Genomic DNA, 72,089 nt, shown 5'->3' with positions numbered 1-72,089 from the left:
TTTAACCTAGAGAGAGAAAATCTTCTAGAGAGTGGTAATTTAGTTTTTAAATATTTTTGGATAGAAAAATACCTCATCTTATTAAAATAAGTTTCCCTGAAACAAAATTTCAAAAAGATTTTCAGAAGGTGCATTAGAAATTAAGTATAATCTGTTCAAGAGACATTATCCTGAGGGTCAAGATTTTTTCGAAATTTTAAATTAAGGTTCTTATGGACCAATAAGATTCATCCAAATGTAGGGAGGAGATAAATAGAAGAATAAAAGGAAAATCTCCCAAAAATAAGTATAAAATACTCACATAAGATGAAGAGTTGACTAAGGACAAGGTTAATAGTTAAAAAAGAGAGATATTTAGATGAAATGATGCATTTTTGACACCTCAGTATGGGGGAATTTCCCTCATGAAGGAGGCGTTTATCATAAATGATTTTATGCATAAACATATGCATAAAAGATATTTTTTATATTAAAAGTGTGATTTTCATCATAAATGATTTTTATGCATAAAAGATATTTTTTATATTAAAAGTGTGATTTTTATCATAAATGATTTTTATGCATAAACATATGCATAAAAGGTATTTTTTTATATTAAAAGTGTGATTTTCATCATAAATGATTTTTATGCATAAATGGGTGCATAAAAGATATTTTTTATATATTAAAAGTGTGATTTTCATCATAAATGATTTTTATGCATAAACATATGCATAAAAGATATTTTTTTATATTAAAAGTGTGATTTTCATCATAAATGATTTTTATGCATAAATAGATACTTAAAAGAAATTCTTTTATATTAAAAGAGTGATTTTTATCATAAATGATTTTTATGCATAAACATATGCATAAAAGATATATTTTTTTGTTAAAAGAGTGATTTTCATCATAAATGATTTTTATGAGATGATAAAAGTGTGACTTTCATCAGAATTGGATTTTATGCCTAATTAGATGCATATAGAATCTTTATAATTAAATAAGGGTTCTCTTAATCCTCTGTTTAATTTCTGCAAAAATTAAAAAAATGAATAAGTAGATAATTTGTGAAAAGAAATGCTATCGTTTCATATTCACTAAGATGGTAATGAGAAAATTCAATTAAAGTATCGAAGTCAGAGATCGAGATGAATGATTATTTTATTCCTTCATAAGAAATTCATGTTTTTAGAAATCTGTAAGCAAATATTCGTCGAAGGAAATTTAGAAAAAGAGAAAGTGAAATAGTACCTTTCGAGAAAGATAGTTTAGGAAGAACCTTTCCAGACCCAAACTTTGATTCAGACTATTGACCAAGACCTAATTCCTTCATCAATTTCTATCAATGATGATGTGCCCAGTTCAGGAAAAATGTACTCAAATCCCCCACCGAATCTGAAACTAAGTTAAGACTTTTGTTTTTGATCTGAGGATCAAGTTAGCAGAATTCGAAGAATTCTGTTTGGAATTCAAACCTGGATCTAGAAGTATTGAGATACGGATTTAAGATTATTCATGGTTTTCAAACAAAATCAAAACAGAAAACTTGCATAGAAACCCTGTTTTCTTAAAGGACTGTCTTACGCCAGAATGCTGGAGGGAGCATTTGGCATATATGTTTATCTAAGGGAAGTTCTGTTGCCATATACATAGGCAGTGATGTGTGTGAACACACTTAGGACCGCCGGGGCACTTTTTCCCTCTTTAGGAGGTTTTTTTCCCCGGCTTTTATATACGCCCATTCTTCTAGGGTTAACTTATCTTTTGTACATTGACACAATCTAATACACTTTGTGTTGTGTGCATTCTTGCTTCTTCTTCTCCAAGCTTTGTGTGCTTTCCTGCAACCCTAATTCCAACAATTGGTATCAGAGCAGGCATCGGCTCCCAGGGCTACGCTGCCAGCACCCTCCGACTCACGTTCTCCGATTGAGGTGAGTTTTCACGAGCGCTTGCAGGTCCCTATACTCTGCAAATAAGCCCGTTGGGCTTAGCGTTCTCAGAATTTGCATTTGAGGTCGTTTCGGGCTCCGTTTTTGCATTTCAAGTTCTGCACAGGTGTTTTCGTCATTTTTTGCAGAAATTTTGCCAGTGCAGTTTTCTGCAAAACAGGCATACGTGTTCTATTGTGGACCGTGCTACATAGCACAAGTTGTCTTCTGTTCAATCTTTGCTTCATTACAGGTAGCTTTTGCATCAGTTTCAGTCAGTGGCCATGGCTGATAACAGCAATGATGTATTTCACATGTTGTCTACTGAAGACAAACTGGATGGAGACAGCAACTACCCACTTTGGGCATACATGATGCAGCATGTTTTGGTTGCAAAAGGAGTGTGGAACATTGTGTAGGGTACGGATGTACGTCCAGGTTCTGTGGATGTAGGATCTGTTGAGGATGTTGCAGGTTCTAGCAGCTCTACTGTTGCTGCTGTTTTACCCACTACTGAACAAGCTCGTTGGGATGGTAAAGATGCACAGGCTCATGCCTTGATTGCACTTTCTATCAAACGTAACATCACCCCACATATTCGTTCAGCTAAAACAGCAAAATAGGCTTGGGATATTCTAGCTGGTTTGTATGCAGGTCGTAACGAGGCAAAAATAGCTTACCTGCGTAAAGAGCTAGAATTGAAGATTATGCAAGAAGATGATGACATGAATGTTTTTCTTGCTGAGATTAAAGATCTCAAAGAACAGTTGATTTCTGCAGGTGAGATTATTCCTGATCATTCTCTTGTGCAGACTGTTCTTGATGCTTTACTTGAGACATATCAGACTTTTGCTTCCACGTGGAGACTTCTTAATGAGAGGACAGACCTGATGCTATCAAGTATGATACTTTAGTCAACAAGCTCTTGCAAGAAGCGCAGTCCAGGCAAAACAAGGCCAGGCAACGTGCAGTTGATCAAGCATTTATTGCTGCCCAGCAGCAGAGAAGAAGTGGTAAGGCAGCCCCTTCCACTGTTTCTTCTCCTATTAGTAGGTCTACAACTTCTTCTCCTTCCACAGGTAGCAACAATAAGTCTGAGAAGGCTCTTAATAAAGGCAAGAAAAAGACTAGGTACAACTATTGTAAGGCAAATGATCATGTCATTAAGAATTTCCCTAAGCTAAAGGCTAAAGAGGCAAAGAAGAAAGAGTCAAATGCAGCCACAATAGCGGTGCTTCTACAAATGCAGATTCTGCAAATGTTGTGCAGGATACAGAATGGGCGTTTAGCATGTATTGCCAGTATGACCCATCTGTACATGATGCATGTTTAGCAGTTTCTGTTGACTCTCATGTATGGTATTTTGACAGTGGTGCTACAAAGCACATTACCTCGCATCGTGATATGTTCACTTCTCTTGAGGCTGTCCCTAATGGGAATACTGTCACATGTGCCAATAATGCTTCTTACCCAGTGAAGGGCGTTGGTAAAATTATGCTTACTGCTGCAAATGGCAGCGCTTTCACACTTTCAGATGCTTTGTATGTGCCAGGGATAAAGAAGAATCTATTGTCTGTCTCTGCGCTTGCTAGACTTGGATTTGTAGTCAAATTTGTGGATGACAGATGTACTATTCATGATTTGACTTATGGTGATACGATTATTGCATCTGGCACCTTGTTTCGTGGGCTGTATAGGCTCAATTCTTATGACAAGTGTGTGGAAGATTCAGCAAATACAGTTTCTGATGAAAAGGCAGTTTCAGATGCAAAACTATGGCATGCTCGTTTTGGTCATCTGAACTTTGCTAGTTTGCTGCGTTTGCAGAAATTTGATATGGTTGCTTCATTGCCCCCTCTTGAGGCACCATTGAAACATGTTTGTGAAGGCTGTATTTTGGGCAAAATGCAGCGTTCTGCGTTTCCAAAGGATAGTTTTGTGCGGGCCACTCGCAAATTGCAGCTTGTACATAGTGATGTATGTGGGCCTATGCAAACTCCGTCATTTGGTAAACACTTGTACTTCGTGACTTTCATTGATGATTACTCAAGGCATGCATGGGTATATCCACTGAAGGCAAAGTCCGAAGTGTTTTTGTGCTTCAAACAGTTTTTTCTTATGGTTGAAAATGTATCCAATTGTACTGTGGGCACCCTCCGTACTGATCAAGGGGGGGAGTACATGTCTAAAGAGTTTGATGCATTTCTGGCTAGTCGTGGGATAAAACACCAATGTACAGTGCCGTATACCCCTCAGCAAAATGGTGTTGCTGAGAGGAAGAATAGGTCACTTATGGAGATGGCACGATGTATGGTCAAGAGCCAAGCTTTGCCACATGCGTTTTGGCTTGAGGTTGTCATGTGTGCTGCATATGTACTCAACAGGTGTCCCACTAAGGCCTTGCAGTCTGTTACTCCATACGAAGCTTGGCATGGCAGGAAGCCTTCTATTGGTCACTTGCATGTCTTTGGTTGCTTGGCCTATGCTTTAGTGCCTGTGCAACAACGCAGAAAATTGGATGATAAGGCTGTCAAATGCATTTTTGTTGGTTACAGTGCTGAAAGCAAGGGTTACAGATTGTATCATCCGCAGTCAAAGCGTATCTTGATTAGTCGAGATGTTATTTTTGTAGAAGATGCTGTGCAGGCCTTGTTATCATGTACCAAAGAGATAGGTGTGAGCTCACGGGATGTATTTGATACGTTGTTGCCTCTCTTTACAGGTGGGAATTCAAATGTAGGTCCTAATGAGGCAAATATTCAGCCTACGCAGATTTCAAACGACATCATAGATCAGCCTATTTCTGATGCAGATTTACAGGATGTAATTCATGAGGATAGGGCTGAAAATGAGCAGGCTAGAGGTATGCCTAAATGGCTGGTGCAAACCTTGCGTGATAGTAAGATTGATGCACCTATTACTAGTCGTACTCGTTCAGGTTTTCAGCATGCCTCTTATGCATCAGATTGTTATGCTTTGGCTGTGTCTAGTATGTGTGAAGAGGAAGAACCTCTTTCATTTGATGAGGCACAAAATTCAGAAAATTGGTTGGCTGCAATGCAAAGTGAATATGATGCTATAATGAAGAATGGTACATGGTCTTTGTGTGATTTGCCTATTGGTAAAAAGGCCATTGGATGTAAGTGGGTTTTTAAATTGAAACAAAAGCCAGATGGCAGTGTTGATCGCTATAAGGCTAGACTTGTTGCAAAGGGTTATGCTCAAGAAAAGGGCATTGATTTTGATGAGACCTTTGCTCCCACTTGTCGTATGACTACCATTCGTAGCATTTGTGCATTGGCAGCTCATAATGGTTGGAATGTACATCAGTTGGACATAAAGACTGCATTCTTGAATGGAGATTTGCATGAGGAGGTGTATGTATCGCAGCCTCGTGGTTTTGTTCAAAGAGGGCAAGAAAACAAAGTGTGCAGGTTGAAAAAGGCTTTATATGGTTTAAAGCAAGCTCCACGAGCTTGGTATGAAAAGATACATGCATATTTGAGTACACATGGTTTTCAGAATAGTCCAACAGAAAGCACTTTGTATGTTAAACGTGTGGATGGTGTACATCTAATCATTGCTCTCTATGTCGATGACATGCTGCTCACAGGACCAAATGAGAGTCATATTGTTGATTTTAAGGCTGATTTGAATGCCTCTTTTGAGATGTCAGATTTGGGGCATTTGCATCATTATTTGGGGATACAATTTAAGCAGTGTGATGGAGGTATTGCTTTGTGTCAGACAAAGTATATTGAGACATTGTTGTGGAGATTTGGCCTTGAAGACTGCAAGCCTATTGCTACTCCAATGGAGACAGGTTTGAAGTTGAGTCTTCATGATGCTGGAGATCACTTTGATGTCACACTCTATCAGACAGCTGTTGGTTGCCTCATTTATGTATGCATTACGAGGCCGGACATTCATGGTAAGGCCGCTTTATATGTGTGAGATCCCTCTGCCCCCCCTCCATGCACCGGCGGACTCCCGGTAGCTGATAGCGGAAGCAGCCCCCTCATGCGCGGGGAAGGGTTTCTCACTCAGGGCCTTGCCTACGAATGTCCGGGCACGAGACTAGGCTGGTGGTTACTCCGAAAACCGAAACCGAGAAAATTTCCCATGCCCAGAAAGCGGGGACGATTCCACCTTTTTGAATTTTCTAAACGAATTTTTCTAATGAGATCAATTCTAAACTATCCTTCACCTAAATAAACCAGATAGAAGGAAACTATCACTGATATAATTTGATCATCTGAGTTATTTCAATGCTTTTTTCCTAATCAAGATCAAGCACAGTCGTTGATGCACTCAATTGAGAAGTTTATCAAGGAATTAACACTCTACAAACTTAGTGTATATACTTGCTTAAGACTACAAATATAGGCTGGATAATTTTTAAGTTTAGCTCGCTTAGTGTGAAAACTAGTTACTTGTATATAATTCATTTTTTACAATAAGAAATAGAGAATCATTTAAAATTCAAGCAGTCCTCTTTCAAAAAAAAATCCATTGTAAACATCACATCCTAGGGGGTGCACTCCCTTCACAGCCCTTTCATCGATCCATGGGAAATTCCTCTAGGTTCACATAAACAATATCTCCTGGGCACACATCCAGGTCTAATCAAAATTTCTCCTAGTCCCTTCATCCCAAGAATCCTCCATTTATGACTATCAAGGTGGTTACAGCCTTAGTAGATGATCAATCATGGTAATTGCCCATGATCCCATGTTAACATGACCCTAACAATTACCAGGAGGTCTTGACCTAGGTAAATGGTTTGCTATGGAAAACCACTTAGATCCCCTACCAACATAACCCTCATGACATACCGAGGAAGAGCCATTGCCATGAGGATGACACATGATTGATCGTAGAATAACACTCAAGTTACCTACTTTAAGTGTGACCTTGACACCACTTAGGAATGTCGGCACAACTTTCTCTTGAATCAACATTTGGTACATTAATAACATAAAAACCATTCCTTTAGCATATAGAATTTGGCAAACATTTAACTAAGATTGTTTAATTATCATCAATCTTCACTCGAGATCATGATCCCATGGATGGGTTTAGCCATCCTATGTGAAAGGTTTCAGTGATCCATCCATGGGTTTATTACCTTGGTCTAGTTCCCATATTTCTCTTTATAGAAATTTGACCTTTTATCTTCTAGAATGCAACAATATTCCTACTGAATAGTAACCCAGAGTGTGTTGCATGCATGTAGTGGATTTGTGGGAAGAGTGCTTGACACTCCATATTACATGAACTCGTCACAATCCAGACACCATTCATTTAACTTGAAAAGTGAGATTAGATTAACCTTAATTGCAAGGTAGTTGTGGGGTTAATTAAACCTTAATCACATAATGAAAGAAATCTAGACTTAGATACCATCCTTCCTTTAGTAATAAGAGGATTCTTTATGAATTTCCCAAGGTTACCATTTGTGTGGTCATGGTGCCTTAGTAGCAAGGAATTAAATCAAAAGATGGTGCATCATGATCTTGTTTTTTGAAAGGGGAATGCGTCGTTTATCAATGTGGCAGATTTTGGATTTTGGTGTATTTAGCTAAAAACGTTGCCAGTTTTGCTCACAGTTATGCATTCAGCAATGTAACTACTTTTGTTCTACAATGTTTTGTAATGTAACTACTTTAGATGATGAGGCATGTGATGGATGATACAATACTGCATGCATGGTTCTACCTTATAAGACTCTATTTTACTCCATTTTTTACATTACTTTTTGATTGGGTGGTTTTATCTTGAGGATTTGAGACTACTCTAATTGATTACTTTTGCTACTATAGGAAAGAGACTATGTCATCATGAATGACTGATTTCCAATCAAGTAGCCAAGTTGCCACACTACTTTAATAGTTTTATCTTTAATTATTTTGGGAAAGAAAAATTTCAGTACTTCCAAGACAACCTATAATAGTCCTCTAACATTGAATGCTTTAGCTACAAGGAAATAGACTATGTCATCATATCGCCCACTTGTTATCTTTCGTAAGTGGTATGGTTAGATAGTTTTGTGGAAAAACCATTAAATGCATTAGCTACTACAAGGAAAGAGACTGTCATGATATCACCCACTTATTATCTTTCATAAGTGGTATGGCTAGATAGTTTTGTGGCAAAACCATATCATCATGCTCTCTTGTGCGGCGATGTCATTGTATGTTAAAATCTACACAAATTGACGTCACTTGCTCAAAAGCTCGAAGCTCAAAGCTCAAACCATTGTTGATGAACCCCTCAAGCACTTGAATTTCCTTAAGTCTTATCCATTGGTTTTCCCACATACTAGGCTAAAATATCCTTACTATAGAGCCCCCCAATCAACCCCAAAATTTTGTCAAAAACAAGGGATATCTCTCTTCTCTAATCTTGCCCAAATCTTGTTTTGGGTCTCCTAATTATCAAAATTGGTGGCTCCACTTGATTAAGAGCAAGTATGGGGATCAAGATTTTTTCATTAGCAATCAATTGAAGGTTTTCAAGTGGGGCACAACCATCATCATCATCTTCTCACCACAAGGTAAGCTTCATCTATATCTCTGTTTTCTCTCAAGGTATATTCTTATCCATATCTCTTGATCTTGGTTAGTTTTTTGTGGTTTAGTTTGAAATTAAGTTAAGTGTTTCCCATGCTTATCCATATCTTTTGATCTTAGTTAAGTGGTTTAGTTTGAAATTAAGTTAAGTGTTTCCCATGCTTAACCATATCTCTTTATCTTGGTTAGTGTTTTTGTGGTCTTGAAATTAAGTTAAGTTTTTCCCATGCTTGATTAAAGATTAGGATTTATTCATGCCAAGCCTTGATTTAAGTAGTTAAAATGAATTAATGTATCCATCTAAAGTGTTAGGAAAGCGTGTTATGCAAGCAAGGTTTTATGGATTATACACAAAAGGGCATATCACTCCCTTTTCCTAATTATATTATGTAAATGAGAGGGAGGGAGGTGTGAAAGGTAGTTTAATAGCTAAACTATGTTAAAAAAAGAAGTGTGATCAAAGGTTTCTATGCTCTAATATATTTGCTTTTTGATCCAGCTTAAGCTTGATTTAATGCACAATCTTTTGATGAAAGCTATGGTTATGTCCTCCTTGAAATTGATAGGCTTATATCTTTGTTTATTAGTGCTCTAATCTATCTATCCATGCTTGATTAACCTAATGCTTGTCCTTTAGGGCTATGTCACGTGATTAGCAAGGTTTCTATTTTTTCCTTTAGGGCTATGTCATGTGATTAGCCAATAGGGTTTCTATTTTGTTTTAGAAAAGTGGTTTAATGGTTAATATAGTTAAACCATACCTATAATATTTCTTAATTATTAGGAGTTGATTTGTTTGAAGGGTTATGTGTCCTAACTCAATGAATAAATTCTTGGAATTTTGTACAAGTTCCTAGTGTAATGGTGAAGGCAAACCTAGTATGGCAGTAATCATATAACTATTATAGGAAGTAAATTTAGAGCTAACTAGGCTTATCTTACAATCATGAGTGATGCTTATTTAAAATAAGAAGATGATAATTCAAAATGATAAATGGTAATTTTAAATTAAGAAACCTAACCCATTAAGGTACACTTGTAGACACTTATAGGATAGTCTAATCTAAGTTATGTGAGTAGGAGTATAGAACTGGAATTGCTTATCTAAAACCATGAATAAGAGTAGTTTATCTTTTTTCTAGCAAACTCAAAAGAAGTAAGTTAACTTTTACTTAAGATTAGTTGAGTAACCATGCCCATAAATAAGCTAGTTTAGCCTACTTAAGAAATGTGAACTAGGCTTAGAGTTAATAAGTTTGATGAAGTGCTTGGATTTTGTATTTCTTTTAAATTCATGTCGAGAAAAAAAAACCATTAAGCTTTGAATATAGTGAATGGTTAACTTTGCCTTATGATTTTAAGGATCTCTATTAAATACTAGCACAGGAAGTGAAAAAGGGTGTGTGAAGTCATCAAATCCCCAATAATTAAAATGTGATCCTTGGGAGTAGATTTATACATCCATGAATAACACTACTAGGTAGCACTTGACATATGAAGTATACTAAATCTATGATTCCCAGATAGGGGGACATTTTTGTGTATGCATATATTTTGAGAATGAACCTATGAACCTCAATGAATATACTAAATCTATGATTCCCAGATAGGGGGGAACTTTTGTGTATGCATATATTTTGAGAATGAACCTACAGACCTTAATCAACCCCTAGTTGAACTTTTCAATAGAGACTATGTCCTAAGGATAAAGCCACATGAACACATTTAAGAAATGGAAATAACAAAAGGAGTAGGCTATTGATAATGATTTCTATTCATTTCTTTATGTGTTTTCATGCTATATGAATTTTGGAGTAGGGATGGTCTTCCATCCGAGGGATGGACACCAATTTTTGTGTGCGAGATGGTGATCCAAATTTCTAGGTGGGGATGGCTTCCCATACGAGGGATGGACACCAATCTTTGTGTGTGGGATTCTGATCCAAGTTTAAGCCACTCAAAAGCTCAATGAAGGAAAGATGACGAGTTGAGGGGCTTTATCCCCCTCCTCGGGTCCCCAGTAGACAGCTAGGGACAAGGTCTTGTGATGTAGACCTAGAGTAGCCCGTGACCCACAACTCCTGAAAAAGTCTAGAAGTGGTGTAAAATGGAAATCCCAGGATACATTTAGGTATTAGACCTACGGACGCATCGAGGTCTAGTAATTGAGGTATCTAGAGATGAATCTGGTATGGGTAGCCAATGAATCTAGTAGAGATGAATCTGGTATGGGCAACCAATGAATCTGGTAGAGATGAATATGATATGGGCAACCAATGCCAAGGTTTAGGGTTTAGAAAAGGTGTAAATTATAAATCCCAGGGTACATATAGGTATTAGACCCATGGATACAGCAGAGCAAGGTCTAGCAACCGAGGCATCTAGAGATGAATCTGGTATGGGAAACCAATGAATTCGATAGAGATGAATCTAGTATGGGCAACCAATGCACACCGATGTCTCAAGTGTAGGAATGTAGGAATTAATTTAAGAATAATTCTATTTGTAATGGTTGTTTATAAATTGTTGTCATCCCATGCGTATGTCGTGGAAGATATCTATGTATGATGACGAGAAACTTATTGTAATCTGTGTTACTGGATCTCGTTGCTGACCTGTTGGTCTCAACGAAGAGTCCAGAGTGATACTGTTTTGTGAGAAACAAGGATTGAATGGAAATTTTGAGTTGACATCTGTACCCAATTGTTTATCAATGGATTGTTTTATAAATTAAAGTTTAAAGAGGAGTATGTGAGTATCTGTATTCTAAAGCAAAAGTTAAGAAAGGCTTTCAATTATGGGTGGGTGAGTACTTGTCTGGTTCTACTATTCCAGTGGTTGGGCGGTGGTTAACCCATGGGCCGTTTGGGGTTAGGCTGGAATCAGTAGAGTTTTAATAATAAAATTGATTAATAGAAATACACTTTTAGAACTCGAGTAGTTAATTAGAGTCTTGAAGACTTCTCTAAAGAATAAATCGATGGCTGTGCTTGATTCAATTAGGAAAAAAGCGTTGATTCCTTTAAAGGTAAGTCTGTAATAGTTTCCCTTCTATCTGGTTTTTTCAGATGAAGGTAGTTCAGTATCTTGATCTCGTTAAAAGAATTCGTTAAGAAAATAAAAATGGTGGAATCGTCCCCGCTTTCCGGGCATGGAAAATTTTCCCGATTTTGGTTTTCGGAATGACCACCAGCTTAGTCTCGTGCTCGGACATTCGAGGGTGAGGCCCCGAGTGAGGAACCCTACCCCGCGCAAGAGGAAGCTACTTCCACTGCTACCATCAGGGAATCTAGTGCGCAGAGGGGGCAGTGGGATCTCACAGTTGGTATCAGAGCATTGTTGTAAATTTACGTAACAGCAACAGAAATTGCTTAAAAATTTTAAAGTAAATCTGGGAAATAATGTTTTCGCTTGTTAATATTATGTTGAAGGAACTTCAAAAATTGAAAACTCATAAATTGAATTGGAATTTATAGATGGATATCCCGAATCTATCTGGCATTCTTGAACTCTCCCAGAGTCAGGATATGATAGCCTTTGCATTTGAGCACCTCATCAACTCTGCTATGACCCGAGTGAGCAGAGTGAGACTCGTGCATCATTTTGAGAGTCTTTACTTTCCTGATCCTCTTGAGTGACGTCGGTATATGTGGTTTTGTGGAGGACGATGTATTAATGTCAGTACCACAGTCAGCGTCAAAGGCTCAGGTAAAATATTTCCTTAGCCATGATTCTGATAAGGCTAGGACTTGTTTAGCATGTACAACTCTTTGATCATTCACCCAGGAACTTCAAAACTTCATGCCGAGTTTTTTAGGCTTCTTAGTCGCTTTATCCCTAGAGATAGAATTACAGCACCTCTTTCTGTAATGAATCGTGTCGCAATTTCGCTTCTTTATGCGTATACGATTGAGACAGTGATTTTGGGGAGCCGTGATGCTCTATGTATATATCGAAAACTTTTGATAATAAATGATGTTTTGTAAAAAAATTCCAAATTGTTTTCATGATTGTGAATATGGTTAATCTTGTTTCATGAAGTATGATGAAATAATTATCTATTTAAAGAATAAATCATAAAAATTAAATAATCTTAAATCTGTTGTCAAAGTTAAGTTGACGAAAATCTCGTTTTGTCAGAGTCATGAGGTGTGCGGCCCATGCAAGGCAATCGGATCCTCTAACCGATGACGAAGAGTTAGATCCGGATGTTCGAAAAGCCCTGCAGAGATCCCAACCTAGTCCCTTCAAGGGTGAAGGGGAACTTAGGTGAAGTAGTGGAAAAGTGGATTGAAGCAATGGAGGAATACTTTGATGTAACTGGCTACAATGAGAGAAACAAGATGGCTCTCACCAGGTTAAAGATTGTGGAAACGGCCAGGGTCGCTTGGAGGAATCACTACGAGACTAACCGTCTCGACCGGAATACCCAGACTTGGACCGATCTTAAAGCTTACCTCAGAAAGAGGTTTTGTCCTCCGGGCTTCCTTGAAACTAAATCTCAATTGGGCCATGTTCATTCGAGGAATGAACGAGCCATTGGACACCTTAGTGAAGAATGCCAAACATGTCTCAATGGCCGAAGCAGTAAGAATGGCAAAGGACTTTGCCAAAGAGTTCCGCCTCAGACTACAGCAGCCAGAGCAGTAACAATTGCAGAAGTAGTGGAAGAGGAAGGAGGACAGATTTATGCTGCAATTGAAAACCAAGGGCCAAATCGCCAATTCTCCGTCATTCATACTCCAGTTGAGTATCAAGGTAAGCCTTTTAAGCTTTTGATTGATTCATGCAGTACTCATTCTTTCATTTCCCCTGGATGCTTGCGTAAGCTAGTCTTAGATCAGAAATCAGGGAAACCTATGCAAGTTGAATTGGCAAGTGGGAAGATTCTTTTCACTCACCTTGAGACAGATCGTATTCAGTTCAATCTAGATGGGAATTTAACTGACTGTCAGTTCAGAGTTATACCTTTGGGAGTTTTCGACGGGATCCTTGGAATGGATTGGCTCCACAAAAATCAAGCTAACATTCACTGTCATAATGGAACCATTTCCTTCCGTGACCTTCACGGAAACAAGGTTCAAGGAACCGAAATTTCAGAATTCCTTGATGTTCAAGAAAAGGTTCTCAAGAACAGAATTTTGAGAGAATTATTGGTCAAATGGAAGTTCTATCCTTTTGAAGATGCCACCTGGGAGAAAGAAGCCGAACTGTTGCAGGATTACCCCCAATTTACGAGATGAGGACATCTCGCGTTTTTCAAGTGGGAGAGAATACAAGATTCCTCCCCAGCCTCTCAAGATGTCTAGCATCTTCACCTGTAATCAAATCCCTCTTCAGAAATATAAAAGATCTTGTTTCTACCTGTTTTGGTCTAGAGAGAGAAAATGTTTTAGAGAGAGGTTATTCAAATTTTGAATATTTTTGGATGAAAAAATATCTCTTCTTATTAAAATAAGTTTCCACGAAACAAAAGTTCAAAAAAAATTTCAGAAGGTGCATTAGAAATCAAGTATAATCTGTTCAAGAGGCCTTACCTAGGGGGCCAGATTTTCTGAAAATTTTAAATTAAGGTTTTGAGGGACCAATCAGATTCATCCAAATGTGTGAAGATGATAAATAGAAGAAAAAAAGAAAATCTCCCCAAAAATAAGTAAATACTCACATAAGATGAAGAGTGGACTAAGGACCAAAGGAAATACTAAAAAAATGAAATTTTGACACCTCACAATGGGAATTCCCCCCTCATGAAGGAGGCGCCTATTTCACATGTGTGGTGGAGTTTTAAATTATCAAAAATTGAGATATTTCATCTCTCCTCTCTCCTAATTCAAGTCTAGTTCCAAAAAGTAAGCTAAACTGACATAAAAATGGTCAAAAATTGACCAAATTGATTTGGAAAATTCTAGAATCAGTTTGCTTTGTTAGAAGCTCACTTTTTCCTATAAATAGAAGCCTCCCCCTTTGTTGAAGCTTAATAGTGTTTTATGCACTGTTACTCTACTCCTCCCAAGAGCCAAGAACTGTGAATTTCTTAATAATTCACTAGTTTTTGACCTTTCTCTCTTCTAACTGGTGGCCACTCTTGTTGCAAACAAGAGTAGATCCCTCAAACCATCAAGCCAAAGGAAAGCTCCCAGATTTTCATGTAAGTTAGAAATCCTACTTTTTCTTATTCTTTTAATGGTTTTCTATTTTTTTTGTTATCTTAAATGTTATGCCTTGTTGGAAAGGCTTTCCCCCTCTCTTCTTTCTTAAATTCAGCCCTTCTTTATCCTAGTTAAGTAATATAATTGTTGGGATTAAACTTTTCATATTATTTCTCTTTTAAAAGTAGAAATTGATTAGTTTAGAATGCTTTAAACCAATTGGGGTTAATCTTTAAGTAATTTTAAAATAGGAAAATTTGAAAAATGGTCAGCCATACAAAGGAGGTTATGGCAAAATTTTTTAAAATTTGGTGAAATAAGTTTTATCTTTTATTATTCTAAAAGAATAATCCCTATCGTTTGTGTATTTTAAAAGTGTCATTTTCATTCTATGCATAGAAAAATGCATAGTAGAAATATATTTATTCTAAAAGTGTTATTTCCATTAGATTTAAATTCTATGCATAGAAAGATGCATATTGGTTATTTTTTTTAAATCTAAAAGAGTGATTTTTATTAGATTTAAGTTCTATGCATAGAAAGATGCATATTGATTATTATTTTTATAAAAGAGTGATTTTCATTAGATTAAAGTTCTATGCATAGAAAGATGCATATTGATTATTTTTTTTATAAAAGAGTGATTTTCATTAGATTTAAATTCTATGCATAGAAAGATACATATTGATTATTATTATTTTTATAAAAGAGTGATTTTCATTAGATTTGAATTCTATGCATAGAAAGATGCATATTGATTTTTTTAATATAAAAGTGTTAATTTCACTAATATTGATTTTTATGCATAAATAGATGCATAAAAGAATTTTTTATTATAAAAGTGTTACTTTCACTAATATTGATTTTTATACATAAATAGATGCATAAAAGATTTTTTTTTATTATAAAAGTGTTACTTTCATCAATATTGATTTTTATGCATAAATAGATGCATAAAAGAATTTTTTATTATTATAAAAGTGTTACTTTCATCAATATTGATTTTTATGCATAAATAGATGCATAAAAGAAATTTTTTTATTATAAAAGTGTTACTTTCATCAATATTGATTCTTATGCATAAATAGATGCATAAAAGAATTTTTTTATTATAAAAGTGTTACTTTCATCAATATTGATTCTTATGCATAAAATGATACATAAAAGAAATTTTTTTATTATAAAAGTGTTACTTTCATCAATATTGATTTTTATGCATAAAATGATGCATAAAAGAATTTTTTCAATTATAAAAGTGTTACTTTCATCAAAATGGATTTTTATGCATAAATAGATGCATAAAAGAATTTTTATATCAAAACAAGAGTTCTCTTTAATCCTATGTTTAAATCCCATGAATATTGAAAAAATGAATAAGTAAATACTCAGTGAAGGAAAATTATATCATTTCGAATTCTCTAGGATGATAATGAGAAAATTCAAAAAAACTATCGAAGTCGAAATTTTAGATGAATGATTAATTTATTCCTTATAGGAATTCGTGTTTAGTTTTGAATTCAATAAAGTAGTAATTAAAATATTACCCTTCGATAAAGATAGTTCAGAGAGAACCTTTCCAGTCTAAAAAACTGAATCAGACTATCACCAAGACCTAACTCCTTCGTCAGTTTCAAGAATAGATGATGTGACCAGTTCAGTAATCTACACTCAAATCACCCACCGAATCTGAAACTAAGTTGAGATTATTCCTTATAGGAATTCGTGTTTAGTTTTGAATTCAATAAAGTAGTAATTAAAATATTACCCTTCGATAAAGATAGTTCAGAGAGAACCTTTCCAGTCTAAAAAACTGAATCAGACTATCACCAAGACCTAACTCCTTCGTCAGTTTCAAGAATAGATGATGTGACCAGTTCAGTAATCTACACTCAAATCACCCACCGAATCTGAAACTAAGTTGAGATCTTTGATTTTTTATCAGAGGATCAAGATTACAGAATTCGAGGAATTCTGCTTGGGAATCCAGACCTGTGATCTGGAAGTCTTGGGATACGGAATTGAGATACAACCATTGTATTCAAAAGAAATTCAAAACTGAAAACTTGCATAGAAACCCTGTTTTCTTAAAGGACTATCTTACGCTAGAATGCTGGAGGGAGCATTTGGTATATGTGTTTTTCCAAGGAAAGTTCGGTTGCAACAGCTCACGGGGAGTGTTCAAAGGACGGCTCACGCGGCAAAAACCTGCCCAGGTCTTGACCATCCTGGGTATGGTGTAAAATGGTGTGCTTCCAGTACAATGGGCGAGGGCCGACAAAGCGGTCCCTGAGTGAAGTGCCAGGACACCTAAGGAGGATCCTGGAGGGTTCTGACTAGGCGATGCACGGGCTCGCGGTGCCGAGGACACCCATGCATATGTCGTGGAAGATTTATATGTATGATGACGAGAAACTTATTGTAATCTGTTTACTGGATCTCGTTGCTGACTTGCTGGTCTCAACGGAGAGTCCAGAGTGATACTGTTTTGTGAGAAACAAGGATTGAATGGAAATTTTGAGTTGAGACATCTGTTTGTCAATGGATTGTTTTATAAATTAAAGTTTAAAGAGGAGTGTGTGAGTATCTGTATTCTAAAGCAAAAGTTAAGAAAGGCTTTCAATTCTGGGTGGGTGAGTACTTGTCTGGTTCTACTATTCCAGTGGTTGGCCCCATGGGCCAGATGGCTGGAATCGGTAGGCAAGAGAGGGTGCGTACACATTGGAGACCAATCAAGGGCTGAGAGATTAGTGTGTGGGCTCATCTATTCACAACTAGGGTGCTCGTGAGGTTAACTGGTATATGATGGCTTGGTTATTCTTCCTGATGCCATGCTTTTTTTTTTTTGCTAACTATGGATCTTTTCTCCAAAACGTTGCATGCTTGCACGAGGGTTGCATGTGAGTTGAGGGTGGGTTTGTTAGGAGCTTAACATTGTACCACCATGGGAAACAACTTTTGTAAATGTGCATTAACAGTTGTGTCGACGATGGACTATCACAAAACAATGAGCCTTCTAGGTTGATATTGTGCAAAGGTCCTAAGATTAAAAAAGAAAATTGGGACATTTGGTCTACAAAAGGGCATCCTAATTGGGCATCGCATCTCTATACCATCGGCCCACCTACATTCTCTCTCTCTCTCTCTCTCTCTCTCTCTCTCTCTCTCTCTCCAAAGGAGTTCCTCTACTACGACATCAGAGCCCACCACCCATACCCACGCTCCAACTCCACACCCCAGAGGAGTTCTTAGCGAGAGAGCTCGATCCATTCTGCGAGCTAGACGTCCTCAACCCGAAGCATCAAGACCCTCCACCACAAAGACAGATTCATGAGGTTCTCCGCCAACATGACACGCTCCCATCATAGAGGCCTGACATTCACTCCACCATCAGATCGATTCTGGCTGAGGCAAGTATCGTCATTAGCTGATCACAGCATATCTCACCCTACATAGGATCATCTCTTGATCACGTATTGTCAGATGTTCTCATTTTACTTTTTCTTTCAATTTTCCATGGCTCAATATATCCATGGTACCATTGTATTACTTTTGGTCTCATAGGCCCTTAGGATCTTCCGTAGACGTTAATATAAATTTCTTTCTTTCTCTCTCTCTCTCTCTCTCTCTCTCTCTCTCTCACACACACACACACACACACTCTACTTCACCCAAGTTTTCACCATCAAACTATGAAGTCCGAAATGAGATCACTAGGTCGCCCGCCTCAGTATGCATAATTCAAGGTAGTGAAAAGAAAGAGGATACAAGGGATTCTATTACCCATATGGTTGAACATCCAAAACACCAAGAGGGATTTCACGAATGAACATGACTCAAATGCCAAATTTAATTTACTTATGAGTTTTATTGTCTCGACTTTTTGCATGGTTTATCACATTAAGATTAGCTCGAAGAATAAAGACTAATGTTAAGGGATTTTTAGGATAAAGTTGGCTGTAACAAAAAGCATCATTTCATTTTCTAGCATTAATAGCACTTAGGGCAGATAAGTGGGCTTGCAAGGATGGTGGCACCCAATTAGTGTGTCATATAACCCATGGCCCGACTTACCACAACCACTATCAAATAGCTTAATAAAGTTCGGTCACTATAGCTTATGATACAATCTCTCTCCCTCTCTCTTTCTTCAAAGCTTATGCTAAGTCCAACAGGTATAGACTTGTGCACCAATAGTGCATCTAGTCACTGTGTCAACTGCTCAATCAGCTTTCTAAATATGCCACAAGATGATCATGAGCTATGTTTTTACCCAACAAATCATATGTTTTAACCTCAACATCAATGACAAACTCTGCTATCTAATGCCGTACACAAACTATGTCTATTAGTCTTGTTCCATACAATCCTAGCCTGGCTTTAGTGGCAGCCACATGAGTATCAAAAAATATTGATTTGTGCAAATGCTATCAATGGATCATTGGGGAGAATTTGATTGCTGCCAAGAACAAGTTGAACACAAGTATCTTACTGCACTTCTAGTAAATTGCTAAAAAAGAAATAACTTTTCTAATTATATGCTACATTGGAAAGCAGAAATGTAGAGCTGTACCATCATAAGAATAGAGTTGAATGATCATCTTTAAGGGGTCTAGGTCTACAAGAGACATGAACACGAAGGATTTAAGAAGGTATTATAGGCCTCAACACATCTTACGTAGTCAACTTGGCTGTTGACAAACCAATCACACATGATGATCTTGGCTGTTGACAAAACAATCACCCATAATGATAAGATTTCTTCGATCCATTTTCAAATCATTCAATGATAGTAAACCAAGGGTTTTCGCTTGCTCTGCATAAGGCCTTGAGGTGATGGATTTAACAGGGCATTATGGGCCTCACCACGGCATCTTACATAATCAACTCTGTCGTAGACAAACAATCACGAATGATAATATTTCTTCGATATTACTCAATTCATTTTCAGAGAACTGTAGGTTTTAAAATGAGATGCACCAAAAACACACAGCACACGACGGAAATCCTCAAAATATTCAAGATCCGTACCCAAAACCCAGTCTGCCGATCCAAAAAAATCATTACTCCTTTCCAAATACTCTAGAATACAGAGTGCCTCAAAGGCAATAGAGGTTTGTATGCTACAATTGAGATGGAAAAAATGATGACATAGTTCCATCTTCACAGGCCCTGATGACATTTCATCAACAGAGCCTCCAAAATATGTATGGCACTAACACGTATAAATTTTCCCTATTTGACATGACATCGTCAATGACAAAACAGCACAAAATTGGAGGTTCCAATACCTCGAAAAGACAATCATGGAGCCAGCACGAGCACCTTAATTGTACCTTGGCTGTTGGCAGCAAGCATAGTTGGACTCTCACTCTTCCAACAAACTGCACTTATGAAATGAGACGTGTCGTCATCGCTGTCATCAAGGTCCGAAGACCCGAACCTATGCCATGCTGCCGGTTTTGAAATCGCCTAATACCAAAAAGTTGTACCATTAGTCCTCCACCACGACTCTTCTATGTAGGAACATTCATAGCGACACAATTTAATTAGCAGGCTAGGGGGGATTATTTGACACTGTCCCTGGAACCTAGACATGCATAAGATGACATGGTACATATGTACGTATGTATGCATGCATACACATGAATAATAATACCTTGTGGTAAACAAATACTTCGTTTGTTTCGCTGCCACAGGCAATGTAGTCACTGTTCACAGAAAGCCCCACAAAGTTCTTCTCATTTGTGTGCCCTTTTAAGGTCCGTACCTGCAAGCGGAAGTAAAGGAAGTACTCAGCTACAAAAGATCATTAATCCCAATAGTCGTCATTACTCCAATTAATATCCCATTAAGATAGATGTCTCAAGACAAAAGAGTTCCAAACAGTGTACATGTAAGTTCTCTTTCACGTCCCAAAGACGGAGAGTGCTATCCGTGGATGCAGAAGCGAGTTCCATAGGGGAGATAAACTTTACATAGGAGACTGCTTTTCTGTGCCCACTGAACACATGCAGTGGAGTGTGGGCATTCCGCAGATCATAGTAGTGAATGTGATGATCAGCTGAACCGACCTACAAAACCGTGAAAATTGCCAGTTACTTGTCTTTGCTCACAAGCACAGGCAACCACAGCCTGTGACCCGACTCTTCTACCAGTGGATATTCTACATGCACAACATCACACCACAACTTAATGGTACTGGTAAACATGCTGCTTCATAGACACGTGACTTGTACACATGCCATTTCATATACACACGACATACCGCCAGGTAATTGCTGGATCCAGGGTTGTACTTGACACAGCATATATTGGCCTTCATATCAATATCAAGCACACTCGATTCCTGCTTTGTACACCAGACTTTCACCTGCATTGCTCTCAAAGCAAAGAAAAGACAAACTAATCAGCTGGAAAAACACTACACAACCCCATGCATGCATGCTATGTCCATGTGTCCCCCCGCCCCCCCCCCCCCCCCCCCCCACCCACACAAACACACAAGCACCCACCCACCACGTGCTGCAAGAACCAGATACATACCTTGCAATCATCACTCCCAGAGACCAGCATTGAAGGGTCTGTGCGTGAAAAGTCCACGCTCCATGCACGTTTCTCATGCTCCTCATATTCCATGATGCTCTTGAGTAATTTCAAACAGAAATCAAAATGAAAAATGGAAAAATAGGGTCAATAATTGAATGCCACAATCATGTGATGGGTTAGGAGGTCACCTGCCGTGTATTTACATCCCACACAGTTACAATGCCTTCATAATCACTACTAGCTATTTGATTCTTGATATATTTGTTCCAGCTGAGACAGCTGAGCTTTGATCTTGTCGGCATCTCGACAACAGGAAAATGCACCTCTGCTGGCACATTTACTACCTGCTCATAACATGCACAAGCATCTTAGTATTCGATCTAGTCTTCCTCCCGATCCACAAGCTGAGGCAAGTTACACACCGTGGAGAACTCAAAGATTTTTATGCGCCTTGACACGCCAGCAGTTGCAAACAGCCTATCGTCCCGATCGAACTCAATGCTGCAAGGTAATCCAACACAAAATATAGCCCAAAATCCAGAAAACTAGAAAATGCAGCACAGGGGAAGGGGAAAGTAAGTGCATGCGCTAAGTGAGTAAGCGTATATGGGTGGTTTTTTTTTTTGGGAGGAGTTTGGGAAGAGGGGGGGGGGGGGGGGGGGGGGGGGGGGGCGCTAACCTTGAAACAATGTTAGAAGAATGGAACAAATCACCCTGGCGAACTTCTGCTATTACCCGTAGGCGGCTGCAGCATTGCATTGACATGAAAAATATGTCAACCTCAGAACCCTATGGATCCATTTACATATAATAAAATGAAAATCATCAGCATGAACAAATTGATGGTGGTGTCACGTGTGGGAAACCTATAGCACGTGAAAGCATTCAGAATGCTTTGAAAGTCTTCGAGGCCTCCACTGCCAACATCTCTGTCACTAACATCTTTATCTTTCTTGGAATTCAAGTCAAGTTGCCTTGGCCACTGGGGAGATACCATCCGCCGCTTTTTCAGCAGATAGCATTCTTGCAGGTCTTCAAACTGACAACACCACAAAAATTTTATTTATGAATAGCTAATACCACTGATAATACAAGCTTGACAAAGATACCCACTTATATCACGGTCCACAGATACAGAGAAGCAGATACACGCTCATTTTTACACACTCATATAATTGGGCCAAAAGATATGGCCCTATACATGGCTCTGCCCATAAGAGGAAAAAATTTAGCCACTGATAGGCAAGCTTGCCATCCATACAGCCTGAGTGTAAAAGGGACTTTAAAAGTGACAAATGAAATAAAAGACTTGATCCGACACTTGCTACTCCTTTCTCATCTATACGAAAGGACCTTCTCCCCTCAAAACCCAGGCAACCACACCATCCCATCACCTTCCTAGGCACAGCATTTCATTAGTCTTTACCTCTGGCGGTTTCTTCCAGATATTATCTACAGCACTGGATATGCTTCATACAAGTATCCAGGATAACATGTTCACTCTCTGGGAGGCCACAATGACTGCAGAGGCTCCATGGACAGGACTTGGCTGTTTTCTGACCCAAGGCCTGCTCCCCTCTACCGTTGGGAGTAACTGCTTTACCCGATATTAGCAAATGTAGAAAGGGTTACAAACTGCTGGCTGTTTCTAAACTTCTCAATCAGTGTCCATTCAATTGGCGCAAGAAACTCGTGCAAATTTGCTGGCTGGTCGATCATACCATCAAAGACCCTCTCCAGCATGAGAAGATCAATTGAGGAGTTTAGAAGTAGAAGCAGGTGGCAGTTTGTAACCCTTTCTATGTTCGCTCATATCGGGTAAAGCGCGATTGCTCCCTAAGGGAAGAGGGGAGCCTGCCTTCTGGACCCTAAGCCCTAGCATCTGAAATCATTGTGGCCTCCCAGACAGATGTCATCCTGGATACGCTATCCTGAATAACACATATTTAGTGCTGTAGATGATATCTGGAAGAGAACGGCCAGAGGTAAACAGTACCGCATGGGGCGGGGTGTTGGGTGAAGGCACCGCTCTGCATGCAGGGGGGTGGGGTGAAGGCACGGCTCCGTGGGTAGGAGGGTGATGGGGCACCAATGTCAAATATCATCTCTGTCACCTCCCTCCTTTGGGATCAGGTAGATGATACCCTCAAAAAGAGACTCTCCGGCTTGAGACCTCTCTGCACGATTTCATTGAAGGCAGACCTAGGGTTGTCCTCCATGAGTTCCTCATACTGCTAGAAGAAAAGCACTGGCAAGCCATCCTCTCCAAAGCACTTTCTTTCCAGAGCCTGAGATGCAGTTGCAAGCTCCTCAACAAAGACAGGAGCCTCAAAAGAATCTCAGAACGAAGAAGCACCACCATATGTATGCTCTCGGGTGCGGTCTAGCACCTCCAAATCCTGATCAAACGCAAACATCATCGGTGGTGGCCATCTCACGGATCGGAAAAGCCACTCACCATTTTATCAAGAACATGCCCTCCTATCTATGCTGAGGTCCTGATGAGGAAAAGAAAAGTAAATGGCTGCTGCACTAAGTTACAAGCACTCCCATTGTTACCTAGTGGCCCAAAGCTAGATACTAGGAAGGGTGGCAAAATCCCAATAGTATCTTGCAGCATCTCCTGGTGCAACTGACAGTGAGATGATACTCCTCAATCATCATGATGTCAATCTCTCAGCTCATCATAGTTCTATGGAGTTCCTTCAGGACCACTATCATCTTCCCCATGTCGTCTGTCCACAGGCCATGGCAATCCTTTAAGCACCTTGCCTTTTCCCCTAAGGTGTTATTAGTACCATGGATAGGGGGTTGACACACACCGGCAAGGCTAGACCTTGCCTTTGACTTATGACTTGCTGTTGTCCAGGCACCTGACCATGGGTCTAAAAAGTATCCAAGCTGCCTGTACATATTAGATCATACGACAGGGTTACATCTGGTGTGCAGACAGGAACGACAATACTTGTGCCAGACTTGCACAACTGACTGACCGCCATTGATGGTAACACTGTCGGCTTGTCCTTGGACAAGGACTCACAATAAAAATGCCTAGTGTACGACCTTGGGTCTTGCACTTGTCATGTACAGTATGTGCACATAGCAAGTGTGGGATGCACGTGACAAATGTTAGGGTTAATGCCCAGGGGAGAAAGAGACAGAGAGAGCTTACAAATCAGCTACAGTGGGATTAACAAAAGATTAACCCTTAATCAGGATTAAGGCAGGGATTAGGGGTTAAACAAAGGGATTGGATGGGATCAATTAGAGTTGCAGACAAAGCATACTTTATTTATTATGTTTATGGCCTTTTTATCATTTACTTTTAGCCATGTGTCCTCTTAGGTGGCTACTTAAGACAAGTATCCACCTAGGTGTCTACCAAGTGCACCACCCCTAGCACTTTATTCCTAACTACCAAACACATTTCCACTGGGAACGATGGTAAAGACTTCATGTATAGCATTATTTTCTAGTTGAAGTGGTAATAGATTTGGCATGTGTTGTTGAAAATGTTCAGACTTTGGTATCGCAATGCCAATAATGGCCACATCCAGATCACACAGTATGTCCACTTAGCAAGTGCGGGATGCACATGACAAATGCCAAATCTATTACCACTTCAACTAGCAAATAACGCTATATATGAAATCTTTCCCATTGCTCCCATTGCAATGCCAATAATGACCATATCCAGATCACAAAGAGGAAGCTTTCACCTCCTCCACTCCCACATCGAGAGTAGATATCACATGGATCACTCCTCCAGATGCATGTGGACATGACCTTAGGATAAAGGTAAGCTAGTCTGAAATCAAAAGATCCTAATCGGAACCTTATTATTATAGGGATGATAAGAAGCCCCCGAGTGAACAGTGAGGTGATGTAGTTTCACAAGGGGATGTACCTCCTTGTGGCAGCAAGCACTCATGATGGGAACAAGGCAACAAATAATATGAGATTAGCAGCAGTTTACAGATAAAAAGTCGTGCAAACGGGCATGAAAGATGCCTCTACATAAGTCATTAAAAATTACATTGGAAGTACACCCCTACTTTGCAGCAGTGTGAAACAGTCAGCAATATGGACTAAGTTGCCACAGACAATCACGCAAATGCGAGACTTTTCCTACATCTCTAATCAGCCGTAGAAAGGGCACCTGGGCCAAAACCCTTTTCTTCTTTGCAATCGCCATGCTTGGAGATGGTGCCGGACCTTGAGAGTTGGAAATGCAGTCAACTGATCCACCAAACAGTAGATTCCTCTTCTGAGTGGTTATAGAGGATTCCCTCTCTTTGCAATCCCCTTTCCTTGAAGCAACCGAAACAATGGCCACCCCTGGCTCATTTTTGGCCACAGTAGCAGCGTTGCCAGTGCTAGGAGTTGCAACAGCTACATGACCCAAAGTGGGACTTGATCCGTGTAGAAACATGCGCAGCTTCATCGAATACCGTTCCCTGGCTCTGAGGAGCTCCAGTCTCTGCTTCTCAACAGTTGCAACATCTTCTTTTATGAACTGCAAATCGGCTTGCAACTGGAAAGATGATAACAACCTTTGTAAGAAGATCATGCACCATCAACATAACTAACATCATAATCGGCAGACAAATTCTCATCTGCTTAATCAATCTAACCTCATTCAACTCTTCCTGTTTTTGCTGCTGAAGCCTATGCAAAAAATCAAGGAGGATTTCCATGTTTGTCTCCGCTTCTTCTTGCTCAGCCTTCCTTTTCTTCTCAGCAAGAAGAGAGAGCAGTGAATCAAGCTCCTTCACCGAAACTTCAGCTCCCTGCACAAAGAAACCATAACTCGAGTAATTGCAAGAATATTGTAAGCAAGATCTAGAACAAAATATAAGGGCCTGTAAAAAAATCATATACTACCCAGCCTTCACTGGATTAGCTTGTATAGTCTTGACCATACAAGGACTGGAGTATCTCAAATGCAAACCTCTTGAAGGTAAAGCTTAAATTGCTCCAAGGGTGACACACTGCTCACAAGTTGGCATGCCGAAGCTTTCTTCAGAAGCTGCACGTCAAACATAACAAAGTCAGTCATTGCAACAAAGCATGCTCAATAAAATATTGAAAATCATAAAAACCTCAAGGCCCAAAAGCTAAGAAAATTGATACTAATTAACAAAAATCTGCTTCTACAGAATTTGTGTGCTGGTTTGCTGATACAGAAAGGGAAAGTTCAGAAAAATCAAGATGGAGCTCTCTGCATAGTAGCCATCGCCCCCGAACCCGCCTCTCCTGATTTAGCTGTCCCCTACTCCTTCCCCTCTACGCAAAACCCCCTCCCCCACCTATGCATGGACACACACACCCCCCCCCCTCCCCCCTCTTCCCCTTTCACCCTTCTCGGCACCCTTTCCTGTCCTCACTGCAGCAGCCCTTCCATTTCCTTCCCTTGCCCTCTCTATCCCTCCCACCCCTTGTCTCGCCCTTCTGGCCCACCCTCCCCATCCCCGTGTTCCACACACCTCCCCTTCTAAGGTTCTCATCTACTTAACATCGATCTTCATTCATCATGGCAGACGCTCCATCTTCCCTAACCGAGGCCGCCCTCTTTTGCCCACTTTCAGAATTGGACCTTCAGCTCCTGTCATCCTTGCGTCTCCAAAGACGACCACTGTTATCAGCAGCTTCGCCCATATTAGACCTGCCCTTGAGGACAAATCCGAGAACTGTTGCAGCTTGTGGTAGCTCCATCAGACATCTGGGCTGAGCCGGTTGCTCCATCAGCTGGGCCTACTTTCAGGTTACAGTTTTACCCTCGGCTCAGGAGCAGTTTCTTGGAGCAGTAAGAGGCAGCCAACTATTGCCCTATCTTCGACAGAGGCAAAGTACCGGGCTGCTTGTGGTGCTGCTTGCAAGGTTGTGTGGCTACGGAGGCTGCTAGGCAAGATTGGGTTTCCACAGAAGGAGCCCACAGTCATCCAGTGTGATAACCATAGTTGTATAGCTATTGCTCGGAACCCAGTCTTCCATGCCCGGACCAAGCACATAGAGATAAAGTATCACTTTGTACGTGAGAAGATCTTGGCTGGTGACATCCTGCTACTTTATTGTTCGACGGAGGACAATGCGGCGAACCTCTTCACGAAGTCTCTACCTCAGGCTACACTCAAGCGGCACTCCAACTCCCTAGGGTTGATTTCCCAGCCAAGAGCTGAGAGGGGGTGTTAGAAGTCATCTCCTGTCTTTATCAAACACCAGGGCCTCTGTTGTGGGTGTGCCCGCCCTGTATAGGTGTTTTCTCATTTTTCCTCACTCCCCGTATTTTTTCCCCATTTTTCCCCATTTTTCCATGGTGTGGGTGGCTGCCCTATGCTGGCAGGATCACACAAAAGCTGGCCGACTACACTCATATGCATATGGAGCTGGCCGACTTTTTCTATTGGGGTCGTGGAGGATTTTTTGGCTAGCCGACTGGAGGGACCCAGTCGTGAGGCTGGCGGCTTGTTTCTGTTAGAAGTCATCTCCTGTCTATTTTTATAACCAGGGCCTTTGTTGTGGGTTGCCTGCCCTTATGAGGTGTTTTCTCATTTTTCCCCACTCTCCGTATTTTTCCCCATTTTTTCCCTATTTTTCTATGGCATGGGAGGCAGTCTAGGAGGACCTTGAACCTGGCCGACTGCATCTGTGGAGATTCTGGAAGTGGCCGACTGCACTACATGAGTCGTGGGACTTCTCTGATGCTGGCCGACCCACTCTGCTGCTGGCTGACTGTGATTTTTCAGTCGTGGAGGTTTTCTTGTGTCCAATCGACTGCCCTACAGCAGGCCGACTGCTGATGGGGGGCCATATGAATAGGCCCCCAACCCCTTGTCATTTTTTGTATCATACTCCGAGATCTTTTTGTGTATATAGAGCAGAGTTACACGCCTCTATCTCTCTCTCTTGTGCTGTATTTTTCTGCATGCGTTTTTTGCTCGTGTTCCCAGATCTGGTCATCATCTCCGCTGCGTATTCTGACAGTTTCTCCACTGGCCGACTGCATATATGGGGCCATATAAAATGGCCCCATTGCCCCCACATCATTGTATCATCTTTTCATTGCGGGATCTTGTGTATAGAGAAGAGTTACACGCCTATCTCTCTCCTTCTCTTATGCTGTCTATTTTTCTACACTCTACTTGCTCTTGTGGTCTCAGATTTGGTTATCATCTCGATTCTCCGCTGCGTATTTTGACATGGTATCAAAGCCCGGGCGTGTGGTCCTAGGCGGCTCAGGCTGGGCAACCCCCTCGCGCCTCGGTGGCTTGCGGAGCTCGAATTGAGGGAGGGTGTTGGAAGGTTAGCGATTTCGAGCGTGTGATCTATGGCTAGAAGGTGCCTTGTATTATCCCATAGGAAGCATGGGAAGTTGAAGAGCCATACATAGGCTAGAGTGGCACCTTGTAATAGTTCTCTCCTCCGGTCGGTGTTTTGGGAGGCAGCTCACCGGAGATGGGAGCCCGGTGGAGGGATGCTGCAGTACCCGTTGGAGGTGTTCGTGGAGCTCGATGGTGATGCGTCTCCTACGTGCATTAGTCTTCCGCTGCGCATTCTGCAAGTACAAGTGCAGCAGTCGACAGACCTGATGGCAAGTACAAGTGCAGCATCCGGCAGACCTGATGGCGGGTACAGAAGCAACAGCAGCCAACAGGTGCTGATGGCGGGTACAGGAGCAACAGTCGGCCTGTGTGAGGGTGGTGGGTACAGGAGCAGCCAACAACTGGTAGGTCTGATGGCGGGTACAGGAGCAGCAGCTGGCAGGTACTGATGGCGGGTATAGGAGCAGCAGCCGACAGGTGTGAGGGCAGGTACAGGAGTAGCAGCAGCCGCGCAGGTTTGATGGCGAGTACAGGAACAACAGCAGCTGGCAAGTTTGATAGCAGGTACAAGAGCAGCAGCTGCCAAGTTTGATGGCAGGTATCCTCTTTTCATCAGCCACCCCCATACAACCATCCACGTGTTGGAGGGATTTTTTCCCATGCAATCCTTAGTCTAAATATTGTGAGGCCTTAAGCAATGGTTAATCCTTGGGCACCCACATTGAAAAGTGTCCAATCATAATTTTAAAAATGTGTGAACACCCAACCTTATAAATATTAAGGTTTACACTACTTTATAGATTTTACATTTGAAAAAGGCCAAAAAGGCAATACTTACCACCTATTCACACGCCACACCAACTCATCAACAAACAACACACCCACGATACACTGGGGGTGTCCCCGTCCAGTGTACTGGCACGTCATAGCAAGCAAACACACGAAAACAAGTCTTGCGAAAACAAGTTTATGCATGCAAACATGAATGCATGTGCACATGTAATGGACGAAATCTCCCTTTCATGAAACTTGTACAAGAATTTCTTGTCCGGCACAAAACTAGCGCGACAAAAATGTGAAGTCCTGGTATTCCTATGGAGTGACAGTCCCGTAGGCAAAACACAAATCCTAGCACGGGCCTTCCTATGGATTGACAATCCCATAGACAAAGCTCCGTGCAAATACCAGTCCTACCATGGAGTGACAGTCCCATGGGTAAAACGCAATCTTGGTCATACACGGGTGGTAGCAAACAGGCTCCCATCCATATGGCACAATCCTGGTCACATAGGTGGCACAAAACTGGTTCCCGTCCATGTGACACGAGATGACTGACCCTTTCACATGGGACATTGGCCTGGCCACATGTGAACATGGTACAAATCGGGCTACTCTATGGAGTGACAGTCCCATAGAAGTGGCTCCAAAAATGGAGATGGACCAAATGGTGACATACCAGCTGGGCACTTTTTCCCTCACTAGGAGTTTTTTTCCCATGAACACGAACAGACTCTATCTCACTTTTGGGAATGTGTGTATGTGTGAAGTTTTTGTACTTTAGGTCACTCCCACTTATCATTTGTACAGGATTGTGATACGCTCAATCATCATCGATTATTGTGCTAGGTGCCTCCTCTCTAGCTCACGACTGCTTCACACTATGTGCGATTGTGGGTGTGGTGCATTGCTGCAAACCCTAACCCCAATCCCAACAGTATGAACATGTTTAATGAATTTTATGACATGACTTTTGGGCTTGCAAAAGGCCGGCTGACAAGGGTTATTGAACAAGATCATTGTATATACATGTGCAATTAGAGCTAGCGTTAGCTCAAATCAGTAACAAAACAGTATGGAGTAGAAATGTGGAGGTTTGGGGCAGTTTTGAACGAGTTTTGGGGAGCCTAAGCATGTGTGAACCAACTTGGCCAAGGGGCCAAAGAGTGGTGCACATTTTTAGCCCAATATAAATGCGTTTAATGATTTTTATGACATGACTTTTGGGCTTGCAAAAGGCTAACAGACATGAGTTATTGAACAAGGCTTTAAGAAACCCTAAATCCCCATTCTACATATCTCCTACAATCTCTCTTACAATTCTTCACATAGCCGAGAGAAGGAGAAGATTAGCTAAGAAAGTTAATTCAAGAGTTAACGTACAGCATGAGTCCAGACCTTGCAAATATCAATGTAAGTAATATATACCTAGATGAATCCAGGAACATGCCCAAATTCACCTTTTAGGACCATGCATGTTATATACTCCAGGTAGTCAACCCACAAGACTATATAACTATCAACTCCATTATGCATAGTATATGGACTAGATACTACGACATCCCCACTAACATCATCAGTGCCCAATAGTGGGTGTAGAACTCTGTATCAATGTAAGTAATAATTTTCAATTAATCAATTAATATATATAGTAGTTTACGTTGAGAACTAAGTCTTCCACCGTCATCTCTCATCTTCTCTTCCTATTCTCTATGTACAAACACTTTTATGCATAACAATAGTCTAAAACAGAACACTTTCATTCATGTACAAAGTATGAAGTTTTATCGAAAGGATCCAACATTGCTGATGGTTTGTCCAGAAGCAATGCAAAACCTATCAACAAGTTAAGCATTGAAGGAGCTAAAGAAACTCAGTTGAAACAATTAGGGTTTCATGTGGGACACACACACAGAGAAGAAGGGTGAGAGAGAGAGAGACATGTGGGGATAAGTCAACTCACAAAGTACGAGTGTGTGACTCCCCTATCACACATGTATATTTGCTCTAGTACACATAGTGCACTTAGTACATTAAAAGTACTAAGTGTACTATGTACTATAAAACTTATGGGCTTGTACACACTACAAGGGTGGGCATAATGCCTTTACCCCAACAACCTCCCACTTAAAGGCAGTGTGCCCTTAAGTGAAGGAAAAGAAAAAATCAGCATGTACATGATAATATACAAGGCCATATCAAGGCTGAAACTGGCCTCATCCAATGCCCATCAAGTGTCTGCAATGAGCAAATCGCTCTGGAGGCAAACTCTTCGTCAACAGATCAGCCGGGTTGTCATCCGTATGAATCTTGACAAGCTGAATCAGCTTGTTCTCTATCACCTCTCTGATGAAGTGATACTTCACATCCACATGCTTCGTCTTTGCATGAAAGACAAGGTTCTTTGCCAACTGGATGGCACTCTGACTGTCACAATGCAACAATGGAATATCCCCTCTATAATCCAAATCAACCACTAACCGAGATAGCCATAATGCCTCCTTGCAAGCCTCTGTGGCTGCAATATACTCGGCCTTTGTAGTAGATAAGGCAGTGCACTTCTGCATCCTGGATATCCATGACACAGCACCTCTTGTGAATGTAGACACATAACCGGTAGTAGACTTCCGGTTACCTGGATGACCGGCATAATCCGAATCCGTGTAACCATGCACTAATGCATCCTGTTTGCCAAAGCAGATGCACATATCCTGTGTGCCCTTCAGGTATCCCATGACACCTTTCACTGCTTCCCAATGCTTCTTGCCAGGGTTGGCCATGTATCTAGTAACCACTCCCACTGCAAATGCAATGTCCGGCCTGGTAGCAACCATGGCATACATGAGACTACCACAAGCTGAAGCATACGGAATCTTGGCCATATCAGCCCTGTCACTATCTGACTGTGGGCTGTCCATAGCACTGAGTTTCACATATGGAGGCAAAGGAGTACTAGTCTTCTTCCCCCCTTCCATATTGAACCTTTGCAAAACTTTGCCAATGTATTCCTTCTGAGACAAATACAACACATGCTGATTTCTGTCCCGAAGTATCCGCATACCCAAAATGTGATTTGCATCACCCAAATCCTTCATATCAAAGGTCTGATGCAGCCTCTTCTTCAAGGCATCCATCTCTTTACGAGATTTCCCGACAATCAACATATCATCAACATACAAGATGAGGATCAATAGACTGCTATCCAAAACTTTCTTGGTATATAAGCAGTGATCTATGTCACTCCTCCTAAAATCCTGGGATTTCATGAATGTATCACATTTATGATACCATTCCCTTGGTGCCTGTTTGAGCCCATAAAGACTCTTTTTCAGCTTGCATACAAGCTTCTCCTTTCCATTCACTGCATAACCCTCTGGCTGTTGCATATATATCTCCTCATGGAGATCACCGTGAAGAAAAGCAGTCTTCACATCCATCTGAATCAAATCCAGTTCATCATGAGCAACCAAAGCTAATACAGCTCTAAGTGTGGTCATTTTGACCATTGGAAAGAGGATCTCATCAAAGTCCACACCATATTCCTGCTTGAAGCCCTTAGCCACTAACCTAGCTTTGTATCTTGGCTTTGCATCAGGTGCAACTTTGAGCCTGTAAACCCACTTGCATGGCAAAACCTTCTTGCCTGTAGGCAAATGCACCACTTCCATGTTCCATTTTTGTGCAGAGAATCCATCTCTGACTTCATAGCACGCTCCCAAAGAGCCTTGTCTGCCCTCTGTAAAGCCTCCTTATAACAAGAGGGCTCCCCACAGTCAGTGAGCATCAAGTAGTCAACCCCTGGAACAAACCTGTCAGGGGGTCTGGAGGGTCTTGTGGACCTCCGTACCCAATGACCATCATTTGCAGGTTGCTGTCCAGCCTGCATATCACCTATTGGTGGCTCCTGTTCCATGCCATAAGGTTGAAAGATCATGCCCGGTATTTCCTCTAACTGTGGGATATCCATAGGGATATCTTCTGCCATCTCTGGCTGTCCATTTGGACCATTTTCAGCACCATTTAAGGGCTGGTTTTGTTGCTGTAATGGCTGATTTACAGCCCTTGGTTGTTGTCCATGATGTCCATCATCATCAAAGATGACTCTGCCAGGCTCCTGTTGCCTTGCAGGCTCCTTATACATGCATGTTTCATCAAAAATGACATCATTGCTGCGTATAATCTTTCTATTCACTGGGATCCCAAAGTCTATACCCCATTTCACCTCTCTCACCATATCCTAGGAATATGCATTTGTGAGACTTAGGATCAAGTTTGGTGCGTATTTCCCTGCGTATGTGCACGTACGCAACGCAACCAAACACTCTCAAGTGCTTGTAGGACGGAGGCTTCCCTGTCCATACTTCCTCTAGCACTTTCCCACCAAGCCTCGTGTTAGGTGACCTGTTTATAAGATGAACGGCTGTCATAACAGCTTCAGCCCAAAAACCATGAGGTAACGCAGCATGTGACAACATAGAACGGACCTTCTCCTGAATGGTCCTGTTCATCCTCTCTGCTGTCCCGTTTTGTGGAGGATCATAAGAAGCAGAGAGCTCCCTCTTGATGTCTTTAGCATCACAAAAGTCCTGAAACTGTTTGGACATATACTCTCCACCATTGTCGGAACGCAAAGCCTTCAGTGTTTTGCCAGTTTGATTCTCAACATGAGCAACAAACTTCTCAAACAATGAGAATGTATCACTCTTCAGATGAAGAGGATAAACCCACACCTTGCGTGTGGCATAATCAATAAAGGACACAAAATATTTTGCCCCTCCCAAAGAAAGCTGAGGCATCTCACATACATCTGTATGCACAAGCTCTAACTGAGCATCTTTCTGTCCAAGAGCTTTCTTGTGGGGGCATTGGAGTTGCCTGCCATATATACAATGCTCACAAAATTGAAAACTTGAGAACTTTAGAGAAGGCAAGTAACCAAAACGAGACAATTGCTCCATTCCTTTGACACTCATGTGTCCCAACCGGCTATGCCACAGAGGCAGCTCGGTTGGCATCGTCACAAAACAAGCCGCTTGGTGTGCTTGCTTTGAGTTGATCACCATAGAGTTGTAGGATAAGTACAAAGTCTGCAATGGGAAGTTTGTGACCAAGCACGTGGAAGTTGTGCGCAACTTCATGGTCATCCCATTTATGGGCGTTGAGGCAATATTAGGCATGAATTGGTTCCACAAGTTTATGCCCATTCTGAATGGGAGAAGAGATTAGGGTTAGAGTTATTCATGTGTGAGACATACACAGAGAAGCAAGGGAGAGAGAGAGTTGTGGGGATAAGTCAATTCATCAAGATATGAGTGTGTGACTCCCCTATCACACATGTATATTGCACTAGTACACACAGTGATCTTAGTACATTAAAAGTACTAAGTGTACTATGTACTATAACTTATGGGCTTGTACACACTATAAGGGTGGGCATAACGCCTTTACCCCAACACATTCAAGATTGGGATTGGGACAGACATGTTTTCTACCAATAGGGTTGATGCAAACATAACCATTGCTCCCCTATTGATGAAAACATAACCATTGCTCGGACTTAACATCCGCCTATTTGTTACATTCAGGGGGAAGCTTTAATCACGTTTACAAATAACAAAGTGTGTTCATCACAATCAATGATAAAAGTGGTTAATATGCCTATTTGTTACATGCATGGAAGTGTCGATCATGTTTACAAGTGGCAAAGTGCACTAATGACAATTAACAATGCAAGGAAAAAGAAAGGAGAAGGAGAATGCTCATGACACAAGATTGCCCCCCCCCCACCCCCACTCATAAATGTATTTGCTTTTATTGCTGATGTGTCACATGAGTGACCCAACATAAGAGTTAAACATAAATTAATGCTAAGCACCTTGGAAGCTCTCCCTCACTTGGATCAACGCTCTTGGTCTTGGGTTACTCTTCAACCCCTGGCAACTCCAGTCTGATACTTGCTATTGACATCAACACCTCATCTTCGAGATCCTTTATTGTTCTACACTTCTTACTTGTAGGAATAGTCTCTTGCCTTTCTTCCGGTCTCAGAAGCTCCTTGGCATTGTTGGAAATTCCCACTTGTCGAGTTTCAACCCCTGTGTGGACTCTCCAACTTTGTGTCTTTGTCCACGAGCTTTGCAGTTGTCAACTTCTCACCTTGTGCTTCGATCTCTCTCAACTCAGATTCGCGGGCTTCAAACTTCTCACATCCTTGGCTCTTCGGTTCTCCCAATATTCTCCCCACTAGTTGCTTGGGACTTGGTGGGTTTTGGAGATTGGGATCTCGTGTACCTCTTTACGTCATTCAAGTGGGCTCATCCAAGTGGAATTGCTTATATCATAAAATTGACTCACCCCATATGCCACCCAATCCTATCCTATTATCCTAGTCACACTCTAATAATGTGTGTGTGGGACTAGCACGACATGACGGTGCGGAGTGGTATGAGGTGACCTTACTAACACTGGTGTTGCACTAGCAACTCTTCCTTGTATAAGGGCTCACAAAAATGCAATGTTTGGCCTCAGGTTCTTGCACTTATGTGTACGGTATGACCTTGTGGATCCAAGTGTGGGATGCTTGTGACATCCGCTCATGCTTGTTGGGGTAAAGGCATTATGCCCACCCTTATAGTGTGTACAAGCCCATAAGTTTTATAGTACATAGTACACTTTTACTAAGTGCACTATGTGTACTAGAGCAAATATACATGTGTGATAGAGGAGTCACACACTCATACTTTGTGAGTTGACTTATCCCCACATGTCTCTCTCTCTCTCTCTCTCACCCTTCTTCTGTGTGTGTCTCCCACATGAAACCCTAATTGTTTCAGCTGAGCTTCTTTAGCTCCTTCAACTGGTATCAGAGCTCTGGTTTTAGGGTTACATTTTTTTTAGGGTTTTTATCTCAGCAGTATCCGTCGCTATTCCTCATAATTCCCTCCATGACTCAGCGCAGCAACCAAGCCCTTGTCGACTTTGATGCCTGGGGCAATGCCTTGGTTTTTCAGGCAATCAACGAACTTCTTGCCGTCAAGTGTTGACTGGTAGAGGGTCTCCTCGAAGAGAATAGCCACGGAAATGTACTCGCCCAGACCCGGGGTGGTAACCAGGAGCTGACGGTAAGCTTGGCGGTTCGCCTCTGTGTTGTCAAGTCCAATAGATGCAAGTCTCTTGCCACAGGTAGCGTTGGACTCGTCCATCGCCAGGATACCCCGCCCACGAGACGCCACCGAATTCGCAGTCTCGATGAGCTCATCTGCATAGGCTCCCGCGCGGATGGTGAGGGGTGAATATTGCTGGGTTGCTGTAGCAAAAGAAGAGGTCGCAGGCTTCAAAGACAACAATACACAGCAGTTTTCAGACAACAGTACACAGCAGTTTTCAGAGCTCCTCCGCTACCGCCCACCTGCACGAATACAGCATCCGTACCTGCACAGCAGCAGCAGCAGCATCAGCACACGAGTCAGCAAATACGACGTCCCCTCCTTTTCTGCAACAGAAATCAGAAATTTCAGAGGTATTTGCTTCAATTTTGGGATTTGCATGTCCATTATCATCAATTGAGCAGGTACAGGTCCTAATGGCTCAGATTTGAGCACAATTGGCAACATTGGGTGACATTGGTCACATTCCGGGTCAATTGGCAGGAAATTGGGTGTGAACATTTGGGGCTTTTGATGTAATTGTGCCATTGGGTATTCACACATGCTGTATGATGTGAGCAATCTCACATTCGGGGCTAAATTGCAGGAAATTGGAGTGCAAATCAAAGGGCTTTTGTGCCAATTGGGTTGATTTGCATGCAAGCACTGGCATTTGATGCTTTGGACAATGTGTTGATGCATGTCAAGCACTCAATGTGCCAGTAAATCAAGGGGCTTTTATGTATTGGATGTATATGTGGCCAGGGGGAAGCATTGTGAAGACTCTGGATGCCTTTCATGTGCATTAATGTACCATTCATGATCAAAAATTGATCTTGAATCAAGGGGCTTTTCAAGATTTTGTGCTTGTTGAGCTTGGCAAAGCAGCAGGGAAGACTTTTATGCCTTGAACCCTCAGAAATCCACTTGCATTCAAGGGGCTTTTGTCCAATTTCTGTCCGGGACTGTTGTATGCAGTGGTGGGGACTGTCAAGGTCTGATTTTCACTCATTTGGACAGCCAAGAGAGCATTTATTGCTACTGTACTTGTTGGTACAGATTTGGTACAACTTTGTACAAGTTTTGGCATGGCTGTACATTGATTTGAGTGAGGAAAAGGCTCATTTTCAGCTGCTGTACTTGCCGGTACAGATTTGGTACATCATTGGTGAGCACTTAGTACTGTTGTATAGTATTTTGGAAGGGGAACAGAGCACATCTAAGGTGCTGCCATAAATCTGCAGCAACCAGATTTTGGTGATTTTATCACATTCAGTGGGAGGAGAGTTGCATTCGTGCTTCCGCAGTGGGAGATAAACTTTGGGAGAACAACTGTGAGCACTTTGTGTGCTTTGGTGCAGTGTTTGCACATCTTGCAGGGAGTCAGGCATTGACTGTGTCAAAGGTTGCATATTGCTATGGCAACCACAGGTGAGAGCTCTTCATTGCTTCACATCAAGAAGCTTGAAGGCTCACATAATTATGACATTTGGCAAACCCAGTGCTATAATGTGTTGCTCCAGAAGAAGCAGCACAAGCCCATCAAAGAAAGGGGTGTAATGCCCGCTTCTCTTACTGCTGAAGAATGGGAAGATATGGATGAGCTGGCAAGATCCACCATCATGTTGTCTGTGTCAGACACTTTACTTTTCAGCATACGTGAAGAGAAGACAGCTTGGGGAATGTGGCAAAGATTGCAGGACTTGTATGCCCAGCAAAGTGCCTCAAGCAAAGTGTATTGGTCGAAGAAACTCATAGGTCTTCAAATGAAGGAAGGGGCGTCTATGACAGCCCATCTAAATGAGTTTAATGGTGTTGTCAGCCAGGTCATCAATCAAAAGTTGGCAATGGACGATGAGTTCAAAGCCACCTTTCTCTTATGCACTTTGCCAGAGAGTTGGAACACATTCAGGACAGCCACTAGCAATTCAAATGCTATGCTATCATATGCAGATGTGGAGGGTGCTCTCCTTCAAGAGGAGATGAACAGGAAGAATAACTCTGTTGGAAAGTCCAATGCAATGAATGCATTTGGGAGATCCCAGCAAAGGGGTAAAAGCCAAGAACGGGGAAGGAGCAAGTCCCGCTCCAAAAAGGACTTGGAATGCCATTATTGTGGCAAGAAGGGACATTTCAAAAAGCAATGCTACAAATGGAAGAATCATCAAAAGGAAAAGGGCAAAGGAAAAGACAAAGACAAAGATGAAGCCAAAGATGCAAAGCCAAAGGGCAAAAGTGGAGTCAAGATTGAAGAAGTCAATGTGTCACATGCAGGTGACAGTGAGGATGAAGTCCTATTTATGTCTTCACTTGATGCCCATTCACTCCATGCAGGAGATGGTCATGGTTTGCACTCATGGATCATTGATTCAGGTGCCTCTTTTCATGTCACAGGTTGCAGAGACTTGTTTGTCAGGTATACTGCTAGCAATGAAGGAGTAGTTTATTTGGGTGACAACCATGCATGCCAGATTCTTGGCAGAGGTGATGTGAGGCTTGTGTTTTCAGATGGCTCACAGCTTATGCTCCATGATGTCAGGCATGTGCCTGAGATCAAGAAGAACCTGTTTTCTACTGGACAGCTTGATGATGCTGGTTATGTTACCACATTTGGTAGTGGAAAGTGGAAGATTAGTAAGGGCTCACTGGTTGTTGCCAGAGGCTCTAAGGTGGACACTCTTTACTTCATGCATGCTGGTGTTTGTCACCATGCTAATGTAAATGCCGCTATCAAACAAAATGACAACATGATGTCCCCCTATGTAGTCAGATTATATTACAGCCATATGGCTACCTTGTAACTCTAGTCGCATGATTATTTCTTTGTATAGGTAGCTAGTTTATTTTACATTCCTCTTATTTAGTCTTTAGCTTGGTTTCAGTACAGGCTTTGTTCTGTTAGAAGTCATCTCATGTCTATATTTATACACCACGGCCTCTGTTGTGGGTGTGCCCGCCCTGTATAAGGTCTTTTATCATTTTTCCTCACTCCCCGTATTTTTCCCTATTTTTCCCATTTTTTCCATGGTGTGGATGATTGCCAGATGTTGGCAGGAGCTTCTGGTGGCTGGCCGACTGTCCATTCATCAGTCGTGTGGCTGGCCGACTGCCCATCAGCAAGCGTGGAGTATTCTCCTGCTGGCCAACTTGCTGTATGCACTCGTGGAGTTCTCTACTGCTGGCCGACTGCTTCATGCAGTCGTGGAGGGCCACCAGTGCTGGCCGACTGCTCACATGGGGCATATAAATAGGCCCCATGCCCCCACCACTTTCTCATTCAGTTATTTGCGGGATCTTGTGTATAGAGAAGAGTTCACACACCTATCTCTCTATGTTTCTTGTGCTGTCTATTTTCTGCATTCTACTTGCTCTCGTCTACCCAAGTTTGGTTATCATTTCCGCTGCATATTCTGACATGGTATCAGAGCCCTAGGCTCGTGATAGATCTTGGGAGTTTTCTGAGCAAGAGGGGGAGCATTAGGTTGCTGATTGGTGGACTGTTTTGGACTGTACGGGAAGAGAAGTTGCAAGAGGAAGGCGGGCTAAGGTGCTGGACAGCCACTTGCAGATTTTACAGATTTTTTTTCCCCACCCACCCACCCTTTCAGTTTACTCCCCGCGATGGCAGATTTACTAGAGATGGCTGAGAAGCACATGAAGATTCCGACTCTGCCCACGTTCCCAGTGGACCGTCAGTTGGACGGGTCCAACTACGGCATCTGGAAGGTCATGATGGAGTCTGTGCTGGAGTCATATGACTTTGCTGATTTCATCATCATCGGGATTCCACGGCCGGAAGCTGAGGAAGGGGAGTTACTGTCGATGAGGAAGGACCAAGAGGCACAGGCACACATGTGGGATCGTGTCAACGCCAGGGTCCGGTCATTTATTTTCCTCAACTACACACCACAAGTGATCAATCATGTAAAGCACATGACGCTGGCGAGAGGCATATGGGAGCACTTGGCTTCTCTTTACAACAGGGTATCACCCATGAAACGGATCTCCTTGGAAGTGCAGATGCGGGTTCTAAACCCTGCAAAGTCCTCGACGATGCGAGAACACATTAACAAGCTGCAGGCCCTTCAGCAGGAAGTCCTACAAGCTGGGAAAGAGATATCATCTGAGACATGATGTCTCGCACTTCCGTGTCTTTGGGAGTGATGCGTATGTACATATTCCGAAGAAGAAGCAGAGAGGGAAGCTTGACTCCAAGTCCCGCAAGCTTGTATTTGTGGGGTATAACTCTCTTTCCAAGGGATACAGGTTGTATGATCCAGACAGGAACGAGATTGTTGTCAACCGAGATGTGGTCTTTGACGAGCATGTTCCAGTATCCACTGTCGAGGAGCCGCCACTTCTTGGAAATCCAGAGGAGTCTGATGATGATTCCCACACCATCATTCCAGTTGATCAACCTCAGTCACTACAGGAGGTTGAGCCCGCAGCTAGAGTAGAGCCCCCGCGACCAGAGGAGGCTCCACGATCTGTTCGAGTACCTAGGTGGTTGTTAGACACCCTTCGGGAGTCGGGTGTCACGGAGCTACCCTCCGAGTGGACCACAGAGGACGGCCCTCGAAGATCACACAGAGTCTGAGATAAAAGCAATACAGCGGAGCTTCTTCAGGTGAACTATGCTTTGATGTCTCGTATTATGCGGGACAAAGAGCCCACTTCCGTAAAGGAAGCCCTTTCATAGGATACTTGGAGGAAAGCCATGCAGGTGGAACTTGATGCCATCGAGAAGAACAACACTTGGGAGTTGGTACCGAGGCCGTCGAAGCGGTCAGTCATTGGTGTCAAATGGGTCTTTAAGACCAAATATGCGTCTGATGGGTCGGTGGACAAACACAAAGCCAGACTTGTGGCTAAAGTTATGCTCAACGGCCAGGCATCGACTACGAGGATACCTTTGCACCGACAGCACGGATGTCCACGATTCGGACCGTTCTTGCCCTTGCTTCTTCTCAGAGGTGGCCCGTGTATCAAATGGATGTAAAATCTGCATTCCTTAATGGTGACCTGCAGGAGGAGGTATATGTTGAGCAGCCTCCAGGCTTTATTGTTCCAAGATCTGAAGGGATGGTTTACAGGTTACGAAAGGCCTTGTATGGTCTTAAGCAGGCTCCCAGGGCTTGGAATCAGAAGATTGATTCCTTCTTTATTCCGACTAGATTTCAAAGATCGGTTGCAGATCCAAACCTGTATCTCTTTTGGGAACGCGGCATGGTCACGCTTATCATCCTTTATGTGGATGATCTCATTCTCACTGGCGGTCATGTGGAGCATATTACAGTGACGAAGGCTGCCTTGTCAAAGGAGTTTGAGATGACCGACTTAGGCTTACTCCACTTCTTTTTGGGATTGGAGATCTGGCAGACCCAGAGGGGGTTTTTCGTCTCTCAGCAGCGGTATGTTCATGAGCTGCTTGAGGACTTTGGGATGGAGAAAGCCTATTACTTCACCGATGGACCCGAACACAAAGTTAACCGTTACTGATCCTTGTGAGCCAGTTGATGCCTCGCAATACCGGAAGTTGGTTGGTTCATTGATCTGGTTGCTGAACACCAGATTGGACTTGAGCTTCTCCGTGGGGCTGTTGAGCTCTTTTATGCAGATGCCATTGAAGTCTCATTGGGACGTAGGATTGCGGATCTTGCGGTATCTGCAGAGTACGAAGGATCTAGGACTCTTTTACACAGGAGGGGATGGAGTCAGGCTCCAAGGTTGGAGTGACTCGGATTGGGGAGGAGATCCAGACACGAGGAGATCTACTTTAGGATACAGTTTTACCCTCGGCTCAGGATCAGTTTCTTGGAGCAGCAAGAGGCAACCAACTATTGCCCTTTCTTCGACAGAGGCAGAGTACCGGGCTGCTTGTGGTGCTGCTTGTGAGGTTGTGTGGCTGCGGAGGCTGCTAGGTGAGATTGGGTTTCCACAGACGAAGCCCACAGTCATCCAGTGCGATAACCAGAGTTGTATAGCTATTGCTCGGAACCCGGTCTTCCATGCCCGGACCAAGCACATAGAGATACAGTATCACTTTGTACGTGAGAAGATCTTGGCTAGTGACATCTTGCTACTTTATTGTTCGATGGAGGACAATGCTACGGACCTCTTCACGAAGTCTCTACCTCAGGCTACGCTCAGGCGGCACTCCAGCTCCCTTGGGTTGATTTCCCAACCAGGATCGGAGAGGAGGTGTTAGAAGTCATCTCATGTCTATATTTATACACCAGGGCCTCTGTTGTGGGTGTGCCAGGCCTGTATAAGGTGTTTTATCATTTTTCCTCACTCCTCGTATTTTTTCCTATTTTTCCCATTTTTTCCATGGTGTGGATGGTTGCCAGATGTTGGCAGGAGCTTCTGGTGGCTGGCCGACTGTCCATTCATCAGTCGTGTGGCTGGCCGACTGCCCATCAGCAAGCGTGGAGTATTCTACTGCTGGCCAACTTGCTGTATGCACTCGTGGAGTTCTCTACTGCTGGCCGACTGCTTCATGCAGTCATGGAGGGCCACCAATGCTAGCCGACTGCTCACATGGGGCATATAAATAGGCCCCATGCCCCCACCACTTTCTCATTCAGTTATTTGCGGGATCTTGTGTATAGAGAAGAGTTTACACACCTATCTCTCTGTGTTTCTTGCGCTGTCTATTTTCTGCATTCTACTTGCTCTTGTCTACCCAAGTTTGGTTATCATTTCCGCTGCATATTCTGACATGTTCTCCCCTGAGGTGGCACACTTTGTCACAAGATGCTATTGCATGAAGCAGCACTAACACACCGAATTACTACGTGCTCTTATTCTTTGTAACATGTTTCAAAATAAATGTATAATGACCTCAAACAAAAATGGCATACCTTGTTCAGAAGAAAATTGGGGAAAACCTGCGTGGTGGTGAGGTAGTGTCCACAGCAAGGGCAGTTCTTCTTGTTGTTGAGGTGGGTCATAATGCACATATAGCAGAAGCTGTGACCACAGGAGGTGGAGAAGGCATCCTTCATGGTTTGAAAGCAGATTGGGCACAAGATGTCCTTGTCAAGGTCGCGTTTGGACTGCCCAGCATCAGTGTCCTCTGACCGGTGCAGCTCGGCTTTCACACCCATGACAGATGGAACGTGAACACCAACTGACCCTTCTTCACAATGACGATCCATGGTGGTGGTCGGAAGTCAAATCAAATCTACATCAATATTGTAGGGCAGATGTATGATGGCTAGTGAGTCATGGTGGGCATGTTCTAATGGGTGTTAGGTCATCGTGCACATGTAATAATGAGTACTGGGTCATGGTGGGCATGTTACCATGAATATTGAGACGTGGTGCGGCTGGTTTGATTTCATCGTCCATAAGCCATAGCCCACCTGTTTCCTAGACATCAATCAACCTTTTGTTACTGGTTGCCACACGATTGATCTCTTGTTGCCGATCCCCACCATAGCTCACCTGTTTCCCAAGCATCTGTGGACCTTGTCCTTTGTGTCTAGAATTCCTTCAAAATGGGCTACCACAGGCTACAGGCAAGAGAAAAGTATGATCAATAGCGAGGATTAGCGGTGTCGCAGAGCACGGCGAGGATTCACTTGGCACCCCAACACAACAGGGATCGTGACAATGTTTGGAGTAAACGACTATGCCCATACAAAGGTGCAGCGATCAGCCCTGCAGACAAGAGTCGAGACCACAACACGCTGTTTTTGTCAAGCCAACCGGAGAAGCATCGCCATCAGTGAGATAGAAAGACTTGGAGACCATAATGCAAAAAGACAAAAGGTTGATTTCTAAACCTCTCCCTTAATCGCGTAGATTAGTATCTCCACCACCGAAATCCCACGTTTCATGTCGTGTCATTCTTCCACCACACATTTTATGTGTCCATAACTGCCCATGTTATATCCCCTCCCCTTTAAGGTCTTTTTTTTAATTTCTACCCCTCTCACCCACCCCTTGGTGGTGTGGGGCACTGTTCGAGTTTAGTGCAATTTGCACCTACATATTTTGAAAAATACTTTCAAATTTAAAACTCGAAGAAGGTACAAATACCTCCAGATTTTGAGAAGCCACAGAACAAAAAGCTTCAAATTTCAAGATTTTCCTTTATAAATAATTTCGCAATTTTTAGATGAAGGTTTTCTACTTTTTGGGAAAATACCATTGGGAGTGTGGATGAGGGGTGAGCTCGATTCTAACTCATGTCCGACCAGGTAGAGCTCTCGTCTCCTACTACTTGGCTTTTGTCCTCACCCCCCTTTTAAGGCCTGAATGATTACTATGATAAGTAATAATGATATACACTATTAAGAATTATATAATTGATCTATCTAATATGATGTACATTGGTCTTACTTCTCTAGCTCTTTTGAGAAGGACCATAATTTTGTATACTTTAATTTTTTTAAGGCAAAGCCATAAAAACCAAATCTTGAAGTGCAATTGCACTTTTATTTTTCCTTTTTTTTAATCATAGAAACCATGCAAAAAACCATTCATCACACTCATTTCCCCAACCTAAAGCATTTTCATTCAATTGGTTTGTCATTACCATCAAATAAAATTACAATTTAAAAAAAAGACCTTAAAGGGGAGGGGATATAACATGGGCAGTTATGGACAACTGGATTCAAATTAAGTTACCACAACTACGATTACAAATTATGGGCAGTTATGGGATATAACATGGGCAGTTATGGACAACTGGATTCAAATTAAGTTACCACAACTGCAATTACAAATTAAGTTACCACAACTGGATTCAAACTATAATTTTTTTTAATTGCAATTTGCTCTTTATAATTTTTCAAATACACACTTATGGAACTATGGTGGGTCAATCCAGTTGCCATGCCCAGTTATACTTTTTCACATCCACAAGGTTTTAAGACCTTTCTCAATTGAGTTAAATTTTGAACACTTCTTAGTTCACAACTTCCAAAATGATAAGTTCATGTACCTCCTGCTTGGAGTAATGATGTGTAGCGATATTTTACTTACTACATAAACTCATTTATGACCTTCACATAAGTCATTTATGACCTTCACATGCACGCACTTTTCATGTCCTTTACATGCTTACAATAGCCCCTTTTTTAGGCTTTACAACAAAATTAGTGTTTAGTATGGTGTAGAGTGTTCTTAACTTAAGGACACATCTTAGACCCTACAGCTATAAAAGGCTTTGGCATGGCTCATTTGAAGAAGTCTTAATTTGGGACTTGGACTTGGGAATGGGGCTTCTGAAGAAACTTACCATGATGTTTCCCGTGATGATCAAAGTATGGGATATGCATGCCTTACTAAATAATGTCTAGGCTAGGGTATGTGTTCTACAACTTGGGGGTGGCTTACTAGTGGATGTGGTTGAGGCCCATCATTCATCAGTGGTGATTTGGTGGTGAGACGCTAGCCGGACCATATGTATTTCTTGTTATTAAATACTTTGATTATTAGTGTTTAAGCTTTTTTTGACATGTGCTTAGTTTATGGAAATACATAGCAAAGTTCATTACGTAGAATATAGTGGGAGGATTTCTAGGTTAGTGAAAACTAGCTTAGGAGTGTTTCATCTAGTATTAAAGTGACTCTATGATAAACTTTGGTTTGAGTTAGCAATGAGCTAATTTGTTGTAAATCAAGCCACTAGTTATGTAAATTAAGTAGTGATTTACTAAATTTCCAATAAAAGCTCTTGGACCATAATAAATTATATATGTGTCAAAATATTTTTCTATTATGCAGTCTTCTCTCAAATTTAGGGTAAGTATTAAGCTTGATTAGTTAGAAATTTTGTTAATCACTATTCAGTTATGTGACCAAGAATTATAATTTGCTAAAATTAAGATTGTACATGCTAATTTGTGGTGTTGTAGTTGTATGTTCATGGCCTACTTGCTTGTTAATGGTGTTATATAGACGGTTGGAAAGGTGGAGTGTTCTAAAAATCCATGTGTGGGGATGTGCAAGTTTGTTAGACCTATGCAAGGGCCTAGTCCAACAAATCAGCAATCATCTTTTGTGGGTAATAATTGTTCATTTAAACGATTTGTTCAACCTAAATCTTTCATTTCAAATTGCACTAGCAATGTCAACACTCACGCGTACCCACATTTCCTCCTAAACATGTATTTAATGGGGCAACTTCAAAGCCAAATATTGTAAATTCAAACCCCAAGCCTAGTCACAATAGTGCTCACAATGTCTCATCAAAAGCACCTAGGCCTAATCCTACTTGTCATCGTTGCCTAAAGCCGGGCCATATTGCGGCAAATTGCTTTGCTAAGTTACCCACCTCCAAAGAAACCAACCGCCCGCAGTTCACTACATCAAAGAAGAATCTTGTGAGGTTGATGATGACACTATTCCAGAATGGACGGAGGCCACTCTTCATGACAAAGTTAATTTCATGAATCAAACAAACCTCCAGGTATTCCTCAATCTATCCATTCATTATTACGCATGTAAGGCTCTATCGATGGTCACAAAGTTTGTGTTTTGCATGATGAAGGGAGTTCGCATGATTTTATTTTAGAAAATCTTGTAAGGAAATTTTACAACTGCACACATCTCCCTCTACATATAAAGTAAAATCTGCATTCCAAGGAGCTCGTTACAATGGCACTCGTGAAATTAAAAATCTTGAAATTCAAATTGGGTCATATAAAGAGCATCGTGATTTGTTGATTGCACCTTTACATTCCATGGACATCATTTTAGAAATGCAATCCATCATCAACACAATCCTAACATTGATTACAACACTCATACTATGCAATTCACAGATAATGGCACATTGATATCTCTTTCTAGTGACTCTTCACTTGAACTTTTTCCATTGATTACACATGCACAAGAGCAAAAAGATCACTTAGAAAAGAGCACAAAGCATACATGATTTATGTGACTGAGGTAGAGAAAGTAAATCAAACACCCACCCCACATCAACAACACTTTCTTGATTCTTTTCATGATTGTTTTGTTAATGAGACTATCCCCCTCACTTACCTCCTCCACCAAGGACCATAAAATAGAGCTCTTGTTAGGAAGTCAACCACCACATTGTGTACCTCATAGACAAAACCCTTTGCAACAGCAAGAAATTTAACACCAAATTAAGGAATTACTAGATAAAAGATTGATACGACCTAGTAGTACACCATTTGGAGCACCAATCTTGTTAGTTTAAAAGAAGAATAAGACTTATCGCATGTGTCTCGATTACCATGCATGAAATAAAGTGACTATAAAAAATCGTTATCCTATTTCTAGAGTAAACGATTTGCTTAACAAATTGAAAGGTGCTTGTGTTTTTAGCAAGATAGATTTAAAATCAAGTTATCATCAAGTGTGTATGGACCCCACTCATATTTATAAAACTGCATTTCGCACTCAATTTTGTCACTATAAATTTCTAGTAATGCCCTTTGGCCTTACAAATTCATCGGCCACCTTTGTTCACATGATATGTATAAAACATTTTTGAACCATCCAGATTTTGTGATTGTCTTTTTTTTATGACATTCTTATTTTTAGTCGCTTCGAAAAAGAACACGAAAACCATTTGAGAATCATTTTTAAACTTCTTAAAGAGAACCATTTATATGCAAATCCTAACAAAAGCTCTTCCTTTCAAAGTGAAATTGAATATCTTGGACACATTATTTCTACTGATAGCATTCGTTTAGATAGCAACCATTAGAGACTGGCCAACTCCCAAGACTATACATGATGTGAGATCTTTTCTAAGACTTTCAAGCTTTTATATAAAATTTATGCGAAACTTTTCTCTCATTACATTACCATCGACATTATTGTTGAAAAAGAAAACTATTTTTTGTTAGGGTGACAATCAACAAGAGTCCTTTGACTGTCTCAAATATCTCTTAACTCACACCCAAGTCTTACAATTACTTGACTTTACTAGACCATTTTTCCTAGTTGTCTCACTAATGCTAGTGGATTTGGTATAGGAGTTGTTTTGATGCAAGATGACCATCCCTTAGCATTTGAAAGTCGTAAACTAAAACCCTCTAAACTCAACTATAGCATCTATGATAAGGAACTTTTAGCCGTAGTACATTCTCTTTGCATGTGGAAACACTACCTCATGCGTTCATTACTCTTGATTAAGACTGAACCAACAAAGCATTAGACACCTACTTAGTCAGCCCTTGATCTCTGACCATCATATTAAATGGGCTTCCTTCATTCAAAGTTTTCACCCCATGATCTAATATCAACTGGGTCGTGCTAATGTTGTAGATGCTTTGAGCCATAGACCGTCAATTAATAACATTTCTGCTGTTTGCATTGAATCTTTTGATGATATGTGTGACAATCATGCCCATGATGTTAATTTTTCAAATGATTGGAACATAATAATTATTTGCCTCTTAATAGTTTTTCATATGCTGACGGTTTCATATTCTTTGAGAAAAGATTATGCATTACTGCACCATTTAGGCATAGTGTTTTGCAAAAGAAATGCATGAACCACCTTATGTTGGGCATCGTGGCATACTTTCTACTTTGACATCATGTGAAAAACTTTTTTATTGGTTTAACATGAAAAAAGATATTGTAAAATATGTCTCTGATTGCATTATTTGTCAATGTGTCGAGCATCATCATGGAAAATCATATGGACTATTGATTGCCAATTCCGAATGGTCCGTGGGAAGAAATTTTAATGGATTTCATTACGGGATTACCTACTGCTTTCTCGCATAATGACATGATTTGGACCATAGTAGATAGGTTTAACAAACAAGCATACTTTGTGGCATACAAGAAGACATTGAGTGCTCCACTTGCTGGAAAGATATTTATTAAAATTGTTTTCACTCATCATGGTTTTCCTAGACTAATTGTTTCTGATAGAGACTCTCGCTTTTACAATCATTTTTGGATAGCTTTGTTTTCAAATTTAGGCTCTAAGATGGACTTTAGTTCTGCTTTCCACCAGAAAGCAATAACCAGACTGAAGCTACTAATAGCACTATCATGGACCTTTTGAGGGCCTATACCATTGACAAACCTTCTAATTGGGATGAGCATTTGCACATTTTGCAATATGCTTATGATAATACCACCCACTCTGCCTACAAGAAAGGCATCCTTTGAAGTTGTCTATAGTAAAAATTTACCTGCTCCGACTTCTAGAATCGGAACACAAGTTCCAGCCACACCACATACCATTTTGCCGTGAGATCATACCCAAATTTTGGCTGAAGTGGCTCAATCTATTCAAAAAGCTCAAGAAAGATATACAAAACAAGTAAACAAGAAGCAAAGGCCTATGTAATTTCAAGAGAATGACATCATTTGGTTAAAAATTGAAAACATAGAGTTAAGAGCATTGAAAAGCACCTCAAGCTTAAACTCGCTCCATGTTTTTATAGGCCTTTCAAGATTCTCAAGAAAATCAATGACAATCCTTTTAGATTAGACATTCCGCCTCACTGGCATATACACAACTCCTTCCATATCAATTTACTACGCCCATTTAAGGAAACTCTTCCACTTTATTCTGTTCTAAATGATCCACCTCTTTTAAAATGAGACTCAAAAATTTTAGTCCCAGAATCTATCCTTAACCATGACTAGACCACCATGTAGCATTATATGGTAGTGATGTGTGTGAACACACTTAGGACCGCCGGGGTACTTTTTCCCTCACTAGGAGGTTTATCTACTCATTTTGGGGTGTATACTTATCTTTTGTATCTGCTGGCACGCATTTGTTCATTCTATTCTAGTGAGTTTGTGTTCTCTCAAGCTTCTCTATCTTGTGTGTGTCCATTGTTGAAACCCTAACACTTATTCCAACAATTGGTATTAGAGCTAGCTTCCTTGACACCTGATTTAGTAGTCTGCCTCCCTCATCACACGACCCTATTTTTCTACCTCCCTCATCACACGACCCTATTTTTCTGTCTCCAATTGAGATACCCTCTTAGGAGAAGAAGGTGTAAACTGTAGTGTGTTGTATATAATGTATACAAAATTTTCGAGGTCTGCAGCGCGATTTGGGCGCATTTTGGGCACCACAAGGTTTCTGCAGACGTTCTTGAGAGGCGTCATTTTGGATTGGTTCTGCTCGATTTTGGGTGTTTGGGCTGTGTAGTGGCAAAGATTTGGTGTACAGCAGCATCCATAGTATCTTCAACAACATCGACCATCATACTTTTGCCAGTAACACTCTATTCTCTACTCTGTGTTATTTTTCATACACTTTGTAGGTGATTCAATCAATTGGTAGCCATCCAGGGTTGCATCCACCAGTGAATACTAAGTACTTGTAGTGTGTTGAAAGATTTTGCATTTGGTAAAAAGCCTGGCTAGCAGTAGTGATGTATTCAACATGATGTCTGCTGAGGACAAACTTGATGAGACTAACTACCCATTATGGTCTTATATGATGAGGCATGTACTGGTTGCTAAAGGCCTTTGGTCAGTGGTAGTGAAACTCGTCCTAATTTACAACTACCAGTGCAACCAAGTGGTCAGTGGTAGTGAAACTCGTCCTATTTCACAACTACCAGTGCAACCAGGTGCTGCAAGTACATCTGAAGTAGAATCTGATACAGATGTGGCTCCTCCACATGCACCACCAGTACCTCCCACTGTTGCTCAAATGAGAAGGGATGGAAGAGATGCACATGCACTTGCATTGCTTGCACTTTCTGTGAAGCGAAGCATTATTCCTCATATTCGGTCATGTAAGCAACATCAAGAGCAACAAGGGGAGCAAGAGGAGTAGCAGGAGCAAGAGCAAGAGCAAGAGCAAGAGCAAGAGCAAGAGCAAGAGCAAGAGCAAGAGTAAGAGCAACAACAAGAGCAGCAAGGGGAGTAAGATGAAGAAGGACCGGCCCCAAAAAGAAACAGAAGGAAGTCGACCTATTACAAGCCTCACCCCCTACAACCACGTCCCATTGATTGTCTTCCTCTCGTGGCCCCGCCCGGAGGAGACGCTCAAGGTACAAGGCTTTCCAGGAGATACAGCACTACCATAAGTCAGTAGAGCTTCTCATCTGGAGGGCACCTTTCTCACAAATGTGCAAAGAAATTTTATGGGAATATAAGCCTTTATGTGTACAAGGGCTTATTGATGAAATCTTTATGCTTAAGCTTTATGCATAAGGGCTTATTGCATGAAGCCTTATGCATAAAGGCTTTATGGATAAAGCCTTTACTCTCAAGGCTTAAGCATAATGTTTAAGCCTTATGCATAGAGGCTTTATGCATAAAGCCTCTATGCATAAAGCTTTGAGGCTTAAGTATTAAGCCTCCATGCATAAGGCTTAAGCATAATGTTTAAGCCTTATGCTTAGAGGCTTAAGCATGATGTTTATGCCTTATGCATAGAGGCTTTATCCATAAAGCCTCTATGTATAAAGCATAAGGAGCAGCTTGCTAGTGTGGATGAGATATATCCTGATCGTACATTGGTGCTCACAATTCTTAATGCATTGCCAGATTCTTATCAGAGTTTTGCCTCTACCCTTAGACTCATGATGAAGGAAAATCCAAATGCCCTTACATTTGATGAGCTGGTTTTAGTACTCTTGCAAGAAGAGCAGTCTAGGCAAAACAGATCTAATATGCGAGTTGGTGACCAAGCTTTTGTTGCCAATCAGAAAGGCAAAGGTAAAACTTCTTTGCATGGTGGCTATAAGCCAAAATAAGAATCCTCAAGTAAGGATGCAGAGAAAGAGGATGATAAGCCTAAAAAGAAGGGCAAGTGTCACTATTACAGGAAACCAGGGCACTACATACATGAGTGCAAGAAAAGACTAGAGAAGGAGAAAAAGAAAGAATCGGGCATGGTTGGCTGAGGCATCTGCACCAAGTAGAAGGAATCTGCAAGTTTTTCTCCAGATGATTGGGCATGGACTGTACATTGTAGTTATGACCCTTCTGTTCATGATGTATGCATGTCAGTGGTGGCAGAATCGGATGCTTGGTACTTTGACAGTGGTGCTAGTAAGCACATTACTTCACAAAAAAGTTTATTCTCATCTCTGGAATCTGTCCCAAGTGTAGGAACTGTCATATGTGCAAATGGTTCCTCATATCCTGACAAAGGAGTTGGTAGAGTTGTGCTCACTGCTGCAAATGGGAGCACATTTACTCTTTCGAAAGTTTTATATGTGCCAGGCATTAAGAAGAACTTGCTTAGCCTTAGCCTTGTCAGGCTTGATGGTGAAATTTATGGATGACAGATGTACAGTTCAGGATAGAAATGATGGTTATTCTATCATTGCCTCAGGTACATTGTTTCATGGCCTATATAAGATGGATGTATTTGAGAAGTTGTAACATGATGCTTGCTCAGTCTCTACGACTAGTGCTATGAGTGATGTAGAATTATGGCATGCACGATTTGGCCATCTGAATTATGGCAGTTTGTTATGCCTTCAAAGGCATGATATGGTGTCTGAGTTGCTAACTCTTGACACCCCTACTAGACATGTATGTGAGGGGTGTATTCTTGGTAAAATGCATCGGGCATCATTTCCAAAGGATGGATTTGTGAGAACTATTAAGAAATTATAGCCACATAGTGATGTATGTGGTCCTATGAGGACACCATCTATTGGGGGATATCTCTACTTCGTCACTTTTATTGTGCTTTAGGCACTTCGTATCCATGGTTGAAAATGCATGTGAATGTAAAGTTGGCACCCTTCGTTTAGATCGAGGGGGGGAGTATATGTTCAAGGAATTTCATGTATATATGGCTGAAAAAGGCATAAGGCATCAATGTACAATGCCATACACACCTCAACAAAATGGTATGGCTGAGAGGAAGAACATGTCTCTCATGGAGATGGCACAACGTATGGTGAAAGCCCAAGATTTACCTCATGATTTTTTGTTAGAGGCAACTATGTGCGCAAACTATGTGTTGAATGCCCTACCAAGGCCTTGTAGTCTAAAACTAAAACTCCTTATGAAGTTTGGCATGGCAGGAACCTTCTGTGGCTCATTTGCATGTTTTTGGTTGTCTTGCTTATGCTCTTGTGCTTAAGCAACAACGCAGTAAGCTTGATGATAAGGCAGTTAAATGCATATTTGTGGGATACAGTTCAGAAAGCAAGTTCAGAAAGCAAGGGATATAGACTCTACCATCCAACCTCAAGCGGATTTTGGTAAGTAGTACCTGCTGGGACCTGAAAGATAGTGAACTATGCTTGAGCAGGGCGAAGCCAGAGGAAACTCTGGTGGAGGCTCGTAGCGATACTGACGTGCAAATCGTTCGTCAGACTTGGGTATAGGGGCGAAAGACTAATCGAACCATCTAGTAGCTGGTTCCCTCCGAAGTTTCCCTCAGGATAGGTGAGGCTCGTCGCAGTTTTATCGGGTAAAGCGAATGATTAGAGGCATCGGGGGTGAAACACCCTCGACCTATTCTCAAACTTTAAATAGGTAAGCAGCCGGGGTTGCTCTGTTGAACCTCAGTGTGGAATGGGAGCTCCAAGTGGGCCATTTTTGGTAAGCAGAACTGGCAATGCGGGATGAACCGAAAGCTGGGTTACGGTGCCGAGCTGCGCGCTAACCTAGATTCCACAAAGGGTGTTGATTGATTAAGATAGCAGGACGGTGGTCATGGAAGTCGAAATCCGCTAAGGAGTGTGTAACAACTCACCTGCCGAATCAACTAGCTCCGAAAATGGATGGCGCTGAAGCGCACGACCTATACCCGGCAGGTGAGTAGGAGGGCGTGGGGGTCCTGGCGCAGCTCCGAGCGCGAGCCCGAGTGAAACGGCCCCCCGGGTATAGGTCGTGCGCTTCAGCGCCATCCATTTTCAGGGCTAGTTGATTCGACAGGTGAGTTGTTACACACTCCTTAGCGTATTTCGACTTCCATGACCATCGTCCTGCTGTCTTAATCAATCAACACCCTTTGTGGGATCTAGGTTAGCATGCAGTTTGGCACCGTAACCCGGCTTTCGATTCATCCCGCATCGCCAGTTTTGCTTACCAAAAATGGCCCACTTGGAGCTCGAGGTTCAACAGAGCAACCCCGGCCGCTTACCTATTTAAAGTTTGAGAATAGGTCGAGGGTGTTTCAATTGGATTGTTCACCCACCAATAGGGAATGTGAGCTGGGTTTAGACCATCGTGAGATAGGTTAGTTTTACCCTATTGATGTTCTTTTGTCAGAAGGGATCTTTATCCTAGGATTCTGTGGGGGATTGACCAATCTAAAGAACCCCAGAATCAGTTGGATCTAAAGTCGGATTTGAATTATAATAAAGGGACTTAACAAGAATTTTTGTATTGATAGGGTCATGGATCGAGGTCCTCGTGGTAGGAATGATTACCCCCAACGCGATGAGGAAGAGCTCGACTTGGATGTTCGTAAAACTCTTCATAGATTTCTACCGCCTGGAACCTTTCAAGGGTGAAGGGGAAAACTTGAGTTCTTAGAGTTAACCCAGGAGACCAGAAATATTGAAGTGTACCACCAAGCATTCTCTCTCCTCCTCAAATACTCGCCACTGCTAGAGAAAGAATAGCTGATGGCCAGGTTCATTTGGGGTTTGGACAAACCTTTGAATATCCTACTGAAGAATGCCAAGCCAGTTTCCATGGCCGAAGCAGTGCAGATGGCGAAGGATTTCCCGAAGGCCTTTGATGTTAAGGTCCCGTGCCGAAGCTAGCACCATCATCTTTCAAAAGATTTCTAGCTCCAAAAGGTGATTCCAACCTTCCACCGCCTAAGGGACTACAAGGTCAAGCTCAGAATATGCAAAGTTCTAGAATGGAAGAAAGGTCCCTTTCTCGGAACTCAATCCCCTGGAATTCAACTTCAGAAGTTCCACCCTTTAATAAGGAAGTGAAATGCTATAATTGTCAAGGATTTGGACATTGCAGTATGGATTGCCCAACCCCTTTTGGATCAAGGTTTTTGGGGTGGGGAAATCAGGGACCAAGATTCCAGACTCCAACTCCTTCCTTCCAGAGTAATCAGGTTCCTTTCTGCCAAAATCAAGGAAATCCTAGAGGTAGACCCTCTAACCAACCCGCAGTTTCAATCCAAAGTAATACAAGACCTCCGCCTCAGAATAAGGGAAGTCGAAGAGAGATGTTCCCAAATCGACCGTCCACTTCCAAGGCAGTAACGCTGGAAGCAATTGAAGAAGAAGAAGAAGATGAAAGAGATCATACTCCACCTACGAGATGAGGACATCTCGCGTTTTTCAAGTGGGAGAGGATGTAAGATTCCTTAAAGTAGAAACAATACTCAAAGTGGCTGTGATAAGATGTGATGTAGAGCCGAATGAATGTAAATAAATGTGATGGGATGTAAATGGATGCGATATGATTAGATGAGATGTGAATGTGATGTGAGGAGATGTGAGTGGATGTGATGAGATGTGATGTGATGTGAATGGATGTGGATGTGAATGTGATGTGAGTGGATGTGATGAGATGTGGATGAGATGTGATGTGATGTGAATGGATGTGGATGTGAATGAGATGAGACGTGATGATATGTGAATGAGGGTGATTTGATGTAAATGCATGAGAATGAGATGTGAAGTGATAGATGCGATATGATTAGATGAGATGTGAATGTGATGTGAGGAGATGTGAGTGGATGTGATGAGATGTGATGTGATGTGAATGGATGTGGATGTGAATGTGATGTGAGTGGATATGATGAGATGTGATGTGATGTGAATGGATGTGGATGTGAATGAGATGAGATGTGATGATATGTGAATGAGGGTGATTTGATGTAAATGGATGAGAATGAGATCTGAAGTGATAGATGTGCATGTGAGTGAATGGATGGATGTGGATAGATGTGAATGTGAATGAATGGATGGATGTGGATGAATGTGATGAGGTGTGAATGGATGTGATGAGATATGGATACATGTGGACATCACATCCATCCATCCATTCACATCTATCTGATTCACATCACATCTCATCACATCTATTCACCTCACATCTCATCACCTCTATTCACATCACAACCACCCATCCATTCATTCACACTTATCTGATTCTCATCACATCTTGTTACATCTATTCATAGAATAAAAGTAGTCATGGCACCAAAGGCTTTCAAGAAACCACCATTGAGGTATGTCTTGATATAAGAAATGAATGGTTGAAATTGTGGTGAGTTATTTACATCTCCTTTATTTCATACACTATTTTATTATAACTTTGTGCTTTCAGCCCGATCTCAAAGGCTTCATCTCGAGCTAAAAGAGGTAGAAAAGGAGCAAGTAGCTCGAGGAATATTACTTCGACCTCTTTGGATATTGAAGATTCCCATGCAGATACACTAGACACTATCAGTAGAGCGGCTGAGGCTAATATCCATGATGTAACAGACATTGGATTGGAGGTAGAGAGTCAACCCGATGATGGGTTGGGAGAGGTAGAAGCATGTTTACAAATTGTACCTTATATTGTGCGGCCTGAGATTGCACCATTGGATGATAGTGGAGAGGAGGTAAATATATATATGGATAAGGGAGAGGATATCTTAAGGAAAACTAGGTTATTTAGCTGTTTCGACTACCCTCCCATTCCTCTTTGTAGATTGATACCCTATGCCAGGGTTAGAGGTTTGAGAGATGATGTGAGTGGATTAAAAACAGCTTTTGGAAGAGAGGGGTACATTGCAGAGAAGGGTGCATTTATTGTCTCTATATGGACTTGTTCCCATGAGGAGAGAGTTGTTTCTGAGGATATTGCGATGAAATGGGATGGCATTTGGCAAGAGGTTAATATTCAATTTGAAGAGGAGTTACAGAAAAAACAAGAATTACAAGTTTTGTTTGGAAAAATGTTTTTTGTCTGGGAGGGCAATCACCGCACAGTTGCATGGATGCAGGCTATCAAGGAGTCATATGAAAGAAATAGAGGTAAACACTGTCGAGTCCTTTGCACAATGATTGATCCCACAAAAGTAAGCGAAATTGCTCTTCTATCAAGCTTGCAAAGGATGAATGTGTAAGTGTTTACCACTTTTGTATTTTGTTTGAATGTTGCTAATGAAGTCTTTCTTCTTCTATGACTCACTAAGTCTCTTTTGTTGAGTAGTCTAAACACACTTAGTACCCTTTGACAAGGCGTTACTTGGCAAAACTTGTTTATAATGTAAGTATACAATACGCATTCCTATGTTTTCATTGCTTTTAATCATCTTAAAATTTGAATGGTTCTTGTTTGTCTTAAAAAGGTTAAAATAAGTCAGGCTCTTGCAAAGAAAACAGATCAAGTAAAGCTTACTTTGTCTCAAAGTGAGCTGAAGAAGGCAGAAGAGACCTATGTCAATGAGCTTGCTTCACGTTATGGAGAGAGGATATCAAAGGTAAAGACTTCTGCTATTTTTACATTTTTAATTGAGTGTCTTTTTCATTTTCGGATAAATTGAGCAAAGCTCTTCTAATTGATGGCTCTAAATCAAGAGACCTATGTCAATGAGCTTGCTTCACGTTATGGAGAGAGGATATCAAAGGTAAAGACTTCTGCTATTTTTACATTTTTAATTGAGTGTCTTTTTCATTTTCGGATAAATTGAGCAAAGCTCTTCTAATTGATGGCTCTAAATTTAAACGATTGATTGTAGATTCTTAAATCATTGATCCCAAGCTAGGAGGTGAGTGGCGAGAGAAACTATTCTCTCTAAAGTGGGATTCTGACAGCTATGTCAGAATAAACGATTGATTGTAGATTCTTAATATCATTGATCCCAAGCTAGGAGGTGAGTGGCGAGAGAAACTATTGTCTCTAAAGTGGGATTCTCTCTAAAGTGGGATTCTGACAGCTATGTCACATTGGAGAAGTTAAACATGCTTGCCCTTTGTAATGTTTGTTTGGCCACAAAGACATATTGGATGTCCTTGCTTGAGTCAAATAAGGCTACTAGAATCTCCTTTGGCCTTCCTCGGGGTGATCATCATTATAGATTGTGCGTAATATTATGCTTACTTTAAGAATCTCAACTGCCATATGTTGTGCCTTTAAATTTGAGAAACTAAAAACATGTTTTTTTATATTACTATAGATGGCTAAAAAGAGAGGTGATGTTGGAGATAATATTTCAAAAGGCCCAAAGTATCTTACCTGACTTTGTGGATGTCCCTGGGGGTGTGAACATTCCATGCATCACATTATTTGACTACTTTGAGACTACTTTGAGGAGGTCAAGCTTGAAGGAAGAAAACATTTGTTTTCTTTAGAAGTTCGTGCAGATTCAAAGGAGAAAGGAGATGATTTAAAAGCATTGAAGAATTTAGACTTGGTGCAGTTGGCTGCACAAAGACTAGTTTACAGGTATATTTGCTATTCTCAGATGCTTGAAGGAAGAAAACATTTGTTTTCTTTAGAAGTTCGTGCAGATTCAAAGGAGAAAGGAGATGATTTAAAAGCATTGAAGAATTTAGACTTGGTGCAATTGGCTGCACAAAGACTAGTTTACAGGTATATTTGCTATTCTCAGATGCTAGTTTTTAAAGACCTTTACACATTGGTGTCTAAAAATGTTAGCCTTAAGTCTATAGTGAAGACCTCAAAGCATTAAGAGAATTAAATTTGATTTAGACAGTGTCTCAGTGACTAGTGTCAAGTACTTGGTCTATAGTTTTGCAATGGTTAGGAATTATGCAATTCAATGTTTTCCTTACAGTACTTTGTTTGGGAATGTGGCTATAGGTACAACTATTTGAAGAGACTCGGGTTCATGGATGCTCTTCCTATCAGAGCTAGAAAATGGGCTGTATTGGCTGAAAACGAGGGGGTTTATATGCACCCCCTCCCATGCACACACTATCCGAATGGGAGTTGCAGCAATGTCCATGGTGGATCAATCTAGACTCTGGACACACACTTGAGAGGGAAAAGGAGATTTACAAGAAGATGAAGATGGACCACAGGAAGGACGAGGCACGCATGAAAAATGGTCGTTTGAAAATAATAAGAGCTAGCAATAATTCTAAATAAGCAAATTTTATAGAAGTAAAAGGAAAGGAGAAATTGAATGATGAAGCAGAAGATGGACCTTAAGGATGAGGAGGAGAACACAACACCCACTATAGGGAGGAAAACACTTAAGAAGAGTAAAACCTTTTTGTTCTTAGAGGAGCATGTAGCACTTTCTCCATTGTCAGATGTTGGAAGTAGGTGTATCGTTGTCGTCGGGGATTATATATGCATTGCAAAAGACTTTGCAAGTGGCTTGAGGAATTCTACATTTACTTTGATACATGAGCATATGACATGAGTGAGGCCCACAGAGAGGCAGTATGTCAAGAAGGGTAGGGTTGTCACATGGGCTTCAGACTTCATATTTTTGGATCTTCCATGTGGTGTTCTTTCTCGTGGTGGAGAGCCATGTCCAATATGGGATAGGCTAATAGAGGAGCATGTACGATTTGGGATTGCTCTTGCTGCCTCCACATTGGCAGATTGTGGTTGGCTACTAGTCATGGCTTCCTTTGCAGGTACTTGCAATGTAAATGTATATGTCATGTTTATAGTTTTAACAAGTGCCCACCAACTACATGGCTCCAAGCTTTATTATCTGTGCAGGGGATTCTATTGGATGGGTGGAGAGATACACCCGTGTTTCAGATCTAGATGTACATCGCTGAGTGGTGGTAGAGCATGAGCCTTCTTTTGGGTGTTACGATGTTGGTGGTTCCCAGGTTGAGGTATATTTTTTTAAGTTTGCCTCATGGTATTGTGTATTTCTAAATGTTTGCAATGCATTTATCTATCTGATATACCTTATGTTTTCTTAGGCAAAGCTTTTGATGCTGTTCATGATACGGCATCATGGAACGGACCCCCGTGTCTACGTGGCAGAGAGCATGCCACTATTTCAGTCTCTTCGCATGCATCCGATGGACAGTGTCATGTGTCATTATATGCCAGGTGTGGTGAGGGCCAAGAGGCCTGACGATAGAGATGGACAGTGTCATTATATGCTAGGTGTGGTGAGGCCTGACGATAGAGATTGGAGAGTAGGCATGGAGAGGAGCCATGCTTCTTAGAGCTCCTGTGTCCCAAGGAGGGTGTTTGCCTTGAGCTGGGTTGTGGTACTGCACCCATTCTCAAGGCATGCATCAGGACTGGTCGTGTGTGCGCGGCTCCCTTGACATGGACAATGACATCATTAGCTCTTGTGTGCAGCCATTACTGGCACAGGCCATGCAAGGGCCAAGTATGGAGGCCGGTTCTTCAATGCTTGGTGAGGAGGTGGACGAGAAAGCGGGTGAAAACCCGTATGACTAGTCAGTATTTGATCTCTTTCATGTAGAAGTCACTTAAAGTTTTGGTATGTTGATACAATTTATAGTAGTTCTAACTATTATTTGTTGTATTGATGGACTTACGTGATGGACTTACGTGAGCTCAGTTTGATCATTAGGATAGTAGTTTGTTGCTGGAATCTAGTTTTTAGTACATGCTGAACATATGTGATGAGTAGTGATAGCCATGAAAAGTGTTGATTTCGTGCTTTGTTGTATTGCTAGAAGTGTACTGCCTATGTACGCAGAAGTAGCGACGGCGAGGAGAATGGCTGAAGATCCATGCTTTGATGTTGGCTCCTTAGAGCCACAATGAAGACGTTGTCTTTTTATGGACGATGAGTGTGAATCCATGTGAGGTCCATGGAGAGAAGCATTGATGTTGTGGCATTCTCTCTATCAGTGATAGACTTGAACAATTTGTTAATGATCATATGGTGTTTGCTAAAAATGATATTTGCAAGAAATTTTTCTCTCTTATTGCTTTGGATTAACCGTCATTAAAACCTCCTTTCATGGTGTGCATATATCAAAGACCTAGTCTAGTGGTGCCATGTGTCTAATTTTAGAATGAACCATTTAGAAACATATTTACATATCAAAACATCTTTTAAGAATGAACCATTTAGACACATGTTGATATATTAAAACAAGTCAAGAGATTACATGTCTTGGGTCAACGAGCGATTGATGAGCAAGTCTTTCCATGGGTTGTCTGTCCTAGACAACCAATCTAAAAATCTAAAAAATCGAGAAAATATTTTTGTTGTAATTGCTTTAGAACAATAACTATCTTGTCTCTTAACCTTAGTAGTTTTGTGTGTGGGGAAAGAGAGAGAGAGAGAGAGAGAGTGTGTGTGTGTGTGTGTATGTGTGTATAAGGAGTATATATGATATTGGTGTTAGTGACTAGATATTGTCATTGAATTTGTCTTGCTCTATATCATGTGCTTTGGCACGTGTCGCTCGGTTTTTTCATCTCGCTCAAAAAGGTTCGCTCGAAGAAAAGGAAGACTCTCTCTCTCTCTCTCTCAGAGATTTTCACATGGCTCCTCGCTCGGTTTTTTCATCTCGCTCGGAGAAAAGGAAGACTCACTCTCTCTCTCTCAGAGATTTTCACATGGCTCCTCACTCTTTGGAGCCTCACATCTTCTCTTGTCGTTAGTCTTCTTGTCATGGCAGCTTCTCTTCTCGTGTCCATGTCTTCCTTCAATGCTTCCTCTAGCTTTTCTTCTTGGTGTGGATCTTCCTCTTGGAAAGAGATCTTCTTTCATGGCTGGGGCCATGAGCTTGTCTGTCAGTTCTTCTTGCTCCATGTGAGCAACATGTTTAAATGTTTTGTTGATAGTTCTTTTGGGCTTTTGATGTTTATCTTGTATCATTATGCAATGCAAACCCAAATCTATGTGGGAGGTATTACCTCTTGCCTTATTCTGGATAAGGGCAGTGTCTGATTCCATTTTTACTCTGAATTACAATCTGAAGTTATAGGGATCTATATCAGATACCTAATGGTTAATTTGAACCCTCAATTGCACCAAAATACAGTGCTGATTGAGCACCGATTAGTAAATTAATCCTCTGTTTTGTGTGTAAAAAATAGAGTATGTGAGGAGCCCAGATCTGAGGCCTTAGAGTTCAAATGAGCTCAAATTCTTTCATTAAGGCCATCAATAGCAATTAGAGGAGTAGAGGATTAAGCTAAGAAACACAAGATTTGAACAAACATTGAATGCTTAATCTCTGTTTTACCAAAGTCACCTACAGATTTGATGAAGAGCTTGGATCTCACTGTAGACTTAATCAAATCAAATTTTGACTTCACCAGCTTGTAGAGCATGCTTGAAAACCCCTGGAGCTAAGAGGAATTAGATCAATTTAATTTGATGAAGTAGAACTCTCATATTTTCTCCAAAAAAACGATGCCTACAAATTAGCTTGGAACTGCTGCGTTTCTTGGCGGTCTGCGCTTTTGATTAGCTTGGCTGGAGCACCGGTATAGAAGGCTTCTTGAAAATAACTAAAAAATTGATTATTTTCTAATTATCTACTAATTCTAATTAACTAGATAATGGGCTCATAAACTTGATGGATTCTAGGCTAGGCTCTGATACCATGTTAAAATTACAGCAATGTGATGAGCTATGGTGGATCAAATGCTAGAATCAACATCATTAACAAAGTGATTAGATAATAATTAAGATGTGATTAGTGAGTAATTAATTAATAGCTTAATGTAATCATGGATAATAAAAAACCAGCAAATTCTCATTAGGCCAATGCCTCAATTTATAGAGTTTACATCCAAGCATCTAATCCCACTAATTTCTCCTTGATTCACTCCACCTCTTTTGCTTGATTCTCTCCACCTCTCCTAGAATATCTCCACACTTCCTAAATCTTCTCATACTACCCTTTATTCTCTCCCAGTAGATTCTTCTTACCTTTTCACAAGTTCTCTCACATTTACAGATTCTCTTTTATAGTCTCTTGCCAAGGGCTTGTTCCCGCACACACCCTATTCACTTGTATATTTCAACACTTGAGAAGCAATTCCACCCGCACCTCCCGGCGAGCGTTGCCACACTATTGCATTGCACTATGGGTACTCGTCCCTCCTCTCTACTTACCAAAGAATCACCAAAGGGTCATATCTTGAATGTATGACCCTTAACACCAAAGGGTCATACATTCAAGATATAAAGCAATAGTGTCCAAAGCTACAACTTGCACGGGCGCCCGTAATGATGTGACAAAGTACATATGGCTATTCGCGCTTCAAGTGCGTGTGGTAGCAAGCAAGGATGAAGTCCTAAGTGATGTACTTCATGGATATATTATAAAAGTAGTCATTGTAATAGCATTAGGAGCCTAAAGTGCCCGATCGGCCACAATTTAAGTGAGTGTGAACACTTATGGCCACGTATATAAGTGAATATCTCTTATAATACAAACCTTACCAAAGGAGATATCTTCATCGACAAACCTCACCAAAGGAGACAACCACATACTCAAAGACCTAGTCATTGTGATAGCCACTCCACAAAAGACTCTAGCCTCATCATCTCAACAATGCCCATGAGTCTCAAACCTATAGCCTCATCGCGCCAACCAAAGTCAAGGAGGGCCCTAAACCTTACATATCAACCCAAAAGAAAACTCCACTACGACAACCAGAATCAATGTATCTTAATAGTATCAAGATGTTAGTGGCAAAGCAGCTACTTGTAGCTCAAGGCTACTATGAATACAAATTTGGGTGCCTCGACAGTCAAAACCTCTTCCTCAACGCGTAGCACTCAAAGGCCAAGAAAAAAGGAAAGTACTCCACAACACTGTCCACAAAAACCTATGCGAGTTCCTCAAAGAACTCCACCAAGTCAATAACTGTGGGCACCAAAAACATTACTGCAAGCACAAGGATACTACCAAAGTCAACAACTGTGGGTACCAAAAACATTACTGCAAGCGATACTACCAAAGAAATACCAAAGCTTGGATCCCCAAGCGCATCACAAAGTCCCCTAAGCTTGCATAAACAAGGAAACCTTAACACCAAGCACATCCGCCACTTTTTTATAATGTTGATCAAAGATGGGTGCTTGTGCATGTGCTTCAATAACAAGGGTACTATGATGGTAATCCCATCATATGGTTGCCAAAATCAAACAACGTGAAGAAAGCCTCATCACCGACTTCAACCCCAACAGCTTCACCTAAAGTTCGAGGCCCAAGCAACACCAAGCAAGTCACTCAACCACTCTCGTGCATTTAGCACCTACACAAGAGCTTGTGTGTTCAAGCGACCCTAATGGTAACTAACGAGCAGTCTTATCCACTGCCTCGACAACATGTGAGCAAAAAATTCAAGAATCAATACCCACGTCTGCAAACAAAGACTTATGAGTGCATCAAGGACAAAATAACAATGCTCTTGTCACCCCTCTTGATGTGAGAAATAAGTGCACAAGAACCTGTTGCTTCGCAAGTCATGACCTAGCTGACCTATAAAATCAATTAAAATCAACAAACCATTGAGGTCAAAACCTGCAACGTCACGGGGTCAAAACCTGCAATTTCACGGAATTCCAGTTTGGTTCACATGTGTGAACCATTTTTGCAACTTCACGGTCTAAGGTTTCATGCCCTTGGAACCCGCACCGAAAAAAAATCGAATTTAATTTTTTCGTGAAGTCCATAATTCACGGCGTGAATCATTTCTACAACTTCATGGACTAAGGGTTCATGCCCTTGGAACCCGCATAAAAAAAAATCAAATTTAATTTTTTCTTGAAGTCTGGTTTACGCGCGAACCATTTCTGTAACTTCACGAACTAAGGGTTCATGCCCTCTCAAAACCCGCATCCAAAAAAAATGGAATTTAATTTTTTCGTGACGTTCGGAGTTCACGCGTGAACCATTTCTGTAACTTCATGGACTAAGTAAGGGTTCACGCCCTCGGAACCTGCGTAAAAAAAAATTGAATTTAATTTTTTCGTAAAGTCCGGTTCACGTGTGAACCATTTCTGCAACTTCACAGACTAAGGGTTCACGCCTTCGGAACTCGCGCAAAAAAAGCCCAATTTAATTTTTTCGTGCAGTCCGGTTCACGCGTGAACCATTTCTGCAACTTCATAGCCTAAGAGTTTACGCCCTCGGAACCCGCGCCAAAAAAAATACTTCGGTAAACACCCCTGTTTGAAGGCCCGTATCTCCTAAACCGTATATCCAATGAAGGTGCTCTAGGGCTCATCGAAAAGCTGACATCGAGCTCTTTGACTTTGGACTAAGGCCGTCTGAAGTCAAAATCAATCATTTTGGCCTCTGACTAGTAGCCTCAAAAATTTTGCCCAAAAATTGAGGCAAAAAACAGCCCAAAACCATGAAAAATCGTAAAAAAACAACGAGAAAACGATGACGAGCCATATTCGGGCTACTTTTTGAGGGTATAAACAACAAAATCATGGACGACTCAGGAAAACAAAGTTGTAGTACTCCAAAAACACTACAACTCTCTCATACAAAGTTTTTCAAAATTCCTTTTGGAACACCCTAAAAAACATGCTACGAAATAGGAAAAGAATTCACGAATTTTTTTCCATCTTAAGACAATGATGGAAAATAGGTTTTAGGACCTCCTCTTTCATCTGGGAAGTTACTAACATACACTTTTTTCAAAAATTTATCTCAAAGGTCATTCACGTGCATATAGTGCCTAAGCTATTTAGGACAAACGGACACTCGTTTGACCTAACGAAGAGTACGCCAGGCCTCTTGAGGCTGTAATAGGCTGTGAGAGAATATAAAAAGCAAAAAAATAAATAAATGTGTGTTTGCTCATTAAGGAGCATTTAGGCACTCTGACATGGGCACGATAGAGGGATTGCCAGGGATCACACAAGGATTGAACCCAATGGCTGACATCTTCGAGCCATTGAGATCTATGTCACAAATGCACCTCCCAATACCATTGGCTATGCCTATAACAAGCGTGTCATCAAGTTTTACACCCCCTATTACTTCGATCCCACCGGGATCGGTCCCTTACCTAACATTCCCACAAATCCTTACCTAACATTCCCACAAATCCTATAAGTACCAACCATTTCCTGGATGCCCACACCTTGGACATATTGACTAATCTAGGACAGGGGGTAGCCCAAGGACTTAGTGAGTCTCTCCCAACAAGAGCACGCACATACGGCCTCAGTGACTCATATAGAAATACGGCCGTACAGATTTCCAAAATTATGGGCAAATATGACGGAACAATAGACCCTGTTCAATTCATTCAAATGTTTGAGAAGAGATATGAAGCCTTTCGAAATCCCAACTATCCCACAAGGTACATGCATTGAACCTATGCTTAGAGGGACAAGCTAGTCGATGGTTCATCACATTGATGCCGGCTATCAAGACCAACTTCAAAACCTTGAAATAAGCCTTTATACACATGGCTTTTCCAGACAAGGTGATCGGTGGAGTGCAACAAAAGAACTCTATTCAATTGAGCGTCAACCAAATGAATCCATTAGAGATTTTATCCTTCGGATAAATCTCTTAGACTCACGATGTGAGTCATGGGAAACATTAAATGATATTCAATTGAAGAGATGTTTCATGCTAGGATTGAAGAATAACAGCTTACACAACTTGATCATTGTATCCAGTTCGAAAACATTCGATCAATGTTGTAAAGAAGCAATACGTTTAGATAATAACATGCTGGAAGATGATCATGCTACGAGGTGTTCCTAATCTAAACCAAGTGAAGCAATGGCTAAAGAAAGAATGATCTCGGAATTACCATTCCCAGAATTCTATGTAGCCTTGCTTAAAACCTTACAACCAACATCTCTAAGAGAGGTTGAGATCCTTCGAAACCAAACATCCTTAATGCCTCTACAAGTGAGGAAAAAAATGCCTTGCGTTGAGTGCAATCACTATGACCATCCCAATTCTCATTGTGCATACATGTTCTCCTATATTACATATATTGTAAAACCTTTGACCATGATACTAAAAAGTGTCCCACTTCATCCACAATTGACTCAAAACCTCCATCTCCGTGCAACAAATAGAAACAGTCCAAAGGGTAGAAACTGCTTAGGAAGCAGTTAATCGAACACTCTACTATTTTTATTGTCGTGGACAAGGTGGCAGACTACACAGTTTGGAATACTTCCATGCTCATAGTCACTGACACTTTGTGACCCATGTGTGAACGATGTGGCATTGATCACATGTTCCAAGATTTCCAAGAAGAGTTGCTTCAATGCAACTTGCCTCACAAAATACAACTCTTAACATCTTAAGTGTACAAAATGGGTAATTGTCCATGGTACCCTTGAATGTGCTTACATGTTTAACTGGATCTGAAGTTGAAATAGAAATTGAGACATCCATGGTTCCTTTGGAAGATTCTATTATGGTATGGTTGGATTTCCCTACACGCAATGATGTTAAGTGCAAACATGCATTGATTAGCCCTCGAGCTAGTCATAACATCATGACAATAGACACTTGGGTGTCAATGGGACAACCTAAACTCATCCCTACAAGCAATAGTCTTGCAAAAGGAGCCAATGGACAAAACATTGATGTTCTAGGTTTAGCTACACTACTCAAACTATTGGTGGAGATATGGAATTTACATTCCATGTTATCCTAGATTCCCTTGAGTATGATGTCGTCCTTGATGGAACTTGGATAGGTGAATCGTTGTATTCAATTGACGAATCTATGCACAAAGTCACCTTGAATACTCCTACAGGCAATGTACAATTGCTATATGGGAGGAAGAGACCTTGGAGGAGCTAGAACTTCCAACATATCTTACTGAAAAGATCCCTAAGATTTTGGTTGGATTGGAAATTTTAAATAAAATCACCACAGCTCAAGCATAGCTTTATTCAACACGAGAACACAATCTCATAACCCTTGAGTTATGGGATTTGTTAGGTCAACCATCACTCATGGCTCATCTTGAAAGAATTCCCTTTACACAAGACTTGAACATGCCATGTTTGGGGTACTTTGAACTTACAATGTATATTGAAACTAACCCCCTTACTTGCAAGTTTTTTGTGGTTGAGTATGTCTTGGAAGCAGATTTGATCTTGGGGCATAAATGGACTATTGCTTTTCAAGCGCCACTGTGCTTTGCTAATGATAGAGTCATCATGGTGGTCAATGACAAAAAGTTGACAATACCATACTGCAAGGAAGAGGATCCAACTTTAATGGATTTCTATGATGCTGAATGCAAAAGGTTACAAGCCTCTTCCACCGAAGCCCCTCTATGACCTACCATCTGCGTTAACAACTGACTCCATTAGAGCATCTACTTCTTCAACCCCATCCTCACTAGTTTGATGCCAAAACCTCGCAATCGACAGCTATTCTTGAAGAAGTTCCCACAGCCCACCAACCATCTATCTGTAACAAGGAACTCAAAGGAAAGGCCTCGGAGCCTATGCATCTTCACCATCGACAAATGTGTCCAAAGGAGACAACCACATACTCAAAGGCCTCATCCATCTCGAGAACCACTCCACAAGAGACTCTAACCTCATCATCGTCGATAATGCCCATGAGCCTCAAACCTACAGCCTCACCACGAAACCAAAGTCAAGGAGGGCCCAAAACCTTCCACATCAACCCAAAAGAAAACTCCACCAAGATAACCATAATCAAAGTATCTTAGCAATGTCATTAATCATTGTACCACAGTAATCTATCTGTCAAATTTGGTGCTAGTTGAACCTAGTTAACCCACATGAAGAGGACCATGTCAAGATCCATCCACTCAAGTGTGTTGGGTGAAAATTAAACCAACTTAGAAGAGTTTCTCAGTTGATTTACTGCCCACATTCACCTAGATCTCGTGGTTTATGCTTATATTAAATGTTGACAAAACATCAGATCAAGCTATATAAAGTCTACTCACGCATGAACTTACATCAACTTACATCCTAGAATGGAGTACTTGGGTGGAGTACTTGGGTACTACTAGATAGCCCCATACTAAAAAATGGATGAGGGAGGCTATGTTTCCATCAACTTACATCTTGGACTGAAGTACTTGGGTACTACTAGATAGCACCATACAAAAAAACACATGAGGGAGGCTATGTTTCCATCAGCTTACATCCTAGACCGGAGTGCTTGGGTACTACTAGATAGCTCCATACCAAAAAATGGATGAGGGAGGCTATGTTTCCATGCGCAGCTCCATATCTCTCTCCATTTTTTTCTCACTTGGGCAATGGTCACTATCACTTAGCCTAGCCATATACTGAGCTAGACCTTATTTTTCCATATTACACATTCCCTAAGCTAGTTGCATTTTCATGCCTGGCTAAAAATAGCAAAGGGCAGTGTGGGAGAGGAATCTCAAGTGCCAATAGTGTTCTCCAATAGGTTGACCAACCCCGTATCCCGTCTTGAACCAAACCGACATAGTTTGCTTCTAAAACGGACTAGATTAAGAACCCTTTACATGCACTTGTCCCTGGCTAAAATTTGATCAAGTTTGAGCCGAAACTCTCGCATTTCCCTGCCAAACCATAACTTTTAGCGATTGACCCAAATTAGACAATCTTTTGTACAAAATAATCTTGATACACATACCCCAACTTGAGGTACTCACTTTTTGGACTCTTGACACAAGGTAGGAGATCTAGCCTAGCACAAAAACCCTCCAGGTTTCCACACCTACCTCTAAAACTCTCTCCATTCGGCCACCTCAAATCAAACTAAAGAAAAGTGTTGCGAATAGCTTGAGGTACCCTCATAGAAAGTTTGGTCCTGATCAGACAATATTAGGTCACTACCTATTTTTACAAGTGCTTACTTTAGAATTAGAAGTTCTTCATCAAGGATTAGACATAAAGCATACACAATATTATAAATGCTCTAGGCATCCTTACTATCAAGATTGGAATCATTTCGTTTTCAAGTCTAGGACTCAAAAAACTTTGAAAAGAAAGCATCTATTATCTCAAAGTCGATTGATCCATTCCAGATAAGGTTTGCATTCCCATCAAAGTCCATCCCCATCAACTCAGATTTTAGAATAGAAAGTGGAGGTAGCTAAATGGGCCTCACATAGAAATCCTCTATCTTTCCACACTTGGCTCTAAAGCTCTCCCCATTAGATCTTTCTTAGATTTGAGCTTACACGTGTTTTAATAATAGTTTAGACTACTCTCCACAAAAGCTACTCCCAATTCGACATTGTTTTGAGTCATTGCCTATTTTAGTAGCCTTACTTAATAGTTATTCCCAAAAAAATTGGGATTGAAGCATCCATTATGTTCTTGACACTTTGAGAAGCACACTGGTCAAGTTAGGTCTTATTTGGACTAGTTTTGGATGATGAGAGTTATGTAAGATCCTTCCTTACACTTTTTGTAAAAGAAATTATTAGAAAAAGTTTTTCTATATGGGTGAAATTGCATAAACTAGGCATAAGCACATGTGTGTACACTCCTTAACAGCTTGAAAATGTGTACACTCAATAGCCTCAAAATGTGTAAAAATAAGTTGGAAGGTTTAGAGAAAAATTAAAGAGTTAAAAAAAGAATTGATACCTAGCTTAAATTAATTTATTTACCTAAGATACATTGCTTAGAATTATTAAAATGATTAACATTGGTGCACCCATGTGCACATGTGCATGTACCTTAAAAGAATTTGAGAAAAATAAGTCCATAATTAAAATTGAAATATGGGATATACCCTAGGATCATGTGCTTGGCCAAAAAATATTACTAGCACCTCAAGGAAATTAAATTTAGCTACTAAGGGGTGTCCATGGAAGAGTTAATTAAATGGACTAAGGTTCAATGGCTTGGGTAAGACCATGGAAAACCAAAATGAGAAATGGTAAATGGTATAGCCATACATGGTTTTTGGGTAGGTGATAATTATAGTTGGTTTTGGGGCTAGTGGTATTTTGCATGGTGGTGTCAAGCTTCCTTTGTTGAGTTGCATTAGTTGCATGATGGGCTCATGCATTAGTAGGCTTTAGTCTAGCCATCCTTAGCTCCGATTTTGATGGAGTTATTTCATGTGTATGGAGTGCATGGTAGGTTGGGACCCTGAAATGTGGTATATATGGTAGATCCCATGCATGGGAGGAGTGTTGGGTTATAAAAGGGACCCCATCTCTTCATGTCTCCACACCTAATTCATGGCACCCCCAGTAGCTAATAATTTATCATATTTATGCCTTACAGTGCTTACTTTCATATCTTACATACCATAGTACTACCCTAGCTAGTCAAACTAGTTATCTACATCATATTTAAGCCTGTGTAGGGCACTAAAATCAAGGTAGAAGGAGATATAGATCATTTGTGAGCTTGGGAGTTCATCTACACCTACTATAGCACATATACACATCTATTTGCAAGACCTTCTATACAAGTAAGTGATCAAATATCTCTTTTTCAAAAATTTTGAAGTACAATGTACTTGTGGCCCTTGTTCTCCTGTTGTATTTTAAAATTTGTCATTTCTTAGTTTTCTTAGGCTCTGTAGAACTTACAAAAAGCAAAAAAGTATTAGTTAAATCTAAATGACCTTAACCATGATTTTAGGTATTTTAGATGAGCTAAATATCACCATCTTTGGGAAATGAAATATGTAGATGCCCTAGACCTTAAATGACCTCGTAGGAGTCTCTAAATATTTATTAAGGTTATTGTCTTATGTTATAATGTAACAACAAACTAAATTAATATATAGACCTAGAAGGCATAGTTGCACCCATACCTATTTCCATCCTTTTTGTTAGATTATCCCATATTAGATTACCCAAAATCCTTAAAAAACATGGTTAAAAAAGATTAGTGTTAGGGTTAAATGTGTGAGTA

General features: G+C 41.0%; 1 protein-coding gene and 1 pseudogene across 5 annotated transcripts; one reads left to right on the top strand and one right to left on the bottom strand.

Moving 5' to 3' along the window:
- Positions 1–19,675: 19,675 nt before the first annotated feature.
- On the bottom strand, positions 19,676–44,349 carry LOC147641846 (E3 ubiquitin-protein ligase COP1-like). 5 transcript variants are annotated; one of them, XM_086800255.1, is made up of 16 exons: positions 44,215–44,349; positions 43,874–44,089; positions 43,732–43,798; positions 43,288–43,610; positions 26,132–26,209; positions 25,815–25,970; positions 25,340–25,714; positions 22,047–22,219; positions 21,860–21,925; positions 21,603–21,681; positions 21,369–21,524; positions 21,178–21,276; positions 20,900–21,004; positions 20,526–20,705; positions 20,291–20,401; positions 19,676–20,103 (listed from the first exon to the last, which is right to left on the bottom strand). In XM_086800255.1, exons 4-16 carry the CDS (start codon positions 43,582–43,584, stop codon positions 19,936–19,938), a joined length of 2,043 nt encoding a protein of 680 aa, XP_086656381.1. In that variant the 5' UTR covers positions 43,585–43,610; positions 43,732–43,798; positions 43,874–44,089; positions 44,215–44,349; the 3' UTR covers positions 19,676–19,935. The 5 variants fall into 5 exon arrangements, with proteins under 5 accessions (XP_086656381.1, XP_086656373.1, XP_086656391.1 ...); XM_086800247.1 differs by having other exon boundaries at positions 43,732–43,791; XM_086800265.1 differs by lacking the exon at positions 44,215–44,349 and having other exon boundaries at positions 43,874–44,162.
- Positions 44,350–53,465: 9,116 nt separating this feature from the next.
- Positions 53,466–54,202, top strand: LOC147641845 (25S ribosomal RNA; annotated as a pseudogene; the record flags this gene model as incomplete).
- Positions 54,203–72,089: the final 17,887 nt, after the last annotated feature.

The sequence above is a fragment of the Cibotium barometz genome, chromosome 1 (assembly GCF_041138505.1).
Source record: "Cibotium barometz isolate CiBa-2024 chromosome 1, ASM4113850v1, whole genome shotgun sequence".
Lineage (NCBI taxonomy): Eukaryota > Viridiplantae > Streptophyta > Polypodiopsida > Cyatheales > Cibotiaceae > Cibotium > Cibotium barometz.
Note: the sequence above shows the minus strand (reverse complement) of the source record. Positions and strands in the feature narration are given on the sequence as shown.

Coding starts and splice junctions, on each gene's coding strand:
- LOC147641846 (XM_086800229.1), bottom strand. CDS start 43,584: ATGGATCGTCATTGTGAAGAAGGGTCAGTTGGTGTTCACGTTCCATCT. Junction 20,706..20,899: donor GATCCAGCAATTACCTGGCG/GTATGTCGTGTG, acceptor ACGGTTTTGTAG/GTCGGTTCAGCTGATCATCA. Junction 20,402..20,525: donor ACGTGAAAGAGAACTTACAT/GTACACTGTTTG, acceptor TTCCGCTTGCAG/GTACGGACCTTAAAAGGGCA.